Source organism: Actinia tenebrosa, unplaced genomic scaffold (assembly GCF_029948245.1).
Source record: "Actinia tenebrosa isolate PJP-AT-01 unplaced genomic scaffold, QUT_ActTen_1.0 PGA_scaffold12__29_contigs__length_12842862, whole genome shotgun sequence".
Classification (NCBI taxonomy): Eukaryota; Metazoa; Cnidaria; class Anthozoa; order Actiniaria; family Actiniidae; genus Actinia; species Actinia tenebrosa.
The window spans coordinates 7,934,802-7,996,421 of NW_028292572.1; the positions used below are offsets into that span (position 1 = coordinate 7,934,802).

General features: G+C 38.3%; 7 protein-coding genes and 1 long non-coding RNA gene across 8 annotated transcripts in view; 5 read left to right on the top strand and 3 right to left on the bottom strand.

The window, feature by feature from the left end:
- Positions 1–1,255: 1,255 nt before the first annotated feature.
- Positions 1,256–15,722, bottom strand: LOC148912186 (DNA-directed RNA polymerase II subunit RPB2). Its single transcript, XM_089028255.1, has 22 exons — positions 15,540–15,722; positions 15,204–15,430; positions 14,805–14,917; positions 13,988–14,531; positions 13,477–13,673; positions 13,184–13,303; positions 12,853–12,916; positions 12,147–12,553; positions 11,634–11,745; positions 10,935–11,089; positions 10,225–10,423; positions 9,573–9,741; positions 8,788–8,884; positions 8,438–8,532; positions 7,586–7,707; positions 7,051–7,131; positions 6,456–6,503; positions 5,910–5,999; positions 3,632–3,739; positions 2,768–2,881; positions 2,243–2,403; positions 1,256–1,775 (listed from the first exon to the last, which is right to left on the bottom strand). Exons 1-22 carry the CDS (start codon positions 15,565–15,567, stop codon positions 1,478–1,480), a joined length of 3,549 nt encoding a protein of 1,182 aa, XP_088884381.1. The 5' UTR covers positions 15,568–15,722; the 3' UTR covers positions 1,256–1,477.
- Positions 15,723–16,132: 410 nt separating this feature from the next.
- On the top strand, positions 16,133–19,512 carry LOC148912187 (uncharacterized). The gene is made up of 2 exons (XM_089027874.1): positions 16,133–16,249; positions 17,733–19,512. Exon 2 carries the CDS (start codon positions 17,770–17,772, stop codon positions 18,949–18,951), a length of 1,182 nt encoding a protein of 393 aa, XP_088884000.1. The 5' UTR covers positions 16,133–16,249; positions 17,733–17,769; the 3' UTR covers positions 18,952–19,512.
- Positions 19,513–19,988: 476 nt separating this feature from the next.
- LOC116297221 (uncharacterized) lies at positions 19,989–21,039 on the top strand. Its single transcript, XM_031705406.2, has 3 exons — positions 19,989–20,080; positions 20,188–20,263; positions 20,634–21,039. The coding sequence occupies exons 2-3, from the start codon at positions 20,215–20,217 to the stop codon at positions 20,888–20,890; spliced, it is 306 nt and encodes a 101-aa protein (XP_031561266.2). The 5' UTR covers positions 19,989–20,080; positions 20,188–20,214; the 3' UTR covers positions 20,891–21,039.
- A 1,477-nt stretch (positions 21,040–22,516) lies between these two features.
- Positions 22,517–25,510, top strand: LOC116297204 (nematocyst expressed protein 6). Its single transcript, XM_031705383.2, has 9 exons — positions 22,517–22,549; positions 22,675–22,739; positions 22,886–23,056; positions 23,281–23,395; positions 23,477–23,545; positions 23,913–24,031; positions 24,306–24,524; positions 25,026–25,088; positions 25,312–25,510. The coding sequence occupies exons 2-9, from the start codon at positions 22,685–22,687 to the stop codon at positions 25,362–25,364; spliced, it is 864 nt and encodes a 287-aa protein (XP_031561243.2). The 5' UTR covers positions 22,517–22,549; positions 22,675–22,684; the 3' UTR covers positions 25,365–25,510.
- A 1,215-nt stretch (positions 25,511–26,725) lies between these two features.
- Positions 26,726–30,436, top strand: LOC148912188 (nematocyst expressed protein 6-like). The gene is made up of 7 exons (XM_089028578.1): positions 26,726–26,777; positions 27,296–27,357; positions 27,669–27,770; positions 28,213–28,336; positions 28,410–28,490; positions 28,848–28,975; positions 30,176–30,436. Exons 2-7 carry the CDS (start codon positions 27,303–27,305, stop codon positions 30,391–30,393), a joined length of 708 nt encoding a protein of 235 aa, XP_088884704.1. The 5' UTR covers positions 26,726–26,777; positions 27,296–27,302; the 3' UTR covers positions 30,394–30,436.
- A 2,682-nt stretch (positions 30,437–33,118) lies between these two features.
- LOC148912189 (uncharacterized) lies at positions 33,119–35,646 on the bottom strand. Its single transcript, XR_016119377.1, has 5 exons — positions 35,588–35,646; positions 35,393–35,508; positions 35,027–35,213; positions 33,917–34,165; positions 33,119–33,359 (listed from the first exon to the last, which is right to left on the bottom strand). It is a non-coding gene; the product is annotated as an uncharacterized LOC148912189 (long non-coding RNA).
- A 21,872-nt stretch (positions 35,647–57,518) lies between these two features.
- LOC148912190 (spermatogenesis-associated protein 24-like) lies at positions 57,519–59,994 on the top strand. The gene is made up of 5 exons (XM_089028476.1): positions 57,519–57,623; positions 57,843–57,908; positions 57,999–58,129; positions 58,885–58,955; positions 59,629–59,994. Exons 1-5 carry the CDS (start codon positions 57,525–57,527, stop codon positions 59,847–59,849), a joined length of 588 nt encoding a protein of 195 aa, XP_088884602.1. The 5' UTR covers positions 57,519–57,524; the 3' UTR covers positions 59,850–59,994.
- A 179-nt stretch (positions 59,995–60,173) lies between these two features.
- The window catches only part of LOC116297223 (GPI ethanolamine phosphate transferase 1), a 5,747-nt gene continuing 4,300 nt past the window's right edge, over positions 60,174–61,620 (bottom strand). Inside the window, exon 5 of the mRNA XM_031705408.2 lies at positions 60,174–61,620. This exon is cut by the window's right edge and continues 1,383 nt beyond it. Within this exon, the coding sequence (XP_031561268.2) occupies positions 61,352–61,620 (269 nt within the window). The 3' untranslated portion in view covers positions 60,174–61,351.

Sequence of the window (61,620 nt, forward strand, 5' to 3'; positions counted from 1 at the left end):
AACAAACACCCAAAGTGATCAAAACCATAGGCTATAGTCTATGCTTTTTGGTAAATTAGGCCAAAATTGACCCTTTTTCAACATGGGATAATTTTTGAGGAAAGTGAAAAAACACCCAAAATCGAGCAAAACCATGGGCTATAGTCCATGCCTTTTGACCAAAATAGGCCATAATAGACCCTTTTCCAAAAGAGTGAATTTTGAAGGGAAGTCAAAAAAATACCTAAAAGCACCAAAAATCCATCAGAACCATGGGCTATAGTCCATGCGTTTTGGCCAAAATAGGCCCAAAATGACCAATTTTCAAACTGGTATAATTTTTGATGAGGTTAAAAAAACAACCAAAATTCATTGGAATGATGGTTTTTGGCCAAAAATGAGCGTTTTCCAAATTGTGATCTTCTTGGAAGGAAGTAAAAAATATCGAAAACATGGGATATTTTTTGATGAAAGTAAAAAAACACCCAAAAGTGATCAAAACCATGGGCTATAGTCCATGCTTTTTGCCCAAAATGGGCCAAAATAGACCCTTTTTCAAAATTGGGTTAATTTTTAAGGCAATCGAAAAAAAACACCCAAAAGTGATCAAAACCATGGGCTATAGTCCATGCTTTTTGTTCAAAATAGTCCAAAATAGACCCTTTTCCAAAAAGAGTGAATTTTGAAGGGAAGTCAAAAAATACCTAAAAACACCCAAAATCGAGCAAAACCATTGGCTATAGTCCATGCCTTTTTGCCAAAATTGCCCAAAATAGACCCTTTTCCAAAAAGAGTGAATTTTGAAGGGAAGTCAAAAAATACCTAAAAACACCCAAAATCCATCAAAACCATGGGCTACAGTTCATGCTTTTTGGCCAAAATAGGCCAAAATAGACCCTTTTCCAAAAAGAGTGAATTTTGAAGGGAAGTCAAAAAATACCTAAAATCACCCAAAATTGAGCAAAACCATGGGCTATAGTCCATACGTTTTGGTTAAATTAGGCCAAAATTGACCCTTTTTCAACATGGGATAATTTTTGAGGAAAGTGAAAAATCACCCAAAATCGAGCAAAACCATGGGCTATAGTCCATGCTTTGCGGCCAAAATGGGTCTAAAATGACTTTCGTGGGGGGTAATGTTTTGTGAGTAGTCAATATCTATTTGAAATTATTGGGAATTAATGAAAGATTATTAGGAACACCTATAAACCAAGCATAATTTTTATCAGTTTTGAGGCTAACCCACTTTTGAAAAATATCACAAATTGAATACATGTTTGTTTTGTTGTTGCACAATTTATTAAAACAAGATTAACAGTATATATTGTGGGTTGCACAAAAATGATGAAAATGTTTGAAGGTGTGTTAGAATTGATAAATAAAGCACTGGTTGAATCTATGTACTGGTTTTAGGGAAGAATGCTTTGATCTGACAGTAAAGAAACTGTCTAATGGTGACTGATACGAATTATTCTAGATCTTCTAGCAATAAAGTAGCTCACTTGACTGGATCACAAACCATCATTCTTGGCGCTATACTCATGGACATTAGCTCTTGGAATAACAACTTGGCTGCATACGGCAAACGAATTCTTGAAATCTGTGTTTTGTTTTTGCATCCTCGGCACTCAAAGGTGTTATTCCTTAAGTTGGCGATGGCAATGAGCCCACAAAGGTTACATACATGACAGCTGTAAGGGTCAGAAACCTCAAAGAGACGTTCATTTAGGAATTGGGCTGCTCCATGGGCGATCATACAATCACGTTCCATCTCTCCAAACCGAAGACCACCATCACTTTAAAGTGGATAATATAAAACAAATCAATTATGATAATTACCGTGAGTGGAAACATTCAATAGACTTAATTTGCCTGTTTCAGACCATGTGTTATTCTCTTGAGAATAGGATTTTTTTGTTTGAGACGTAACCATAATCATCTGTCTTTCGATGTGCAAACAAAAAAAGAAGAAATGATGTTGGTCTGTTATTGAAGAGTATTGCACCAAGACAGGTTAAGTCTAATTGCATTGCAGGCTTTCTTTAGAACTATCAAAATAGTCCAGAATTGCATAGTGCAGCAGAATGAAATGTAATTGAATTGTAATCAATATAAGTATAGTGCAGCACAAATCAATCAGAAAAACGACATCAAACACACAATTATTTTACCAGTTCAACCAACAGGAACTACAAATTCTGTTTAATCCAACACACTCACACTGCCATTACAATGATTGTAAGAAATGACATGAACATCTTACCGTGATCTGCCTTCCATAGGCTGCCTGGTTAATATCTGAAGTGGCCCACGAGCTCTAGAATGGATCTTGTCGTCCACCATATGTTTGAGACGTTGATAGTATGTTGGTCCAAGAAACACTTGTGTGTTGAGTTTGCGACCAGTAAATCCACTGTATAAAACCTATAACCAACAGAGAACAAGTGCGATATTAGAGTAATCTTGAAGTCCAGTTATTATTGGAGTAATACTACAATAAGTTAACTTGAGTATCAGCAACATGCACTTCAAAATCAATTTATACTTGATGGAAAAAATTTGGTTACAAAGTTATTGTCCTCTATAAGCATCTTTTGGGCGGTTCAGTGTTTACCAGGAAGAGGGACAGTGGGATTTGGGGGATGCCACTCACACACAAAAATTTAAAAAATTGGTGAAAAAACAGCTTAATGACTGTAGGTCCAAACTTTCAATATTACAACAAAGCAAGGATCAAATCTCTATCATGGCTTCCTTCTAATACTAATTATTACTAGCATACTCATACCTCATTCCCTCGAAGGTGGTAGCCATAATCATTTAGAAGTTGAGAGATTTTCTGTACATTCACGGCATCATTAAAGGGAGTGGCATCACCAATCTCTCCCTTATTGGCAGAAACCTGAAATGTTTTGAAATATTGAAACAACTTAAATTATTTGCTGCTTACATATAGACCACCCCTTATAGTAATTCCCAATCTGTGAGTCAAGTCAAAATGATTCCCTTGAAGATTGAAATTTTTTATGATGTTAATTTTTTTTATTGTTTTGAGCCCCAGGTAGAGATTTAGTGCAAGGCATCTATTGGGAAAGTACAACAAGTTTTGATGAAATTGTCAAAAGGCCGGTTTAGATGGTACGATTTTTGCCTACAACTATTGTATACAACACGCTCATGCCATCCTACAACTTGAGTGGTAGCGTGTAAATCAAGCCTACAACTCTCCTACCACAGGCGCGAGCGTGTTGTATACGATAGTTGTAGGCGAAAATCATACCGTCCAAATCGGTCTTAAAGAAGCTTTGCACCATCACATAAGAAGGCAGAACAATAAAATCCCTTTGCTCTTGGGAATGGAATTCTTTCTCATGGAAAACGATTGTATTGTTCCTGCAATCTAACATGGCTGCCGTCACGTGATGGTGCAAAGCCTCTTTTTGCTTGTCTTTTATTGAATTTGAAATTTCAAATATAGAACAAAAATAAGTTTGCAATTTATTTCCATTTAGCTATACTTGTAAATAACCACAAGAGTGGTTTCTATACCAACATGGTTATGGTAACCATAGAAACCATTACCATGTCAACTCATTACCATGGCAACAATAGAGAATGATGACAGGTAGATATTATTATGACAAGAACCAACCTTTCCTTGCAGGCACTCAATCAAGTGACCAATTGTCATACGACTGGGAATAGCATGTGGGTTGATGATAACATCGGGGCTTAACCCTTCACACGTGAACGGCATGTCCTGGAAAAGACAATAATACTATTACCAACAAGTGAGAGAAATTCATTACAAAATCCATTTATTGCTATCAATAGAACTTTTCCCATTTCAGACCACATGTCATTCTCTTGACTAAGATTCTTTGTTTGAGTTGTATCCATAACCGTTAAACAAAGAAGAATACTCTAGAGAATGACACATGGCCTCTAATGGGAAACAATTTGCCCAAGCCAAAAAGATCTACTACAATCCAAAAGTATAGTAGCCCATGTAGATAATATTAGTATGTTAACCCTTTGACTCCTACGACGCCTGAAACCGCCTGTAACAAAAACCGTCCGTATTTCCTACGACGCCCGAAACTGCCCGAAAAAAGGACGCGCCAGAAAAAAAATTCCCCCTCCCCCCCATGGGCTTTTCGTTTGTTTTTATCGCCATAACAATAAACGTCATTAATTAACCAATCAGATGGCACGTTTTACGCATATTTTTTCACTATAATTAGGAAATCCACGAGGTGTGAATTCAAAATATTTTTGCGCTCGCGCGGAGACACAAAAACGACCATAACATAGCAAATAGTGTTGAAAACAAATTTAATTTAGAGGCAGAATTTAAAGATTCATGAGATGAAAGCAGCTTATGTGGTTTTGAAGAAGAAGCAGAAGGAATAAAAGAACATTTAGGCGATTCAGATGTGGATTTTTATGGACTTAGAGAGCGAAGAAGAAGATGAGGATTCAAGTTCACAAGATGGTGACCCCGATGAAGAAGAATGGACGAACGGACTTACAATTTCCAGGCTTTGAAATGACTTAAGAATAAACTTTCCCTTGCCAGCCGTACCACAAGAAATGGAAGTTTTCTCATCCTTTGTTGGAGATGATTTATTAGATCTGAATGTCGCCGAAACGAACCTTTACGAACGACAGAATTTGACAGCCTTCCCGTGTACGCTTCGTCTTGCAAAATTCACCAAGTAGTTTATGCGCTTTAGAGAGAAGTATTTTCAGCGTTCTTTTCGTAAAACTCGCATAGGTATTCATTTTGGTTCCTTATAGAGGTCCCTATATGAAATTATTTTATTTTATTTTATTTTTTTGAAGTCAGACAATGGGTGATCTAAGGTAAGACAGGTAAGTTTAAGCGAGTCTTGCAAAGCAACCGCCATTAGCTGTTTTTTTCGTTGACTCGTCTCACAACAATAAGAGAACATTTCGCTTCGGATAATGCAGGTAAGCAATTCATTGAGAAGATCAATGGGAGGAAAAAAGGATGTGTCCAGTGGAAGAAAAGAGGAGAAAAAACACCCAAGGGACGACCAAATGAGACCATCTTTGAATTCCTTCAGTGCGAAATATGCCTTTGCATGATAGACTGAATACGCCAAGACGGCTGAGCTGCTTTCATCTCTCTAGTCTTTATTTTCTTTTTTTCCACTCCTGTGAATTAAAACTCCAAACCGAAATAATTTACTGTTGTTCCTTCAATTTGGATGTGATTTGGAATTATTTTGACCCGATGTTTAGCTGTTTTTTGCTTTGGTTTAGTGCTCGTATGAAATTGACAGTTGGAAGACATTCGTCAAAAAATTGTGTTTGGCATTTTTGAACTTCTAATTTTGGACTTTTTAAAATATTTTTGGTAAAATATTTGGCACCATTTGGTCCTCTGTTCACCTCATTTTTGAATAAACTTTATTTGGAAGCTATATCTTTTGTCTGTATTTACTGCGCATAGGGTTTAATTTACGCATTATTTTTTGTTATGCATTCTTGAAAAATGTCCAGGGACAGGGGGCAGTCCGCGCACTATTTCCCCAGGAGTCAAAGGGTTAAGCCTAATTCAAGGGTTTTTCTCTGGGTTCTTTGGTTTTCCTCCCTCAATCAAAATGAACCAATTGTTTCAGGGTTTGATAATAACTAGTTGTTTATTGAAAAGGTTTGTCAATAATTAACAACAAGTTATGATTTTTCACCATCTCAAATTGAGATACCCCTTGGGCCCAGTTTTATGAAGGGTGAATAGCGCTATCCGACGGATAAATCCTTATCCAGTGGATAAGAGGATGCGGTTATCCAATAAATTTATCCACTGGATAAGGATTTATCCACTGAATAAGGATTTATACAATGCATAGCACTATCCACTGTTCTAGGTGTTGGACTCTGTTCATTGTGCAGGTACATACCTCCTGTCGATAGGTTATCCCACAAGTTCCCTTCTGTCCATGCCGACTAGCAAACTTGTCACCAATCTGGGGTACTCGTACAGATCGGACCTGGAGAGTAAAGCTCTCAGTTAGATCGATATCAAAAGCTTTGCACAGACACAGTAAAACTTTGCCATTCGTAAGCTGCATTTGGATTGCCTCATAGTAAAGCTACTATTTCGTTAGGTTAAGTTTTGTTTAGTTGTTATGAAGACCAATCTATTGTCATTTTAATCTTATGTATTGTTCTTGGAACCAATCATGAAACTTGTTGCAAATGGTGCAAAATGCCGGTTAGTACTTTATGTAAGACTATGTGAAATGGCACTATTCAATTATAATTTATTAATTATCGATTATAACATCCTGGAACCCGAACCCGAACCCAAAAAAACCCTAACCTTAGACTTTATTATGGAATAGAGCCATTTTATGTAGTCTTACATGAAGTAGTAAGGTGAATGCCCCTACACAGAATTGAGTTTATTTTACACAGAATCTTGTTCTACAGTGTTTTTTGCTCACCTTGATTTTAGTGAACTTATAACCTTCTTGGTTAATAGTAACCATCACCTGAAATCAATGTGAAGAGTGGATTAGATAATGATTGGAGAAAGAAACATTTAATCATTTTTGATTGACCTATCATCGGCGCTAAAAATAAAAGCTACTCATTGGCTATCACATGGCAAGTTGTTACCTTCAACTAATCAATACGTGACCAGTCAAGATCACTTGCCATGGGTAAAATAATAATTTATCGCTCACTGCTGTGGTTTGGGTTTGAGTCCAGCTCAGACTGGATCATATAAATATGTGAGTTGAGATTTTCCAGGTTTTCCAGCTTCCTCCCTCCGTAAAAATCAACATGCGAGTCAAGATTTGTATGTATAGAATATTTAATGACAGTGGGACAAATTGGAAACCAACATACATTTACTGAATTTGTATCCCACTATGAAAAAGTGATTTATTTAAGTGGCATTTGGCCATACATTATTGTCCATTGACTGACCATCATTTTTAGGCCTGTATGATATTGCTATGACATTTCCTTCCCATATATATGATTTTTATTTATAATTTATCAAGAATAGCACTAAGATAGAGCCTTGCCTACCTGGTCCACAATACCAGTTTCGCTTGGTCTGAGGAAGGTACTTGCATCTTTCTTGCTATACTTTCTTGCTGTTCCTTCCAACTACCAGGTAAAAAATTAAAAAAATCAGTATTGATGTTTGTGACTACAAACTACTACAGCCCAATTGAAGACAATTGAATCCCAATTGAAGACATAACACTAATATACTAACAATTCACTGATGATTGTAAGCTGTACTGCTTCTAATAGCACCTTATATGAAGTGCGTAAAGTCCTCCACTAGTCATAAATTTAAAGCGCATTGAAGAGACTGTAAAAAGTGCTATATAAGAAGTTTCCATTAGAGTGCTTACCATATATCGGTAAAAAAGTTAACTAACAAAATTGACAAATTAGAACAAAGGTTAATAGGTCTAAGGTCTACTGAGGTCTACTGTACTTATTAATTTTAGCAAATTTGTGCAATTTTTTACAAAGTTTTTAATGGATATATGGTACGCACTTTATTACCATTATTATGTTAATAGTTGGCTTTAATATTGTTTTGTATTACCTCGTCATCATTATCAGGGAGGGTACTGGTCTTCCCAACAATGACATCGTCACCACTGACACGTATACCGGGAGCAATGAGACCATCTTCATCCAGCTTGTCATAGACAGCATTTCTCATCCCTGAAATAGAATCAATATAATATACAATAGTTATAACACAACTGGTTACTAATCCTCTGAACAACAAGCACAAAGTCTTTAATCGGCAATGATAATAGAACGTTTGCATGATGGCGTTAATGACCTCTACTACCAGACTCCCTTGTACACTTTCTTTTGTTCAGTTAATTAGCACCAACTGTCTTACTATTCTTATGAGGGAATACAAATTTAAATAAGAAAGAAAATTTGTGAAGCATCTTGGTAGTGGGAGTCAAATGACACCATCATGCAAATGTCCCATTATTTGCATTATAAAATAACTAAAAATAACTTTGTACTTTTGTGCTTTTCTTTTTCTATTTTCACACCTTTCGTTGGTTATTGTGCAAAAGTTTTACATAGACCCCCTAAATAAGCAATTATTTTGCTTTTTCAGTTAATGTATTGAGTAATATGTTTAAATAAATAATAAATAAATAATAATAAATAACTGAGAGAATGCCAGCATGCTTGAACACTTTCTATTTTTTCATCCGTGTCTTGAATAGAGCTACTCTAATTTGTATTTTGTGAAAGAAAAAAAACTTGCTGTGCTGTGCAAAGTATGCATCATGCCTCTTCACAACTGCACTCAGCACATGCATGTGTTTCTATTTCTTCAGTCTCTTATTGCTGTGGCAGTGGGCTTGATCCCCCCTTACCCAAACTTGCCATCATATGAAACATTTTTTATGTTTGTTCCACTAACCTGATACTTGGTCTCTTGTAGGTTTCTCAAATGTTTCCTCTTGATCAAGACCTTTTTTTGATTCTTGATCACGATATGATCGGTAGAAAACAGACCTATAAAACATAATTTTTTTTAAAAAGACTACAAGATTTATTGACATTTAGAGCACATTTCAAGGCTCCCAGGCCCAGATAACTCATGAAACTGGAAGCTTATTCATGTTATTTGGCTACACCATATGCTGTAAAAATTTCCAGTAGCATTGGTTTTTGAAAGCTGAGCACTCTAATATATATTAAAGTACTGACTTTTTAATTGTTTTAGAGGAAATGGCATTTGTTCTATTCTATTTTGTTTTCATTTCTTACCTGTAGAGGCCTCGATCAATGGCTGAAGCATTCATGATGACAGAATCTTCTTGATTATAACCAGTGTAGGATGCAATAGCTACAATAGCATTGATTCCTAAAAAAAAACAACAGCAAAAATCAATTTTTAACATAGCATAAAGTAAAGGTTTTTACTCTCAAACTTAGAACCCTGCCATTCTTACTGGGCACCTCCTGCAGATCTGAGAAATTCAGAAAAGGTTACCACAGTTTTGACAAAATTCATATACAAGATGATTTAAGTAAAGCAAAGACAGTGTTCTTTAGAAAAGAATTCCTTAAGAAAAGATGGGTGCTGGGTCACTTTGACCTATGAAATCCACCCTGTAGTCAAATAAAATATTAGTCAGAGGTAATTACCCATTCTTAGGTTGAGGAAAAAGCTGGGTTGAGTTGACATTGCAGTGTATTGTGGGACTGTCTTAGGGGACGAAATAGACGGCAGGGCTTAAAATAGAAATTTTTTCCAGTCTGCCATTGTAAAGGATCAAGGTAAAAGGAGGTCATTCCAGTAAATTTTGTATGTCATTTTATCATTCATTTGGCAGTGCATCATTATTTTTGTATACAAAACCTGAAATTTGGCCTGTCTTTTGGCCATTGGTAGGCCGCTATTTCGAGCCCTGGACAGCATCTTGAATATATGTCCCCTAAAACAGTCCCACGCTGCATTACAGTCCCAATTCAACCCAGCTTTTCCCTCAACCTCGGAATGGCTAATTACTCATCTAACATCTAAGAAAAAGAAGTTTTATTTATCTTACCTGCTGGCAGTTCTCTGAACCTCAGGTATTCCATGGATCGGGTGGTGACAAGTGGTTTTTGAGGGTAGTAAAGCACATGTGCCAGCGTGTCCATACGTACATGGTAATTTGTAATGTACACACCCATGGCTTGTTTACCCATAGCGGACTGGTAAGTGTTACGAGGTGACTATAGTACAAAAAACCTATATTATTAAAGACCTCACCCCTAATACAATACTTTCACTATTGATATATGGATTGAATACACCTAAATCCAAAATGGCACATGGCTGGTTAAAAACGAGGCATCCAGGACCAAATTTACAAATTTTTCTTATAATTTGATGCTGCTAAATTGTCGCTATCCTGAATGTAAGAAGAAAAGGAAGACAGAACAAGACAAGTGAACAAGTGTATACTTTGCATTGACACCATATTATTTCTTTGCATTTGGCCCTGGATGCCTCATTTTCATGTAACACACTCAGCCGTGTGCCATTTTGGACTTAGGTGTATAGTTGAATGGTAAAATATTTTTGATTTGAATGTTAAGTTATGAAGGTTTATACAGAAAAGTACTAAGAAAAACTGACTGGAATTATGTCAATCAATCAACAGTCAAACACAAGTCAATTGTACAATAAAGTTACACTTAATAGGGCACCCATACCTGGTTATGATCAGGGAATGGTATAATAGATGCGCAGACACCCAGAATCATCGATGGGTGGATCTCACAGTGAGTATATGTAGAACAATATGCTTGGCCTTTCTCGACCAGCTCATCTGGCGTCATAGCAACCATGACAGTTTCTTCCTCATTGACATCAATGTACTCTACGATACCTCCTGCTACTAGATCTTGCCAACTATTGGAGGAAAATGGGAAAATAATATTTACAAATGAATCTTATTATCAAATGCATCTGCAGTCGCTTTATATACAATGTATGAGGATTCCCCCCTAAAAAGCTTGGCGTGTACATTTCCCCCTTACTCTACTTAACAATTATTCACCAAAGGCGAAGAGATTATCTTCCAAGTCAGAGTCTTCAAGCAGTGAGGTAAATATAGTGAATATTGAAAGGAATAATTGTTTTAGTATACAGTAATTTTAGACTTGAATGTCAGAGAAAAGATGAAATTCAAGATGATAAAATGGTTTGGTATTACTTCTGCTCTGGTAAACTTTGGAGAACCTAAAAATCCCCGCTCAAGCAGTGATTATTGTCTCAAAATCACTGGTAGTTTGACCAATGACATTACACGAAACTCTATAATTATAAATTCAAGTTTAAAATTATACTAATCTTCATTATTCCAGATTAAGAAGGTACAGTATCAAACTAGAAAGGACTGTAGGATAACATATAGAATTACCTGTAGTCATTGTATTCTCTTTCTTTTAACATATCAATATGATTCTTCTTTAATAATAGCTTTTGATTCTCCACAATCAGCAAGGGGCGACAGATGCGGCCTGCATCAGAATAGATTCTTATTTCTCTTTCTCTGAAATCTCTTACCATAGACACCTGAAAATGGGGAAAAACAATAGGAAAATCAACAATTATAGCATTCACAACAAACTTATAAACTTTTAAAATTTGCTCTTTTTTGAATTTTGTTATATGCCAGGAAAAGACCTCTTTATCTTGCCCCATTTCAGACCATATGTCATTTCCTAGGATATAATTTCTTTTTTTATAGGTTGCACATGATACACATAAATAAAATTAATACAACTTGTGTCATTCCCAAGAGTATCATTTCTTTGTTTAAACAGTTTCTCATGAGAAGACACATGAATATGATACAACTTGTGTCATTCCCAAGAGTATCATTATGTCTTCTTTGTTTAAACAGTTTCTCATGAAAAGACACATGAATATGATACAACTCAAGTAAAGAACCTAATTCTCAAGAGAATTCATATGATATAAAATGGGAAAATATAACAAGTTATAGAGGTCTATTGACTTAAAATAATTATTTTAAATTCCACCACATAAGGAATACTAATATTTCTTGGACGAAATATTTCTTCAGTTTTGTACAACTTTAGTACAATGTATTTACCTCAGACACAATGATGTCCATACGACGTCTCAGTTTCCTGAGTGTACTCATGAGTTGGTCAGGATCTCTATGGATACCAACCCAACATCCATTCACGAAGATCTTGGTAGCACTGAGGAACAGTGAGAAAAATATAGGTTTTTCATCTCAAGGAAGAGGTACATGCTCAGCAGAAAAGCAGAACAGAACAGTTTTCAAATGAGTAGGAAAAATTATATTTTTTAATTTTTTGGTAATACTGAAGCCACGGTGAACCATACCCATTTTGGTGTTACAGGATGTCATAACATGCATTTTCCACTCATACCAAAACTGCTCAAGGTTTAAGGGATAAATAGCACAAGAACAAGTCAGAAGGTAATGTTTCAGCACAATGCTCAAAAATGATTGAAACAAAAGTATGCAAATACATTATCTGTGATCATACTACTGGGCGTCATGCTGTAAAATGTCTAACTAAACAAAAGTCAACCATTTCTAGTCGGCCTTTCTGGTAGAGTCTCGTGTTCTTACTTGTTAATAGCAGAAGGAGTGATTTCTTCCAAGTTCTCCATGGTCCATTCTTCCATGAATTCTAAGATTGGACTTGGCTGGGAGCCCACAGAGATGTAAGCCATAAGAGCCAAATTTTTTACGAGCCCTACGGCATGACCTTCAGGAGTCTCGGCAGGGCAGATCATACCCCAATGTGTATTATGTAACTGACGTGGCTTGGCCAATTTCCCCTCTCTCCCAATTGGAGAATTGAGACGTCGTAAATGTGAGAGTGTTGATGCAAATGTTAGCCTGTTCAATACTTGAGATACTCCAGCACGTGAAGAGTGGGCTTTCTTCTGGTCTCCCCAATTACCCGTAGCAAGGGAGTAACGAAGACCATCTGTTATTACTTTTGGCTTCAGCGCAAGTTCAATATTAAAATCCTAGGAAAAGACGAGAATATGCCATTAAAAAATAGTATTCACTCTAAATAGGTTTTAGTGGGCTAAAAATAATGTCTGGTCAATGAACGAGCAATGCCCAGCCAAATGCCTCAAGCTGGCCTTTTTGACCAGTCACATTGATTGGTTCAATGAAGCCAGCCATCGTGTCCAGCTTTTGAGCAACCACTTTTAGCCCTGCAAAACTCTATTTAGTTTGATTTATCACATTTCACACTAGTGAATATAACACATGGTCAAAATACAAATAAATCACTCTTTAAAGAGTAAAACATTTTTACCTTGCCTCTGTCAATAAATTTTTGTGCATACATACGCACTTCTTTCATGAGGTTTCTGAATAACCTGCAACATACAAGACAAATAGTTACGACTGTCATCCTGGTTCTCAGTAAGATTTGTTCTCACTAGTGAAGATATCAAAGTCACTAGCGACCAATCGCAGCAAATGACAAACATCACTCTTGATGCAGGCTCTAACTTTTTCAGTCTTACAATTTCTAAACTGTGGTCATACTCACAAAACTTAGCTAATTAAATGTTTTCTTACTCGCTAAATACAAAATTTCACTCACATTTTACGAATAATTAAAAAATTAGCATTCAATTTACCCTCTAAACAAGAAAGCAAGCAGTGGTCCAGCCAGATCTAATCTCTTGTTGCCATAGTGATCACGATCATCAAGTTCTCGTCTTCCTAAAGCTGCCAATAACAGTCTGTGAACCATGTACCTGAAAAAATACCAAGAAACCAAGGACTTTAGAAACAGCAATTTCTCATTTCCACATTTTCATGTTGTTCGAAATGGGGGAAAATGAAGCCAAAACCAAAAAGATCTATAGAGTTATGTTGCCACATTAATATCAAAATATGACCTCAACATGGATAGTACAGTATCACTTACCCTAAGAAGTATGCCTTTTTGGTCTCACAGAAATCGCTGACACCAACATGGGGCAACATTTCCTTCTGTAGAATTTCCTTTGCATATTTAATACGCTTCTCTTTGGTTACTCCAGGTCGTGCACCACGAGAACCAATGAAGTTCAAGGCAACATTTTGTTCTTGGATGACAAAGGCTTCATCTAGGGATGGTTTTACCTTTAAAAATGATTTTTTTGGTAAGCATGAACTACAATAAATTTTACAACTATGAGAGTGGTCATCTGGGCCACTGCAAAGTTATTACCATTTGCAGATATTTTTAGTGCAAATGCAGCATTTTTCTCAGATCTTTTGAAACCCAAGTATACCTCCAGCCGAAGCTAAAACCCAGAACCTCCACCACAACAGTCTGATCCAATCAAGAGGTGGTAACACTCAACTCACGTTTTTTTTTTTATCTTCTTCCTTTGAGTAACAATAAAATACTCAAGTCTAAAAAATAAATAATTCAATTTTAAAACAAAACTCACCATTTCCATCATCTCTTGATCATCAAAGTCATAAATAATATGCTCCAAAATATCACGATCAGCAACAAACCCCAGAGCTCTGAAAATAATCATGATAGGAATCTCCTGTCTGATGTAGGGCAGAGATCCAACAATCCTCTGACCAATAGCACTTCGCCGTCCACCTTGACTTCCTTTAGCCAACATTGACACCCACATAGAGCTAGTTGGACGAGATGAATGCTCTAGACAAGATCGAATCTCTGCAGTATAAGAATATTTGGAATCTTTCTTTGAGAATACATATACTGTATTGGTAGCCATTTTCTCCTGCGCAATAAGGACTTTTTCGGAGCCATTAATGATGAAGTATCCTCCAGGATCTAACGGGCATTCATTGAGTTCTGTTAAGTCACGATCATTGAGATTACTGAGGAGACAGTATGTTGATCTCAACATGATTGGGATCTTTCCAATGAACATTTTACTGTGTGTAACTGTCTGTGGTTCTTCGTTTTCTTTTATTCGAGTTTTCGTAATGTCAACATAAAAGGGAGCTGAATAACTGCAAGAAAAGAAAGAAAAAAAAAGACATTAGACTCAACAGAGACTTTGATACAATAGGCATGCATGAAAAATCAAAACGTTTGTGCTGACAAAATATTGTCACCCAAGACACCCCCTTAACTTGTGCAGAAAATTTGTTTCCCACATTGAAAAATCCTAGAGGAATATTATGATGCACAAAACCACCTCAACTTGGGCACAAAATTTTTGTCAAAAACCCTATTCAAATTCTGTTCAGCTATAGAAGTGAGAAGATAATTCATCATCTTACGTTAAGTTTCGTAGTCTGGCTTCATTGGGCATCATAGGGCTTGGAGCTCCATCCTTTTCCCAGTGGGTTGGTTTAGACAAGTAGATTTGCTCAAACTTAAGGACATATTTGGCCTTGTATGGTTAGGAAAAATACAGTGTTAGAGTAATAGGAATAAACTATGGGCATATAAATAGCATATTAATAAAGTTCTCATCATCGTCATTATCTATTTCTTGTATAGGTGCATACAGAGGACTCAGTAATGCAATTAAGTTATGTTAGTGATGATGACAATCATGACATTGGTGATGATGACTACGAAGGAAATGAGTGAAAGAGTTAAAAACACTGCTAATAATAATAACAAATAATAATCTGGTCGTGAAAGTTTGGAAAATATTGTGAATTATATCTTACAGGAGTCTCAGTCTCTGCAGTCATGTGCTGTGATTCAGCCTGTAACTCAATCTCTGGTGAATCTTCCACAATTCTTTGCACTGACATCTGAATAAACTCATCGAACGAATCCAGTTGTTGTCTGACAAGACCCTTTTCATCGAAGTACGAACTAATGACAATCCAGCATGCTTCCTGCCACAAATCTGGCGTGATATCTTCACCTTCATCCTCTCCATAACCTGCATCTAAATCAATCCGACCGCCATTACATAAGTTTTACTAGCATATTATACAGGCTGACAGCTAGAAAACAAAACAACGAACTCTTCTAACTTTCAGGTGCTTAAAACTTACCATCATCGTGGTCGTAAATACCACTCATAGTGCAAGCAAAGCTAGATGAGATTAAGAAGCAATAATTTTGTGTTTTAAGCCTTAAAAGTATAAGATATCGGTCGATGGAAAAGGATTTTTTGCCACACTCTCTAGTTCTTCCTCGCTCGGTCAGCCATTACTGCTGAGCCAAGCTAGACTCAGACTCTCCTCTGAATTTATTTTAGGCTTTACCCCAGGGAGCCCATTCCTTTTTTCATGTTAGAAAATTTATTCAAGAGCTTTATTTCAAAAAATAGGCCAATAATTGAAGATATAGAACCGATCCTTATGATTATTGTAGCTAATAATGATTTCTGTTTTTTTCAAAATGTATATTATAATAAACATGCTTTAGCATGTTTTTAACATGCTAAAGCGCATAAAAGTTACGAAACACCTTTTATATATCCATATGAATTAAGTTTTAAGAAAGTATTATGAATATTGTAAGTTCGACAATGGAAGAGAAGAAATTAAGAAAAGCGGATGTTCGAATTATAAGCTGAACATGCAGACAGACAGATAAATGAAATTTGATCTTTACAAAGCATTATGGGTAAATACCATGTGATGCCATCTCATTACAAAAGACGCAAAGAAGTCAAACACAACAAAGCAGAAATCGATAAGAAAAATGGCTTTTCTTTACAGCAATCTACCCTTGTCATAATCTCTCATACTGCTTAAAGGTAAAGACTTTTTCATCTAAAAAGTATGTCAGCTAGCGATCATGAAATTCCTCCATGGAATAAGTTTTAGTAGAATGATTTAATGAAGTCAGGGTTACGATGGAAACGAGTAAGCGAAAAACCATTTCGACGTTAAATCAAACCCTCAAACTCTCTCGAATGTTTAGATTTTAATCAATTTTACCTTCAGGTCACCTAGATCTTTGTGTTTTTTGTGTGTTTTAGTTAGAGACTTTTAAAATGATCTTCGTTTATAACGAGATTCTTCGCGTGTCAGCATGACTTCAAGAGCACGATTTAAGACGTTTGTTAATTTATAACTTCGCTTAAGAACAAAAGAAACTCTTATTATTTTAATATCTTATTGCTGTAGTTTACATTTACCGTAATATATCTGTCCTTTACAGGGCACTAAATTGTAAAGTCTATAAATCGTAGTGTCTCGTAGAGCTCGCTTTTTTTACCTGACAGATTTTAAGTTCAGTGGTTTGTCGATCGCGAACTCGTGGTAATGCATTATCTGTTCTCTAATGTGTGTTGTTACACCATTAACATAACACGAAGTAAACCATTTATCATAAGTATTTTCTCAAGTATTCATTGATTAGTTGGTAGCTGTCAATGCTGACGACATACTTAAAGCTGCAAAGGTTGTGGATTTTTTTTGAGATTTTTTCTTGAGTTCTTTTTTTAATTTGCATTTCTAAACTTTTCTCTGCTTTTGTACAACCTCACTATTGTTTAAAGTTCCTAATTCATCTTCTCAGTCGTTGTATTTTTGCAACTGCTGTTTTATGAAGGTTTCCTTTTGAATTTATTTTTTAAATTACAAGAAAAGTACTTGACTAAACGTTTGTCGGATTTGTCAAGATTAGATTCGTCGTAATTCCATTCAAGCACGGATTTCAGATGATTTAAATTTTTCCATATAGAGAAGAAGTGCTTCATTCTCGATATAGCGATAACGGTGTCGAGTCCTTTTTCTTGAGTCAACAAAAACCAAGTTGTTTTAACTCACAACAAACCAATGCTCTTTGGAAACACAGGAATGTGCCAAAAAGAGGCAAATGTTTTCGTACATTTTTTGCAAGTCTTAGAATTATATTCTGAAGTTTTTTGTATTTTTCCTGCTTAAGTTGCTTGCAAATGGGGCCATAAGATTTTATTGATAAGCACATTTATGAATTTCTCTCTATTTAAAACTTTGAAGTGTCGTACAAACAATTTTTTATAGCGATTAGTATTTTCATCATTAAATAATATTTTCCAAAGAAACTAAAATATTTTTAAATAACAGTAGCTGTCAGAGTAACAATATGCTTAATCGATGGATTTTTTTCATGAACTTTTTTCTTACATTAGGCTTCTTAAGTGCACAGATATTTCTTTTTCAAATGTATTTATATTGTGCTTATCTAACAGTATCTTTACCAAACACACTTTATTCCTTTATTTATTATTTCTTTACGTACTTTTCCTGCAGAATGAAAAGAAAGAGCTGAATCTGTGAAGTCAAAGATATGGGGCATTCAGCAAGCATCGCAAAGAAGTACGCAACACCAGAAAAGAATGACGACGAAGCCAGTGAGATCGACTCACTCGCTACAGTTTCGAGCTTCAGACCAACCTCACCATTAGCCCACGCAGATGCAAGAGAGTTCACGTTGAGGCCGCCAGATGGTGGTACTACGCGGTCTAGAAATAAAACATCTATGTCCAGTCATCAGGGTTCGTATCCTCAAATGAATGGAACTATTCCTCGTAGAACACTTGCTTCACAGAGGAATATTACAGCATCGTCAAGCACGTTAGGATCCCAGCCGAGATCCATGCGAGAAGTCAGGCATTTTCTGGTGAAGAATCCTGAATTCCTGACTGGTAAACAGGCAAAAGATATTCAAAGACGAACCCATAATGGAGATATTCATCCCCATAAGCAAATCAAAACAAAACAGGATTTATATCTTGGATTATTTGACCCTCCGATAATTTACGGCAAAGGCGCGGAACCCGATAAACAGCTCAAGATGAATCAGAGGATGTATCTGCAGTTGATTTATCCTACAGTCTCTGGGATGAAGTATTATTATCCTTCTGCAAGTCCCAGCAGGCCTATAACAAATAATGAGATGGTTGTCGTTCGAAGAGAAGATTTATCGAGGCAAGAAGATTACATGAAGAAGCCAAACCGAGTAAGAACCCGGCCCCCATTAAAACCTACCACAGAACAACCCTCTAGCGTAAGAAGTCCATCCAAGCAGCAAATCTTACTGGAACCTTTTCCACTTAGGTCTATGTCTCCGAGCAAATCTCCGAGAATTCCAAACGGATATACCTTGCCTTCAAGCACTCCTATTCGTGAACTACAAGTACAGAAGAGAAAAGGGAATGCCTATGTCGATGTGAACCTTCAAAAACTGCCAACGAGTAGAACCGGGAAGCAAAGAGGAGAGTCAATGGAAGTTGAAAGAAGATTCGAAACTCCAGTCAACCAAGGAATAGAGTATTACAAGCCAAAGAAACAAGAAGAACAAGTAGTTTTTAACTTCGATGTTGAAGAACTTGGTTTGAAGAAAAAATCCGAAGGCGCTTATCCTAAAGACAGTAGAGACAATGCAGTGGTGCCTTTGTATTTCAGAAAAACCCTCGCTTATAATCCAAAGTATTCCAACAGCGGGAATATTCTCTCGGATCCTCTTTGAAATGTAGCTTTATATTTTGTTTAGTAATTCAACTTTATACTTATGAATTTATATTTGCGGGAAAAAGGAAAAGGATGAAAGGGAGAAAGGATTGCAACAATAAGTAACTTTCGGACTACTCGGCAATGATTATATATAAAAACTCTATATAGTAGCTTTGCTTTGCTTTTTTGGAATAAATTTGAAAGAATTTTTTTAATTTTAGAATTGATTTTCATTATCTGTCTTTTTTTTGAAATATTTATGAAAAATTACGCCAATAAGAACTTAGTTTCACTATAATTTTGTAATCTTAAAGTTGTAAAAAAAAAAAAAAAAAAAGTAAAAATATCCTATAATTAACTTTTATTAAGCTTTTTCACGCCATTTCTGATCTTCAGAAATGGTTTCAGTAAAAGTCAAAGTTACTGAAGTTACGAGTAAATTCTCAAATATGTTTCAACGCGGTAACGCCTTAGAAGTTTAAGAATGAAATCTAGAATTGAACATTTTAGAAAGCATTGAAAGTATATATCTATATATTTAAGTGTGTTTGAAAGAAAGATGAATAAAGTAATGGTTTTGTCACTAATCATTTTCCTCAGACTTTGACTAGGAATCAATTCTTTTCCTTTTGGTTACACAATCAAAGTATCGACTTTTTTAAAAACGCCAGAGTTTGTCTTGGTTTAATAAGAAATTCTCTTCTCTTTCCACGAGTCATCGTTCACTGTCTTAAGCACAGTTTGGGTTCTGGATGGCGTCTTCCTTTAAATTCAGATAATCAAATTCTTGTTTTCATCATTTATTTTGCGATTGGACAAGATGTTAATGAACTATGATTATAAAAAAGCCATCTCACTGTCATGCCGGCATATATTTCAGCTCAAAAAACATTGCTTCATTCGAAAAAAATAGCAAAAGTCTGGTCAGTAAGCAGGTAATATTTGCATAACGTTGAAATAAATAATAAAGCAAGAAAAACTTGTTCTAGCTGTAAGGGTCAGCTTCTAGGTGCACCTGTCATGCGCAGTTGGTCGACTTAGAACTTACGCATGCGCAGTATGACTACGATGAATTGATTTAAATCATTGTTGTTTTGTCATAAGACAGTTTATCAGAGACCTCAGAGAACACAGCAGAACCAAAGGTAGGGTATCAGCTAAAAGTTTCGTTATGGTAAATTCCAAATATATATTCGGAAGGACAAGTTAATTGCATTTATAGTTTTTTACTTTCGTTTTATTTTTCTTTTAGTTCCTTGAAACAGTTTATTACCTCAAAATGAATGGAAAACTTGCCTTCGTTGTTTTTCTTTGTCTTGTAGTTTTAGGTAAGTGAGCCGGAAAAAACTGGCCTATATTATGTCTCAGTATACCTCAGTGCCTACACCTCATACTACCCGCCTCTCGTTCACAACTCATTTTAAAGCACCTTTGAGCATATCGATATAGGAGAGAGCGCTATATGATCATAAATATCATCTATATCATATCGCCCATGACTTGTCTTTTTCTATTTCGTTTTCTTTTTAATTATTTGCTTATCCTAATGATTTTTAATTCTTTCTTATTTCCATCTTTCTGTTCAAACAGCTTCTGTTTTAAATCAAACCAGTTTCCTCCTCAATTTTTGTTTAGCATCGTTTTCTCGAATCACAAAAACTGATCCTAAAACTTAGTGCTTTTTTAATGTTATTTTAGTGGTTTCTAAATCAACAAGCAAACACGCCAAAAAAGAGAAGAAAAAGGAGCCATTGGAAGATAGCAGGAGAGTAGAAGGAGAAAAACCACAAGAGGATGAAGAAAACGAAATCAATGACCGTGTTGAGGGTGGAGTAGGAACAGGTCAGACTAAACCTCTCCATGATGACGAGGCTGAAGCTGATGCAGCTGCCAGTGCTGAGCCAATTCCCACTAAACCTCCTACAGGAGCCAAACCAGGCGAAATCGAGGTTTAGAATCAATCCTGAGTATAGTCTTAAAGTTTTCTGAAACACAGTAGATCAAGATTAGGGCGAGCTAGCTTGTATACCAGTACTTTCCTTCATAAGTGGAATGTTAAATTGTTAAAGTTAAAGTGGAAATAAACTGAATTCAAACTTCAAAATTGCCTGTTGCATTGTGTTACTAGTTTACTTTGAAAACATATTATTATTTGAACATGAAGGAGGAAATTATTTGTTTCCTTTTGTTTTTTCATACGCTTATTTTTCATTGGTCACTTTATTTCCCACCTTAGTATTTATTCACCCCTTCTCATCTTTTCTTTCCATTTACACCGACGAAGGACTAATGTCCGAAACGTCAGTTTCACAAAGCTTTTCACGGTAATCCAATTTATCTACAAGTTTTAGCTGTTTTAGAGAAAAGTACATATTTTTTAGTGAATCCTAAATAACACAGAAGAAGGTTTTTGAGTTTTGTTCATTCAACATCGTAAGACAAATATAGTTTCGTTCGTGGGAAAACGTTTTTCTTTTCGAAAAACTTTTTTTAAATAATGTTTTAAAAATCACCCTAATTAGTTCATTATCGAAGAGTAAAGAGTTTATTAATTTATGGTGGACAAAACATCATTCATAGTTCGAAACTTTGACCTACGACATGTGCTTAAATCATTATTTAAAGATTTAGTTATGCATTTTGCATTCCTTTATGAAAAACTTGTCAATCAGAAAAATTACGTGTGCAGTAATCAGGCAGTACCTAACTGGTTGAACGGTTTTTGACTTGAATGGGAAGATCGACTCTTCGACCATTAAATCGATACATAAGGTCAAAAAACTTGGTAAACTATTGCATGTAAAGATAAAAATATTAAATGCCAAAACAAGGGCGGATCCAGGAGGGGTTGGGTGCATCAACCTCCCTTTGGAGTTTGAAAATAATAAGAATAAAGAATAAGGTACAATCTACAGAGGAAGCCATGCTTTATGAGGTAACAGCCACCCTCCTTGAACTTGTTCTGAATCTATACCAGTGCAAGCAGGTAGCAAAAGTCAGAGTAAAAAAATCACTAATTTTCAAAAAAACTTTGTTAAAAAACTTTTAATTTTGATTTTTTCGATTTCTAAATCGATTCTCTCCCACTGATACTGAGTATAAACCACCCTCTTCTCGATTCTATCAAAAAGGCTGAACACTGAATAAACGAAAATAAATATAATCCCCCCCCCCCCCCCCCAAAAGTGAAGCTTATTATTGTGCGTATTGTTATCTGAGCTTAGAACTGAGGTGAAATTTAAAAATTTTCGACCAACCAAACATTCTATTAAGCGAACATCTCTGTTTTTTTTGTTTTTTGTTTTTTCGTTGTGAGTGTGTGTTTTTTTTGGGGGGAGGGTAGCCGCGGTCGGTGCGAAAGAACGATTTATAATCATTCCTAACTTAACGACTTTCATTATGGTTCCCAATTAGTAACTGATTAAGATTAAAGTTTCAAAACGTTTTTTCTTCAAAATTTCAGTTGTTATTAATAATCACAATTTCCAGTTTTTAAAAGACGCGTTGTTTAAATTATTGAACTCAAACGTTCTTTGACCTCTGAACTTTTACCTTATCATATAAAAACCGTGAAAAATAGTCCAACCTTGTTACTGGAATATCCACACAAACAGGTGAGTCGTTTGAGCTCTAATGTTTTTCTTAATGTGACTTAAAAATACCGTGTGTTTTCTCGCTTTTTTGTTCATATTATCATTTCAATTTGAAAAAACGAGTTTTTCTGATTTTCTTTTAAAAGGTATTTAATCATGAAGTTTTTGATTCCTTTGGTTGTTCTTGCTGCTGTTCTTTGCTTTATCGAAGGTAAGTTTAACTTGTTTCTGAGTTAGTCCGGCTCCCTGCTTATTTCCTACGGTATAAAAGACAAGTGTTTTATTTCTCAGACGACCTGTATGAAAATGAAGATTTTAAGTCTTATGTATATATATATTATCTGTAATATTATTCAGCCAAGCCTATCGAGGATGGACTACGGCTAGTCGATGGAGACATGTTACTCACAAAGGAACAAAAAGAGATTTTTGAACAGCGCCAAAATGGTCGCGTAAGACGAGCTGCTTTGAAGGACAGATATCTTTGGCCCAATGGAGTCATTTTCTACACTTTTGGCCCAAGTCTTGGTAAGTTTTTAAAAATTTTACGCTAAAATTTCAGTTTGCTAATATAATGATTTGATTGGTCATTTTTGCTATAATATCATGTTATCTGATTGGTCATCATTATTATTGTCTCTTCAATTAGGTTTTTGGCAAGATATTCTAGAGAATTTCATGATTTTGATCCGGCCCTAAAATATTTTGACCGATTATCCTCAGTTGTCCTTATTTGTGTCCCGTAAATACAGATCGCGCAGGACGTAACCTCGCTCAGGAAGCCATGAATCACTGGAGTAGCCAAACCTGTCTGAAATTTAGACGAAGAAATAAGGAGAATGCATACATAAAATTCCAATATGACGGGTACGTAGTTGTCTAGCATATGAATAATTTCTGAGTATAAAATTTGTTGAAATGTTTTAAAACTGAAATATTTTTTTGTAGAAAATGCCGAGCTCAAGTTGGCTTCACCGGAAACGCAGGACAGAAGGTTTCCCTCGGAAGTGCAGCAAAGTAAGTTGGTTACGTGGTGCGACACGAATCCGATCCCACTTCTGCCACCATTTCAACAATGTTAACTTCAAATAACGGGTCAAGAATCGCAGAGCATGCTCATAGCGACACGATAACTGCACGCAAAAACCTTACCTTGATCAGCTTAGAAGCTGTTTCAGGTTTCAAAAAAAGTTTGAAGATGATGGCCCCAGTAGTTAGAGCTGCTGAATCGAACGCATCGTAAGATATAACCTTCCATCAACGCACACTGAACGTGGAAACATTCTTAGACGAAATGTGCTCTACTGAGATACAACAACCTGCCAATCATGTCGTTATGTTATAAGATTCTATCTTAATACGTTATCTTTACCCTTTTTCACAGCCCATGTTCTCGAGGATCAGCCATCCATGAATTGGGTCATGCCATTGGATTCTTCCATGAACATTCTCGACCAGATCGCAATAACCATGTCCGAATCAACTTTAACAACATCAGAAAAGGTAAGAAAAAATCTCTCGTTTATACTCACCAGCTCTACTGTCTCTTGTTTGCAGACTAAGCCTTGATACAGTAATGTTATTCAGCACAATAGCATGTCACCACTCGATTAGCTCTTTAGTTATTTTAGGTGGCATTGAACATTCATCCTGTTTTCCTGTTTTTCTTATCTCCTAATGGTGCAATAAAACTTTTGTTGTTGTCGTCGTTGTTGTTAATGATGATAGTGAAGATGATGACTGATGATGATGATGATGATATTTTTCCGCATTGTAGGAGTCGAGAGAAATTTCAGAAAAGACGATGGATTTTTCGTAGATTCTCGGGGCCATGACTACGACTATGGCAGCATCATGCACTACTCTCGTTACCAAGGCAACAACAAAGTAAATGCGGTGGTCATGCAGCCAATCAGAGGAAATGTTGAAATTGGTCAGAGAGATGGTCTGAGCGAAGGAGACATTGCACAGACGAACGACATGTACAAATGTGACGGTAAAAAATAATGAAGAAATAGAAAACGCGCGCGTGCTGTGCGCAGTTATGGAGCCGCGGGGATTGGCAAAACAAAGAGAAGTGTTAAGAGACTCGACACTTCTCGAGTGTTCTGCCAATTCCCAAGTGCTTTATAACTCCACACAGCACACCAAGCAAATTTTTTATTTCTTTTATAAAATGCAAAGGGCGCGTGCGTGCTGTGTGCTGTCATAAAGCACGGCGCTCCCAACCAATCAGAATGCGAGATTTATAACAGTGATTTGATAATAAACAAGGAGGGGTTTCACGTCAGAAATGTTGTAGGGTATGTAGGTACAGTGAAATGGTTCTGAATGATAAGAGATTTCATTTCATAAAGGAGGAATTGTCTGTGCCCCGAAACACATTTCACGAGCTTTAATTCATAACTAGCCATCTATCGTACACTGTACATATTGTATGGAAAGCTGTTACTATATATTTTTCTTATTTCCCTTTTACTTTTATTTATCTTAACAGCCCAGGGAGACAGTCATCTCAAACCAGTCGAAGATGACGAGGAGGACGAGGATGATGATGGAGGTAAGAAAGTCTTTGATTAATCATCCCCCTCCCCACCCCCAGTAAATTGAGCAACTAAAAGCAACGAAATTATGTACAGCACTTGTGAAACTATGGATGACACGGTGTCTTAAGAATCAGTGGTTTTTTTGCCAAGGGTGGGATTGACTTGCCTTGTGCATGTGCCATCATAAGAAGATATTGGTCCTTAAATACTCTAATTTTTTATTATTATTATTTACAGTCAAACCAACGCCAAACCCTAATGGACCAAAACCAGGCGAAGTAGAAGAATAAAGTATGGCTCTATGAGGCAACTAACACTGACTATAAAAGATTGAAGCATGCATAATGTTATACTCACTAATGATATCTATGGTTATATGTTCAAATGAGTTTCATACAGTCAAGGCTGGCTCTAATAAACATGATAATCAAGAAAATATTTTGTAGTTTCCTTCGTAATATGAGAGTGAAGGGTAATAAAGCGAAACAACTAAAGTGACCAATAAAAAATAAGCTGACTATAAAAGTATAGCAAAACTATCAACGAACGAAACCCTTAAAAAACTGATATACCAACGAAACATAAACACGCGTATATATAATAGTGCAGTTTTCGTACGACTGACTAGAATTTTAATTGGCTGATTTTTTTCACGCGCAATATGATTGGTCTAAAAGTGCCGTGATCTTGACGTGAGTGTGTCCGCGCCGTGTTCATGCCATGTTCCGGGTATTTGATTGGATGAAGAGTAAATTCTCGTGTAATGTGATTGGTCTGGCGTATCCCTTGCTGTGTCACGACCGTGTTCGTGCCGCGAACTTTTCACAGTCATGCAAAAACTGCACTATTCATCCCCACGTACGATAAAACGATTATTGGAAACCGGCGGGTCTATTATGGCGTATTAATATAATAGCTATTTCACGGGTTTAACGGCTTCACTCTAAATGTATTTAAAGAACATGGAAAAACTTGCTAAGTTTATACTACAAAAGTATTAAAAGTATAGGTGGTTTTTTAAAATCATGTTTTGTTCGTCGTCTAACCGGTCAGTGTTGACCGTTATTTTTGTAACCAAAAAGCCATGCCGTTGTTAAAATTCCACCTGTCAATTCAGTACGAGCCTTTGAACTTTAAAAAATCAAATTTTCATAAGCAAAATATCTCCCGGGGTCGAGTACAGGGCTGGATTTTCAAACTAGAAATGTACCGTGGCACTTAAATGGCTTCCCCTCTGAGATGAACCAATCAAGATCCAATTCTACACGAATGTGGAAACCAGCCAATCGCAGCGTTTGAATACGAAAGCCATTTTGATACTTTCATTTTCAGCTGAAGCCACTCATTTCCAGATAAACCGTGGTTGCTGTTTGCTAAAGCCACGATAAAATATAACTGGTTGTTTGTTAAATAAGAACCAAGTTTGGTGGAACCATGTCTATACAAACAATGGCCTTTAACCTTAAAACCAACAAAAACAAATATTGTTAAAGTTAGACAAATACTTTGACCCAAATAGCCTTGCTTCAATACTTTAGTCTATTACCTTTGACCGTGTTGCTTGTCATGACGTAGTGCACTATTGATAGTTAATGAACTGCGGTTCACGTGTACAGCGGCAATTCGCATAACACACTATATGTTAAGCACATCATTGACTGGTTGATTCATTTAGAGTCACTGCTTTCGTCAATAGCATACTGGTAAGTACTAAGGATGGCTTTCTTTCATCATTTTTATTCTTTTTGGTTTAGATTCTTTTTAAAGTAAGGTGTCTTTCTCCAGCCTTTCTTATACCCATACGAGACTTTTTTGATAGGCTTTAGTTATTAACATATTGGGAATATAAACCTTCATATCTTAAAGACCCGACATTCAAATGACGAAATATTTTCACAATCAACTATCCACTATGTAAAGAATCAATTCTGAAAGTATTGTGCAAAGGCTTATAAGCACTTTAAACAAAGTTTCTGGAGCTATAGGTTTGATTTGCAATTTACTTTTCATGCGTCGCGCAAAATTTCATCAGTTCAAGATATCGACTTGCCCAAATCCGGCAATGCAATAACAATAGCCCCAGATAATTTTAGATATAGAGGTTATCCGCGCTACAAATTAAAAAAATAATAATAATAAATGAATAAACTTATCACACGCAATACCACTTTATCTCAACTCATTGACGATTATTCTTATATAACGTATATTTTTATAACAGTTCCAACATGATAAGGGAGATAGTTTTACTCGCTGTCTGCGTTCTAGTTTCTACGTCAAATGGTAGGTCCCAAATCTTCTCATATCTTTTTCTTCGTCTTGCGCACTTCTGATACATTTAATGCTGTATTCATGTCATGAGGTGTTTCTATTGCTTGAAAAAAAAATTATGAAGGATGTGAATTGTGTTTCTTCAGCCAAATTTTTCTTGAAAAAATTTCGAGCTCCAGTCGGAATGAAATGCAATTCGCATCTTTATTTTCCAAGCAGTTTAACGAGTATAACCTATAACTACGTAAAATTATACATCACTCGCAATTAGATTTGGGAGCTAGCGATTAAATGTTCATTCATTTTTTACTGTTTTGTAAAAGGCGACGCAAGTGAAGAGAAGCACCTCGTCCGACGTGCCGCCATGAAAGCTCCATGGACCTGGCCTAACGCTATTGTTTACTACAAGTTTAGCCGCAACCTTGGTGAGTTTACAGATTCTTTTCATGTAGTTCTGGAAAGAGAAAATTTCGAATTTTGTCACGTCTGTTGTTTTACCTGCTGTGAAACCTTTGGAACCTTAATGTATCTTATGTATTCACCCTTGATTGGTAGTTGGAACAGAGTACATTGATACACAAGGTCGATCAGGGATCTAGTGCGCACCCTTAAAAAGAACTATAAATTTCTGATTGATACCCTGGAACAGCTTCTGAGCTGATTAAAGTCAGCTAGTGCACGGCTACTCATCACAGATCGTAGCCGGAGAACCCGTTTAAAACCCTCAAGTTAAAGGAGAGACTCAACAAACTCCACTCCATGTGATTCTGATTCCAGAAATCGCACCCGAGACCCCATCGGTCAGAGACAAGTGCTCGACCTTTGAATCTAATTGATTAACAAGTATCGATCTGCTCATTTTTTTAGATAATGATGGCAGAAACCGATTGAACCAGGCTATGGCAAGGATTGAACGAAAGACATGCATTCGATTCAGGAGACGCAGAAATGAACCCAACTACATCTTGATGCAGTACGACTTCAAGAAGGGGTAAAAAAGACTTCAATAGTAGCAGAAGATAAACTAGTAAAATTGTCTGCTCACCAGATTCTTTCCATTGTAGAGGATGCAAAGCAAATGTTGGATTTGTTGGCGGACAACAAAATGTTTACATCGCTAATCCAGAAGTTTTCAGGACAACAGGGTAAACACAAGTCCATGTTGCCTTTTTTCTTTTCTTGATTTTCTCGAGAGGGATCGAAGACATTATCTATTTTTTTACTCAGTTTTAAAGTAAGCTAAAATAGATATAAACACGTAACTTGCTAAATCTTCCTGTTTCTGCAACGGTCTTAATGAGATCAACAGACGTCTTTTTAATCCCTTTTCCCCCTCTTTCGTGCATGCAAACATACCTTCATTCTTTCCTTCATTCATTCCTTCTCCTTTCTTCCCTTCTTCCCTTCTTTTCTTCGTATTTTGTTGTTGTTGTCGTTCTTTCCAATGAACATGCATAAGCAAGGCTAGAAAATGATCACTTCTTATTTTGATTGTTTTTAAGCTACTGCGGTGTTCCGTCAATCGTCCATGAACTCGGACACGCCCTCGGATTTTTCCATGAACAATCCCGCCCTGATCGGGACAACTATGTCCGTATACACTTAAAGAACCTCGCACCCCAATACAAATGTAAGTACCAACAAATTATAAAACGTATATTTTTTCGTGCGTTCTGATTGGCTATTTGAAAGGGCGAAAGGGCAGTATTAGATTATATCAAAGAATGACACATGGTCTGAGTGGAACAAGATTTAAACCCAAATTAGACTGAAGTCACTAGAGTGACCACAGTAAATCCGTGAAACTTTAGTAATTAATAGCACAATTTAATGCAAATTCCATTGTTTTCTATTGTTTAACTAGCACTATTTTGTACTATTTAGTAATTTGTGTTTCACGGATTTACTGTGGTCACTCTAAACCTTACATACACATACATACATAAACTTTATTTAACCTCGAATTTCAGAGTAGCTTACAAAGCTAATATCTTCGAGAAAAAAAAAAGAAAAAAAAAGAAAAAAAAGAAAAGGGCTATTGAATAATGATTGTAAAACTATTATATAATGGTAATTAATATTTACATATGTACACTATATACACTATTTTGCAGAATCAGTTCAATTTCAATGTTGATGAGTAGTTACTCGAAAGAGTCATACTTTAGTATATTACGACGGAAGTCCAAAAAGTTTGAGGTTCTAAAAGTATCCGGCAGTGCATTCCATAAAGTAGCAGCTAAATAAGAAAAAGAGTGAAGGCCATATGTAGTTGTTTTAGGTTTAGGGAGAGACAGAATGTAGTTACCGCGTAAATTATAGGAAGTAGACCGGAAAGTAAACATACTGTTTAGATATCCTGGGTAGTGAGAAAAAAATAGACTTTTGTACAATATGATTAAGAAATTCTGAAGGCGTCTAACTTGTAGAGATTTTAGGTTGACCTTCTCAAGTAATAAATCATATGAAGAATCATAATCTTGTAAAAGGAACCTTAATATTCGCTTGTTTAAAGCTTCCATTTTGCTGGCATTGCGCGCACCGCAAAAATGCCACACCGACGAGCAGTAATGAAAATGCGGCAAAATGAAAGCCTTATACAGCTTTATTAGAGTGTCCCTTGAGATAAGTTTTCTAAATCTTAACATAACATTAAACTGATTGTTGATCTTTTTACCTTTGAAATAGATATTAGCCCAATACACATTAGTAGACCCTAATTCAAATGGTTTTGTGTTTTTCTATTTGACTATTTCACGTTGACTAGAATTTTTTATTTCACTGGTTAAATGCCTTCCCTCTAAGGAGTATAAATTCAATATTTTTCTAGGGGCAGCTGGTAACTTCGATAAAACAGACAGGAGGTGGGTAGATGACCGCGGAATCGGGTACGACTATGGTTCCTTGATGCATTATGGCAAATACGCCTTTGCTAGCCGTGGGAAAGTCGTTGTCGAGCCCCTGGATCCTAAAGCACACATTGGACAGCGAAAGGGACTCAGCAGGAAAGATATCAATCAACTGAAAGTCATGTACAACTGCCGTTGAAATGAACTATAATCAGTAAAAATAAAATAAAATAAAATAGAAATATGAGCTTGGTTTAGTTTCAAAAGACCTTTATTTCTTCACTCACCCCCCCCCCCCCCCCTTCTCCCCCCCCCCCCCCCCCCCCCCAAATAAGAAAACATTTATAACCACACCTTAACTGCCTCCTAATTTTCCCTAATTTCCCTGGCAAAAACCAGACACTGCTTATGATAGGCCCACGTAATGATTAGACGTCATATATCCTTGCTACCTTTCAACCAATCAAACTCGTCTGGGAATCGCACCCAGTCCTCTTGACTTACGTCAAGCGTGCTCTACTTACATCAAACGAGAGGCAGTCCAAAATATATCAGAAGTAAGGAATAAAAAATAAAAACAAACACAAAAGCAATTTTTCCACACAAATTTTATTAGATGAAAAAATTAAACTTTTTCGACTTAGATAAAATATGTACAGGATGTGTTGTGCAGTTTTTTGGAAAAAGAGTTCAATTCAACCGGCAAAGAACCTCCTCAACTGGGCTGCTTTAGCCAGCTGGGACTAAACGAATCAATCCAAGACATCTGGAAACCTTTGTATGAGCTGCCGAGCATTAGGTGTAGAGTAAAGCCAAGACACTGTGGTTCTATGTTTGGTGATGAATATAAGTATCACGAAGCACTGGGATTATGTGTCAGGACACTGATTGAAAACGGCAATAATAAAGCAAGTGTGTATATATAACTTTTTTTTTTTTTTTCTCCTACTAGATTTTCCTTTTTCTTCTTCTCTGTCTCTCTCTCCTGTCCTTGTCCTTGTCCCCGTCCTTATCCCCGTCCTCGTCCCCGTCCCCGTCCCCGTCCTTGTCCCTGTCCTGGTCCTTGACCTTTGGTTCAGTCGTCATCGTCCTAGTCTTCAGCCTCATCTTCCTCCTTGTTCTTATCCTCATCTTTTCCTCCTGCTCCTATATTTTCTCGCATAGTTCAGACGTTTAGTAACGAAATGAATCATTTGCGTCATTTGCTCAACAGATCCAAGTTGTATCTCTGGAATAAAACCTGATGACAATAGCCCTCCAGTATGTTGTCACGACGGGAACATCTACTTTTGTCAAAAACTCATGCTTAAAGGAGAACACTACTAAAAATATGAAACTTAATCGAAATAAACCGGTAGATTAAACGTTAGTACATGTAGTCGTGATATTTCAACTTCTTTTTAGTTTGTACACTCAGAACACTCAGCATCATTAAGGCATGGCTCTCAGATAAAAAACTGTTTGGCTATATCATAGCCAGTTTTCTACGAATCTTCCCCAAACTTGGTAAGTTAATGTCTTTTGTGAAAAGAAGGAACCTTAGAGCCTTGGTTACCATGGAAACTAAGTCACGTGACCACAAGGCCGCCATCTTGGATTTTTAAACAAATCGTTTGTAGTCGTATTGAAACTACTTCAAAAGTCCTGAAAATCCATATTCCTTTTTATATTTGCAATACCTATATGGATCTAATTGAATATCTTGGAATTTATATTAAGTTTAATTTTTAGGATATTTTTAATTTTTTGGAAAATACAGAAAATCTAAAAATTAAACTTAATATAATTTCCAAGATATTCAATTAGATCCATATAGGTATTGCAAATATAAAAAGGAATATGGATTTTCAGGACTTTTGAAGTAGTTTCAATACGACTACAAACGATTTGTTTAAAAAATCCAAGATGGCGGCCTTGTGGTCACGTGACCTGGTTTCCATGGTAACACATATGCGGTAATTGCTTGCCTTGAAGAATTACTACTACGAGCAAAATTTGGGAAAGATTCATAGTAAACTGTCAAAGATATGAATAAATAACTGATTTTCCATCACTTCCTCAAAAGAGCCATGCCTTAATGGTGCTGAGCAGAACAGTCATAATTGCATTTGAAAGTCCATACGACGCCTCAGTTTCTGAGTAGGTCTCGGAGGTGTGGCACAGTACAAATCTAGTTCAAATTGGTAATTAATGTCCAGAGGAAAACGTTTCCCTTTCGATGCATTTGCCAGTCGCCATCAGAAAGGTGTAGCGAAACCCCCAACCCCCCTCCCCCCCGGATGAAGACGGGTTTGAACTCCTAATATATATATCGCGCGAATCACAATTATGTGACCACTTTTATAAACCATGAAATTATGAATTAAAAAATTAAAAAACTTTTACGCAACAGAAGATATCCAGCAATAGACCAGTTTCGAATTCCAAATTACCGCTGTGTTCCTTGATTATAGACTCATTTGCACAGGGTTAGCCTCGCATCAGTGTTTAAATATTCACAAATACCAACGGTAAAGTAAAGAATGCACGACTTCAACAATACAAACACTTTGAAACTCGACGGACCCTGACTGGAACACGTGAATATTCTACACAAAGTCGAGGCTAACCCTGTGCAAATGAGTCTGTAATCAAGAAACACAGCGGTAATTTGGAATTCGGAAAGGGTCTATTGTTGCATTTTGGTCAGTTTCTATACATTTCATTTTATTGACCCAAATGCCTCGACTTGCAACAATTGCTCGAAGGCAATAGAGTGTGACTATAATATCTGCTGTTCCTTTGGATCCATCAACATAATCTCGTTGTGATCACATTGAAAGGTAAAACACTACTCACAAACTGCAACCTTTTAATCTTAGTTTATTGATAAAAAATGATTTAGATGGACTTCCTTAACTACAAGACAAACTGCATAACTTCAGTCAGTCTTGATTCTTGCCATCCACAGATGTTATCACATGCAGTTGAGCCCCCAGTCGTTAAAAGAAGATGGATTATCGCTTAAGCCAAATAAAACCTTATTAAGAGTCACAAGAAAAAACATTCTTCACCAGCAAGGCACAGATTTTGTGTAATATTTTGGAGGCTGGCAAGCGTACAATTTGTTCCAATAAAAACAGAGTGGAGGCTTTTTAGTGCCATTCGAAAAGCCAGGAATAGGACCTGTTGAAAAATAAATAAAAGCGAATTGATTTTGAACTTAAAAAATTTATATCAACAACTTGAATCACGTGATAATTTCCCACCAAGGAGCGTAATAGTAGAGAGTTTTAGATTGACTTTTTTTTTCTCCCCGCAAACGGCAAACGTGACCACGTGTTCAAAGTTTTCCTGTATTTTACTTTACTATTTACAAACCTTCTCACCAAGCGCAAATATTCTTTTGTTTTTGTACTACTTGGACGTTTTTGCGATTCTTTTTCAGTCATTTAAAAGAATTTTTTACTGGTCAACTGACGTTTCACGTTTGCCGTGAACGTAAATCTAAAACTCTCTAGTAAGTTGTCCGTGTTCACTCGTTAAAATACCATGTTATGTAGTCATTTGCTTGTCAAAGAAGTCCAAAGTCTAAAGGTTGAAAGTGGTCTGAAGGGGTTGACTTACGCCAGTTCCAAAGCCTGATCTGGGTGTAAAGATAGTCGCGTAGCAACGAACACCCCCGAGCGCCCTTAAGTTGATGGCATTTAATTTATTTGATTAAAACTGATGCTTTTGATTACCTGGTGCAAGATATTTGATACATAGCTTCAAGCCACTGTGGTAATAAAATCCAGTACCATACACCGAAATGCAGGATTTCATGACTTTCTTGCAGCAGAGGCCGTGTGGAGAACCGTCAAAGTCCCATAGATTGTTGGGCAGATCAAATTTGCCAACCCTGCTGAAGCACCCCACCTTGTGCTCCTTGTAGTGGTATTTTTTGCCGATCTTACCACACAAGTAGTTGAAGTAATTTGGTTTGAGGTAAGCTATGAGAAGAATAAGGACACAAAGCGAAAACGTTGGTACACAAACATGCTTTGAATCGCAGTGCGATATCAGGATTTTTTGTATACACTTATTTCAATAAAGTTAGTCGCCTGAAAAGCTACAAAGGTAAGACCAACAAGGATTATGGGTAGTTACATTTTACATGTTTCAACCGCTTTAATAACTGTTGATGGATTTTAGATCTTTTACCAGTTACAGTCTCACCTCTCCTGAGCATCCTCAAGCTGCAAATTGTATCAAAAGCTTTACTTGTTTGATATTAAAAGTTTCCCATGATCCTCAGTGATCTCAGCTTTCTAGGTTTTTTGGTGACTAACTTTATTGAAATACGTGTATGTTAACTTACGTTAAGCGTATATCCCAGCAGTGCCCTGCAGTGAGCATATATTAACAGACTAAACAACCTTAATTAACTCAATGCTCAACAAAATTTGCTTGGGACAATTTGAGGATTTACTGGCTAAAGTCACTGCAAAACTAAATCACGGGGACTGATATACCTTAGAAAGAAAAATAAGGAAATAGTGTTGTCAGATAATTTTGAGCCTGTGTGCAATCAGCCCCAGAGAGAGGGGGTACTCCTATATGTAGGAGGGCGGATATGCTCGTCGGAAACTTTTGAAAGTGACCTCAAAAAAGTGCCCTATTTTGAACCTATTCCGGATATGTACCCTAATGAGGTACCAAATCGCGGATCTAAAACCCTAAGTGTGCGACGACTATCTGCTCTTTTCAAATCATAGCCCTCCCTCTCCCCCCCTCCCCCCTTCCGGCTTTGGCTACAAATAGTTGATCTCATCTTCTTGTATAAAGTAGGTTCAAAAGACAGGAGTACTTACGAGCACACTTCTTGGAGCAGGAAGCAGAACATTTGCTTTGCTTTTTCGTTTCAAACAACTTGAATTTACGAATAGAGCCGAAGTTTATGTACTTCGTGTTCTTCTTTTTAACCCAGCCAATCCAACAGTAGCATCGAATGCGGATAGCTCTCTTGTCCTCGCCTTCATCACTCGATTGTTCGGTGTTCTTAGAAACAAATGTGGATGTCATACAAGAATAACAGGAGGGAAAGAATACGAAAAGGAAATTAAAAAAAGGACAGAATCAGAAGGAAAATGTCGGACAATGAAAGTGATACATCCATACATATATAACATCCATCTGCATAAACTTACACTACGGGATTTTACGAATTTATCACTTACAGTGCTGGATCGTTTTCCATGTAATCTTCATTCTCCAGCGAGGTTGTATGAACAACGTTGAAGATGAAAAATAAAATGACGAAAATCACCAAAACGGGATTGGATTTGAAGAACATCTGTGGAAAATATGTGCAGAAACTATTATAGTTTAAAATTGTCAAAAAATGAAATCTGTAATTGAAAGAGGAGTTGAACCTTGGTCAACGAGATCAGTGTAGTCTTATTCTTCGTCTTCTTTCTTCTGGTAGCTAAGAGGTGCTTGAAACACTAGTACTTTGAACATCTCGCTCCCTTTTTATACCTTCCAAGTAAAAACAGTCCATTTTTAGAACAGAACTATCTACGTCATCTTGAAATATCCGCGCCATATATTGCTCCATTATCTATTTCAAGCGTACAACTTATTGTTGTGGATAATATTTAGTATATTGTAAATTTTAACCATTAGAGATATTTGACCGTGTTTTCATAATTAGACAAGGATCGTGTGATTGAGGTTTAACGTTAAATCAGAATCACGGTACGTTTTCGCTGCATCGGCGCTAGCTATCGACGCAAATGGAAAGATTACTCAGTCAAGCAAGGCAGAAGCTCTTCTAAGTTTCTTTTTAGCGTTCCACGACAAATTAATAAAGAATTATGATAATATTGATCCAAAGATAGAGCTACCCATTGCAAAGATTAAAATCAATAATACAAACATGCAGCGGAACAAATTAGACTTGAAATTGTGGTCAAAGACAAAACTTGTTTAAAATGAGCTTTTTTTGCGGACATCAATCAAATTTTGACGTCTCCTATATTTTTTGTCCGCCTAAGCTTTTGACGCACTTTTTTGATCTGCAAAAAATTGATCTCGCTTTACTTTGCAAATCAGTAGAGTGTGATTAAGAACATCGAACGCAAAACTGATTATGTGCCAATTAACTAGTATTGAGTAATTGAATTAGTAATAAATGGTAAGGAGTGAGCTCAAATGAAACCATTTAGCTATATTAAACTCTTTAACTGTAAGTCGAAAGTAAACAAAAATAATAAAAAACTGTAAGCCGAAAATAACATCGAGTTATAGCTATAAACCAGATGATGTAACGAATCATTAGATATTGGTCCTTAGTGTTTAATTATAGTTAATGAAATTATGTATCGTAACTTAATTTATTTTAGCTGTCTATCATTCACAATAAAGTTATGGTAACCCGAAGGACTTGTCATTGTGTTTTGCCCCAAGCCGAAATTACTCACTAGTCATCCATTAGATATTGGTGAGTATGCTCTACTTGCATATGATCACTATGGATACACAGTTTTATCGAGAGGTACCGTAAGTTATATATATATAGTATATGGCGTTATGTATATATTTTGGCATCAATGTAAAACTAATGTTTTCACTGATTAATCGAGATCGCCTATAAATTCTTTATCATTATATAGCAACTACGTGAAACTTTAAGTGTAGTGCATGATTTGTTTGAAACACTCTGATCCATCCTTTCTTCCTCCTAATCTATAGCTAAGCATGGTGCTCGTGTTGATCAGTGCATTGCCATGCACCACTGCCTTTATTTCGTTAATGACTTGACATGATACTGAGCACTACTGATGCACTTATTTTTCCTTATTTACTTTACGGCTCGTTTGCTCCAAGAGTCTTATATTGGGTACGAATATTTAAAGACTATATACGGAAATGTTCGCAATGCTTTAATTTTTCTAAAATTGTATTAAAATATTATTTTCCCCCATTTTTTCCTCCTCCTCCTCCTCCTCCTCCTTTTCTTCTTCTTGATCGATATACAGGATCGTAGGGAGGGAAGGCAAGTAGGTAGGAAGCAGCACTAGTGCGGGTTGATACAAATCAACGTGTTGAAAATTACGTACCCCCGAATCTCAGATGACCCGGACACTCTCCAAAAAAGAAAACAGTTATTGAAGAGAAAGTGTTTTTAGTTGCGTCAATCAAGGGTAGCTAGCGTGGAATAGATCTTTGAGCAACTTAAAATAGATCAAGTTCAATTGATGAATTGTAGAATAGAGGAAAGCAAAACGGGGTGCAGCAGAGGAGGGGAGTGTAGAGCAGAGGAAAGTAGGGCATAGAAGAGCGCAGCAGAGGAGAGGAGATTAGGATATAGTTGTAATCGTTGATAATATTATAATATTTGTCGTTACAGTTTACCGAAGAGAATTTATGTCTAAAAAAGGCTCGCTTAAAAAAAGGACCAAATGACGATAGCATGAGATAAAAATAGAATAAAAAAACATTAAAAATTTCCCAATATAGTAATCATTGTATTTCTTAGTTTATTTTTAAATTTGACAGGAGTGGAAAACGAAAATAGTAAAACAAATTTAAAATAACTTATGCTTAAATATCATTAATGGTCACAAAGACCAAACTTCTATCAATCGTTTCTTCTTAATACTGGGGCAACTTTTTGCTTCTCAGGGAATTGTAAATTAAACCGCCCTTTGGCAAACGTTGCACGTTTTGGAGATTGGGCTCCCTGTGCCCTTTTTATGCTTGTTGACATTCGAAGGATTCGAAGTATTTCGTTCGATTTCATATTTTTTTAAAATACTCAATTTAGCTGTTAAAATGAGTAATAGTTCTTTTATTTTCCTTTTAACATCTAGTTTTTTGTTATTTTGTTGAGTTTGGAAGCGAATTCTGTGATGAATTAATTGTCTGAACTTCAATTACGAAAGACGACTTGGACTTCGATGGAGTCAACTGAGTCAAGTATAGAATATAATTGGAAGAAGATCTTTTTGTAAACGCTTTCTCTGCTTTCAATTTAAAAGGCGGGCTGTGTATTTTATTCCAGGAATCATTCGACCTACGAGCTCAAAGCTGAATTTACAAGATAATCGGCCGTTTATGATACAATCGGGACGAAACGATCAACAAAAATTTCTACGATCTACATCTACATTGATTATTTTCTTAAGTAACTTAGTATAAATACAGTAGAAATTTGTAGATAAATTGGATCACCGTAAAAAGCTTTGTGAAACTGACGTTTCGGACGTTAGTCCTTCGTCGGAAGTAGCTTCTGGTTTATCACCTGGTTTGTGCTTGTTAGTGTCGTGTAATTATAACTTTCGTAATCAGATGACGTAAGACGATCGATAAACGTTTAATTATCGATCTGCTAACATCTTAGTGAGTGAGTGAGTGAGTGAGCGAGTGAGTGAGTGACACATTTGCATATTCAGGCCCTTCACAATAACTCGTTTCTATGCTTCGCGTATCCATGAGATAAAAATAGGGAACGTTAAAATCTTGTAACAGTTAACATGAACAAAGCTGGAAAAAAAATAAAGCATTAGTGGGATGAAAATAGACTAGCACAAAGTTAGTAATTAGTTAGCTAGCTATCTATTTCACGGGTATATTATTTGCACTCTATCAGCTGGAACTTTCAAGACACCTAAAATAAATTATCTGAAAGAAACAAAAGAAAAGAGAGAGATGTTAGTGGCTGAAATCGTAACGAATTAGTCCAAACTGCTAGACTAGGAGTTCAAGATTTCTTGCGCAACAAGCAAAACAGTCAAGCTAATTTAATTTTAAGAACATCTAATTTTTAATCTTATAGAGGGAGTCTGAAAATCCGAAGATTTAGTTAGTACATCTGAAATTAGAATATAGTTAATATATCTGAAAATCAGAATATACTTAGTATAGCTGAAATGGAATGTTTGTTAAAATTTTCCCAAGGGATGGCATATTCCAGAGACTTAACCGAACTAAGCGAGCTGTATCAGCAGCTCTTTACAAGTAGGGCAGACCCTACCAATACTTACTCCAGTCAGCTCCGGAATATACCAAGGGAAGGATATTCCATCAAAATCAATAAAAGTAAGCGAACTGTGTCACCAGTTCTTTGCAAGTAGGTCAAAACCTACCATACTTAAATCTATAGACGATGGAATATCCCTGGACCAAAAAAAAAAAACCCTTAAAACTCTATCAAATAATTAAACTGGTAACCCGGAAAAGATTGAATCATCAAAAGAACAAAAAGAACAAAAAACAAACAAAAAACAACAACAATAACAACAACAACAACCGTGCATAAGGTTGCACGCGTTGGATAATATATATTTCTTTATTTCAACTTTAAATTATTACAATCAGTAAAGCTACATTACAAGTAATGTTTACAACATGTTTCAAAAATAGAACTGAACACACCATACGTACACTCACGAAATTAAGTTTTTAAAATCCCCATTTAATCTTATTAAGTAAACCAAGAAATGAGATATTAAGAAATTAATAATTTAATATTATTAAGCTATTTATCCAAGAGATGAGAAATGTGTCCCTAGTTTCAAAAAACCTATGAGGTAATCTATGCGAAACCCATGTTTGTAAGTATAGAAATTTTAAAAAATCAGTAATCTATGAGCCTATTTCGCAAGTAAAGTCGGAAACCTAAAAATCGGGCCAAAATCAACCTATAATCGAATACATTTTTAAAGAAAAAGAATTGATTGCATTTTCAAACTTTTTTTCCGAAAAATTTCACAACTTTTAGGTTATTACAGAAGTAATATTATGGAACTTCTGGTCATTATTACTCAACGTTTTGATTCATAGATTTAAAATATAAATCAAAATATTGATATGACTGATGATTCAATTGCAGCAATTCTGCAATTGACATGCATTTAGAAATGCACAGGTAGCCCAAGCTTGGTTTCTGTGGTGTCCTGTTATAAGGAAATGTATGGAGATTCATCAAAAATTTCAATAAAATCATTGAAACGTTAAATAAGGCCTCGAAATTTTACCCGATCATTGAGAAATAGCACTTCTTTCGCTCTGCGTGGTTATTTTTTGAATTTAGCCCGTTTTAAGATTTTTTCCTTACTGGTGGGGGAAAAATCTTAAAACGGGCTAAATTCAAAAAATAACCACGCAGAGCGAAAGAAGTGCTATTTCTCAATGATCGGGTAAAATTTCGAGGCTTTATTTCACGTTTCAATGATTTTATTGAACGTTTTGATGAATCTCCATACATTTCCTTATAACAGGACACCACAGAAACCAAGCTTGGGCTACCTGTGAGAAATGCAGAAAAATTGTAATAGCAGCGCAAAGACGTACGAGGGGAGAGGGGACGGGGACAACAAAACTCTTGTCCAATCCCCCTCCTCTTCGATGCACCTTTGCGCATGTTATGTCTACTAATCTAGGTCCTAATGCTACCAATGAATATGAAAAACTATCGTGGATTGAAGTGAAGTCTTGCTGCAACCAGGTTTGGTTGTTCTTGGAGGACCTGCAAAGCAAGGTTTTTAAATGCCATGGATGTAATAGAAAACACCAATGCTAAAATCATTGATGATTTCCATCGATATTTTTGTTCTCATGACATTTAGCGTTAGTCTTGAAGAACCGTCATTGAGATCTCACACGTGTAGTCAGGGTTTGTGGGGAAATATCAACCAAATAAATGAGAAAATTTGGAAAACAATCGCAATTGAAAAAGATAAAAAAACATTGCACGGAAATATTAAAAATAAATGGAATACACATTTATACTACACGATGTAAATCTAATAGATTCATTGAAGTTAAAATGGATTAGCATAACTAGTTTAATAATAATGATAATAATATTGATGATAATAATAATAATAGTCATAATAATGGTAATAATAATAATGATTATAATGTTATTGATTATAATGATTACAATTTATATAGCGCCATAAATAATAAGACCTTATGGCGCTTTACAATTACAATAATATTAAATGATAACAAATCAAAAATCACTGTAAGTAAAGGAAATATATAATATATACTAATCATACTTGAAAAGTGATCGATTAGATATTTTGATAATCGATAAGTAAATGAAAAATTATAGATTCTAATCGCGAATAAAATCGACTAATTCATATAAATATTTTAATCATAGATGATCAATAAACAAATGAGCAGCAGTAAGGGGGACTCGCGAAGTCCCCAGGAACCTATCACGTTTTCATGGGAATTACCCGCGTTAGCGCCTATGGGAAACTTTTTGGCGGCATGGAAATAACCCGTGTGAAGTAGGTGCGTTACACTGTTTGCTTTCTGGGTACCGCAAACGGAGGTTAAGATATTTCATAGATATACGATGCATGAATGTAAAAAGTTCACCAATGACTTCTGTATAATTTGCCTAAGATCCAAAGTTAACATACCCAAGCCGAAGGGTTTCTGGTGTTGTGGTAAGAAAATGCAAATAGAAGACGACACGTCAGCACAGTGTTACGAGTGTGGTAAGAATATTCGTAATGCCGTACCAAATGCTACCAGAGAGCAATATTACGCCAATGGAGGTCGTAAGAAAACACCTTATAAGAGAATAAAATACTTTAGGGACTGGATGAGTCATATCCAAGGTTATCGACCGGTATATTTAGACAACGAAGTAAAGAAGAAAATCATAGACCATTTAGAAGAGCCAACCCCGCAAAGTCTACGGAAAACGCTGAAAAAATTAAAGCTAGGGAAATATTACAAAGCTATCCCCTATCTTTTGTCTGAAATTACCGGTAAGTCTATTCCCGAGGTTTCTGATATGACAAAAGCCGAGTGGATGTTTTGTCGGCTGGATAAGGATATTCCTTATTACCCTGACGTAATCTACGAAATATTTTACAAAATAGACCCCAACCACCCCCTGTTAGGATGGATTCCGAGAAAATAAAAATGCAAAACTGGCGTTTATTTTGCCAGAAACCCCACTGGGGAATGCATCGCGCAGAACACCAAGCTATCCCCAGTGGGGTTTTTTGCATTTTGGGCTTACGGGGCTTATTTCATCCCGCGCCAGAGGCCCTCTAGTACATACACATATATCTTTCTTACGACCCACCAGAGGGTGAACTCCGGACAGCGTCCCGAGACACCCCCTGACTTTTCCAATCGCGAAACCCCCCATCGCGGGGTTGAATCGCACTTTCTATCTTTTCCACCCCTCCCCCCACGGTTGCTGTGAGTGGGGGAGGCTTTTTTTTTCACTCACAGCAACCGGTCCAAATGCGTCTACAGCGAGGCTCGAACTCGGGACTTTAGGCCTCCCCAGCTCCAAAGTCCACGATCACAAGCGAACGCCAGACACATCTGGACGCTTATGTATGTGAAAATTATTATATTTATGTCTTACACTCTAATTTGCATATTTTCTAGACTGACGTTCGATATGTAAATAGAATCCTGTCACACTTTTTTCAAAGCAGATGTTTACTGAGCAAGCTTTCTTTGAAGCTCTTCTTTCGCTTCTTGGTAGATCTTTTTGCGAGATTCCTCGGAAAGATCTTTTACGACTGTTTTTTTATTCCTTATGTCTGACTTTAATTTCTCGTACTTTTCCTCTTCGGCCAGAATAAGCGAAAATTCTACGTCGTCTATCTTTCTGTCACGCAAAGCCTTTGAAACAAGGTCGGTAATAGTATTTACTTTAGCCCTTGACAGAGCTATTGTCGTGTCATGCTTGGATATTTTGCTTGACAACTGTTTCATAATGCCCGTAGCAACAGCAGAAATAATACCACAGGCTGCCCCAACGCCGGCCAAAGGAACTCCAACAATTATTCCCGGCCCAGTAAGCGAAGTAGCAACGCCGGAGCCCGTTAACACAACAGATATGGATCCTGAAGTTATCGCAATCTTATGTAGCGTACTCCGGGCTCTGACGTATTTCTTCCTAACTTTTTCGTAGTGTTTTGCTTGTCCTTCCAAGTAAGCCAGGATTAAATTTGCTTTATTCAGACGAAAGTTTTCAGCGTTTAATTCGTTAAGTTCCTTAGGAAGTTCAGGATAAAGTGGAGGTGCTGATGGTATAACATCCATTATATATACTAATGTACGACGCTTTTGGGAATGATATCGAGGAGCAGCCACATCACGATAATCGAGATTACTGGAATTGGAGAGCATTTAGGAAGATGTTTCCGCATGCAGACCCTAGTAAGTTCGAAAGAAGGCCCGATGGGATTTACTTCAACGGCTCCAGGATGTACAGCAATGAGGATTTGAAACCTACGCTGGTCGATCAGATAGACAATCAACTGAAGAATTCTGGTTATATCGAACATAAGCCCTTGTATGTCGAACCTAAACCTAGTTGGTCAAAGGAATTATTGCTGGGCAGCAGTACTTATCCAATACCCGCGGTTCCATTTGATGAGCATCCAAGCTTGGACCTAACGTTGAACATGCGGGTCTCTAACAATCATTCCTTTCCGTTAAAGGTGCGAGATATCTTCAAAGAAGTTCCCATTGTTCATACCACCGCTAAGGAATCTCATGAATGGTTAAGTGGTCCCAACATGCGTTATTGACCACAGCAACTAAACTTTGCGGTTTGGTGTGTCACTAGCGGCTGTGGTGTAAGTGCAAGCTTGATGAAGAATTCGATATTTATGTTTCATTTTCACTTCACGGTTAGAAGAATACTACATGAAATGGGTGTTATTGCGCTGCCGGGAGATGCCACGTTTTATCCAAGAGATAATAAATACAACGTTCCTGCTTACGACCGACTTTGTAAGGAGTTTGGTGTTGTAGGATTTCAGGTGTACCGCGGGTGCTAACAATGGTTTGGGGCACATTTGGGCTTATTGGGGGATTGGCGGACACGAGCTAAGTGATAAGGAAGTCCACGCGTTGAATTTACAATGGACCATGGCTTCCCACCCAGAAACCCATTATCATTTGAAGAATGAGTGGTGGTGGTTGGAGGGTCCAGTTAAGGATACCAAGCAAGTCCGCGATGGGCCTTTGTTTAAAGATGAGGGTGGTAAGTATGCCGGGGCTAATCCACTGATTATCAAAATGGTTAACGACGAGCAAACGAAGCAATACTTTAATTTCATACCCCCAGAAGGTAAAGGACTAACTAAGGCCGGCCTTGCCCGTTTGAATCGCAGCATAGAAGCTTACGTGTATTCTATTCTTGGAGCTCAGGTAAATACCCGATCGAGTATAATTGGAAATACCGGCGCCGCAGAAGAGACGCGAGCCGAAGCCTTGGTCTTATTCGAAAGTTCGATCTTGGAGGGTGACATTAGCAAGGGCGTACAGCGTTACCAACTAGCTATACAAAATTCTAAGGCGAGGTTGGACTATGCAGTAGCCCCGGGCTGTTGGTTAATGCCTAGTAATTTATCTATAAATACTGGTTCTGTAGTAGGATACAACAACAAACTTCAACGAGCTACTAAGGATATGAAGTTTGGGGTAAACGACGTGAACTCTGACACTCTTAGGAACATTCCTCACTTCGTAGAGAAGCCAAAAAAGTCACACGAAACGAAGCTACCCGTAGTTAAGAAACCATCAAAGAAGGTTATGCCTGCGATACCTGAGGAATATGACCATAACTTACTAAAGGTCGGCTTAACCGCTGCAAGCATTGGTCTGAGTTATTATATATGGCGATGAACAACCCCTACGTAGCTGGAGTAGATTGTGTTTATACGACTTACACAGGCGAGAAAAAATACACCCAGGCATCTTGGGTTGATGTCACGGGGATGTCCGTGGATCTGAACTACTCGGGAAAGAAGTTAATCCTTTGTAGTATTTGCATTGGTACAAGCAGTCACGCCAACGTCGGCTTTAGGTTCCTGGATGACAACGGCATACTACGGCCTATGCGCGCGAAGACGAACAACAGGGAGCCTGTGCATTTTTCCGTAGAGCCAAACCCCCTGAGCACCGAGAATTTATCGGTTTGGACTTTCCACATGGTTGCTGATTGCCACGGGAAGGTAAAGCTGCAGATAAGAGTAGATGACACCGGGAGTGTTTGCATAAACAGCATAGAAAATCAAAGGGATACTATCTACAATCACAAGACCATTAGCACTCTTATGGTAATGAGTCTATAGAAGGGAATTTATTCCCTGAAATATATGAACCCACACGCGAAGGAAGATTGGTTTCTTCATTATTTGGAGGAAAAGGAATACTTACAACAGCAATGGTATGACACCGGGCTGTGGGTGAAGGTTGGGGGCTTGGGATTAATCGTGTGTACTATTACCATTAACACGGGGTATTCGTGCAATGCTGGGTTTAGGATTGTCGATGAGAATGACTATTCATTACTGCCTTACAGAAAAAAAGATAATAATAGGAACCCGACCCATTTTTCGTCGGAGCCCCCACCGCGAAGCACAGAGGACATAACGTCAATAACTTTTCACATGATAGCCAATTGTCAATATGCGAAGCTTCAGGTTCTTCCCAATGACGTTGCCTACCTTCGAATAAATGGTCAAGGCGCTGCTTCCGCTGATGCTGCTTGGTGCCATAAACCCATTTCTACTATGACTGCCCTACCCCTGATACCAAATTATCAAGGCGGCGCGAATACTATCTTTACTTATCCCCAGTCGAGAACACCTCGGGCGCCCGACGACGATAAGCCACCAGTAATACACAAGGATAAGATTAACCCTTCATCTTCTTCAGGAGTACCACTCCAATAGCGACAACCAAGATCCAAATGTTATTCCCCACAAACTTCAACAATTCTCCGCCGGCCCTAAGTGCCAAGGAAACAACCGAACCCAGCAGCCCAGGAAGACCGGCTGCCATCTTTTTTCCCAAGTCCGTCAGCCCATTGCCTAATTTCTTTACGCCCGCGCCTGTAGCCTTAAGCGCGGACAAGATCACGCCTACTACGCTCGAAATAGCGACCGCAAATGCCAGTGGAACGCCATACTTCAAAAGGGCTCTTTTTACCTTTTCCTTGGTGGTAAGCCCCAACTCCTTTTCCAGGTTTTCCTTTTGTGCCTGTAATTCCGCAACTCTCTCCTGAAGGGTTTCTACTTCCCTTTGGGCTGCCTCCCTTTCTTCCTCGGGACGAGTTTGGTCGTTGATTATTTCCTGCTGCCGCTCTATTTGCCCCTCCAGGTCTTCAATAGCCTGATCTCTTTGCCGGATTTGCTCCTCCTTAGTGTTAATTTCGGCAACCAACTGCCGCCGTTCCTCTAAAGAGCCAGCTATGGTGGTACGTAAGTTCTTAGCTTCTTCCTTGCTTATGTCTAGGTCTTGCAGGGCAAGTTCGAAGGCCTTTTGGGCTTGGTCCCTATCGCGTAGGGCTTTGTCTGTTTGTTCTCTCATTTCTATTATTCTTTGGTTTTTATCGTTAAGTTCTCTCTTTTGAGCATCGAGAAGTAGTCGGTTTTGTCTCATGTAATCTGCTTCCCTTTCCTCCATTGTTTCCTTTAGTCCTTCGACTTCCCTTATCGCTTCGATGCCTTTTTGTTGCCGCTGCATTAGGGTCTTGAACTTTTCAAAGGCTTCGCTGGTGTTTTCATCGTTTTCTCTTAGTCTTTCCACCAAATTAGGCCTTCCTAATGCGTCTTTGATTTCTTTTGGGAGATTACTGGTGAGCCTGTCGGAGTCTCTCCTTTGGTAGAGATTATACCACTTATCCCTTCCTTGATACTGGATTTGAATTTGCCCCTTATCTCCGGTTTGGAAATTAAGGCGGGCCAAGTCCACATTTGGAAATTTCTCCCTTACGTCGTCTAAAAGCCCCCTTAGCATTTCGGTTCTTAGGTCCGTGGAATCCAAGTTTTGCAATTCCAAATATTCTGGAATAGGTCGCCCTGGGTTCCTTGATTACCACTTGTCCTTTAAGGAACGCCAGGCCTCGCGAACCCGGCTACCATACTTACCCCTTAATTTCGTAAAGAGGCCTATTATTATTTAACCTTAATAATAATAAATAAAAATAAGATCAGGATTTGAAACTCTTTGCGCAAACCCTGACCTAACTTCCTTACTAACCCTTACGGGCGATCTTATCTTTTAAGTTATTGCCACTCCAATCTTGGAATGTCTTTACGTGCTCCTTAAAACTGCGGGGATCAGACCGTGGATACAAGCACTGCCAAATATGATCGTCGCCTTTCCTTGGACAGCCGCAATGCTTGCAATCCGCCTCCCAATAATCCATGTTCTCCCACCGCACTCCTTCCGCGCGGTCGAACATTGCAAAGCGCTGATCGATTTCCTTTTTACGTTGCGTTAACAGCCGCTTAGTCTCGCGCGGACAACACCTAGCTGCGACGTCACCATGTTTTAAACATGCTACGCCTTCTAAATCGTAATTGCCGAGGCACCGAAAACAATGCCACTCTTCATCTTTGTCCTCCTCGCAGCGCTCACAGATGTTCTTTAAACAAACACGGTTATCGACGTGGTAATCCAACATCTGCGCGCTGCTAAACAGATGATTACACTCCTTACAACGTCTTTCGCGTGCCTTCTTGGCGCACACCTTCTTTTCGACGTGGTATTTTAACATTTGCTTAGAGCTGAACTCCTTGTTACACCGCTCACACTCCATATATAATAAGGATTTAATAGCCCTTATAAGGGATACCGCATGAAGTCCTTAACGGACTCTTCTGCCCAGCCCGCCATCGTCAAGAGCGCGCCAAACCTTTCCGCGCGCTTCAGGCCGCACATTTCATCGTACAACTCCTGCACGCGTTCTCGCAGCCGGTCTATCTCCTCCCTTTGCATTTCTATGGTGTCTCTTTTATCTTTTGCGTCGGCGACAATTCTTTGCACTGCTTCCACTGGCTCCATATATATCAGGGAACAAGTTCCCTTCGAAAGAAGGGATATAAATGAACCCAAATCACATGCCCTGTAACGCTCTGATAGTAGGACCCACCGGCTGCGGAAAGACCCAATTTGTGGTGGAGCAGCTATTAGGACCCTTTAGATACCGCTTCGACTACATAGTGCTATTATGCCCCACCTACGTGAATAACCGCACCTGGACGGGCATAGGAGTGAAAGATGACGACTTCTTTGTAGATATCTTAGACCCCAATGAGTTATCTGGACATCTTAAGTTCTGGCACAAACAATTCCCTAAAGATACGCAGACACTCCTCATACTGGATGACATCGCCTGCGGGGACGACGTAAAAAGACGCACCTCCGAATTAGTGAAGCTCGCCTTTAGCGGCAGACATGACAATATCAGCGTTTGGTTGCTTTCCCAGCAGCTTACCAGTGTCTCTAAGCCCTTCAGGGAAAACATAGGATCGCTTGTCGTATTTTATACTCCGAGCAAGTCTGATCTGGAAACCATCTTAAGCGACTATGGAGGCGAGATAAGTAAGGAACAGTTACACGAATACATGCGGCACCTAAAAACGCACCAACATTCCAAGATGATCTTCTCTTTGAGGTTTCCGTACGAGGTTGGAATCTATGATTCCTAATGTATATGGATATTGAGCAGCTCTTAGATGAAGTCCCCACACAGTTAGACGAAAGTAACCTCAAGGAACAACTTAACATCCTTGTGTCATCTGGGAAGTGCAAAGAAATGATAGGCAAGGAACTTACCCATGAGCAGGTTAATAAGTTGTCGGAAGAGGAGGTTAAGAAGTTCCATAAGAGGTACGAGGCCGCCCTTGCAAGTAAGACCACGGACGCCGTAGCAGACTCCGCTATCCGGCTTGCGACTAAATTGCTTGGACTTGCGCTGCCCATAGACGACGTGGAGCAACTGCGGAAGGACATAAGCGAGGACTATGTCATATCCCAAGAACTTAAGATAACCTGCGGGTGGTTGTCGTTGAAGTGTGGTAAGTTAATGGCAGTCGCCTCTGCGGCACTTCACGTAGCTCAGCATGTCGACTTGAAGGAACTTACGGCCTCTTGGAAGGACTTCAAGAAGGACAGGGACGTTGAAAAGGTCTTCCAGGCGGCACTTGCTGAGGTACCTGATCAAGTCGCCTCAAGTACTTAGTCAAGTCATTCGCGGGAATTGCCCAGGTCGCCTCAAGTACTTAGTCAAGTCGTCCTTAAGTACTTACTTAAGTCATTCTCAAGTACTTATCCAGTCCTTCAAGTCTTTAGATATAAATGAGTGAACCAGAGTCGAAGGTAGAGCAGCCCCAAGAGGAGCAGAAGATTACTAAGGCTAAATCTCCAGGCAGAGTTGCCGCGGGAAAGAAGCTCGCGGAGATGAATAGGAAGAACAAAGCCAAAAAAGAAGAAAAGGTGGAGGAAAGAGAAGAGGAATCCTTCATTAATCCTGGGTACGTCATCGGCGCGTTAGGAGTCATCATAGCAGCAGGCAGCCTTTACTTACAATGGCGGGCAACGAAAAAGGTAGAACCACCAACATATCACGCGCCCGTGCACGCACCTGTGGAACCGGCTGTTAGAAAAAGTAAGATCCCTGAAATGGAGTAATAACCTTCTCGCTTTGTAATATAATGTCAACCGCGTTATTGAAAACTGTTGAAGAAGCAGCTATCATTACTTCCATTGTTGCGGGTATTGGTTGGGTAGGTAAGAAAGTGCTCAAAGAAGACTTTACTGAAGACCCAAGCAAGAGCTTCGCTAATTTTGCTAAGATGACCGCTGCCGTAGGCGGGGCTATCATGGTAAAGGATTACCTACGGAAGGAAAAGTACCTGCCTACGGTGTAATATATATGGCTAGCGTGGTCGCAGGTGGAGTTATTGCAGCTTTAGCATTCACTGGAGCTAATTATGGTGGTCAATATTTGGATAGATTAGTTAGAGGCGACAAAAGCGGAGATTTGGCCGCCGAAAGGAAGAGACACGACTTAGCGCTGGAGAAATATCAGCGAGACGTTGCAGCTTGGAATGAAAAAAGACAAGCTTACAGGGATTGGTTGGATAAGAACTACCAAGACAAAATGCAGGCAGACAAGAACTTCGAAAATACAGACTACGCCTTTAAGCTCTATGCGCAAGCACACCCCGACTTTAGAATGAGAAAGCCTCAGTTCAAGAATTACTACCAGCCTTCTAAGAAACAAAAAGATAGTGAGCTGGTCTTCGTAGGAATCGCAGGGCTGGCGGGAGGCGTAGCTTTGGCGTATCTGCTCTGAGCTGCGCTCAGATCACTAGAAGGGGACTTGTCCCCTGTAATATATGATCGTCTTTTTGGAAAGCGATAAGAATAACTTTACCACTTACTTGAATCCCCCCATCAAAGCCTATAAGGTTCGGCTGGTTAGTTGCTCTTTGTACAATTCTTGGTATAATTTAGTTAATGGTATGGTCACCGTGCATAAGGGGTCTAACAATTACCAAGGCGTAATGCTACCCGATGGACATTACACACCAATCACCCTTGCTAAGGAGCTCGCCAAGCGCGGTTATACGCTCACCACAGGATTGCCGCACGAAATGACCTTCAAACATAATCTTCCTAACAATTTCTCGGTAACCCTAGGAAAAGCTGATGCATTGGGATCTTTACTAGGTGTCTCAGGCAAGGAAATTACCAACACAGCCATACCTGTGAAATGGAAAGTCGCATCCTCCTACGAAGTCTATTGCGACTTGGTCCATAGTTACAACAATGGAGAAAAGTCTTCTCTTATGTCCAAGTTTCTGCCCAAAGGTAATCCATTTGACCCAGTAGAATACACTCCCATTTCTTTGAGCTATGACTTGTCTAATTTGGTAGAAAGCATAAACATCACCATTAAAGTGGACGGAAAGACGGTGGATTTCAACGGACGCAAGATCAATCTTGTTTTGGAATTCATATAATGGGCCGCGTAGAGGACAAACTCAAAAGGATTTACTATGGGCCTGAAGGCTATTGGAAAGGAGCGTCAGTTATTAAGAAACTCGCGACCGCGGCCAGGGTATCAGAAGAAACGGCTAAGAACTGGCTAAGAAAACAAACCCTCTGGCAGGTTTATCTTCCCGTGCCCAAGTACATTCCCAGGCCCAGCTTTACCGTAAATACCCCTAATGAAGTTCATCAGGCGGATTTGCTTTTCTTACCGCACGACAAGGTGAGAAGAAAGACCTATAGATACGCTTTGACCGTAGTCGATATCGCAAGCAGATACAAGGACGCCGAACCCATAACCAGCAAGGATTCTGGGGAAGTCGCAGAAGCCCTAGGTAGGATTTATAAGCGCGTCTTGAAATGGCCTAAGCTGCTGCAAGTGGATGCGGGGACAGAGTTCATGGGCGTGGTTACTAAGACCCTGAAAGACCACGACACTAAGATTAGGAGAGCCGAAGCTGAGTACCACAGGGGTCAGAGCATCGTCGAAAGATTCAATAAGACCTTGGCCGAGCGTCTCTTTGGGTACCAGTATTGGAAAGAGCTGGAAGATCCCTCCAAACGCAACAGGGAATGGACTCAGAGGCTCCCCCAGGTCGTCGCGGCTTTGAACAACGAGGCGGCCAGGGCTACGGGAATGAAACCCAAGGATGCCATAAAAAAGAAACACGTGGAACACAAATCCTACGTCAGAAGCTCAAGGGCGGTCGGACTGAAGGAAAAAAAGCTCCCCCGCAACATAGTGGTCAGATACCTCTATCAGCCGGGGGAACTCGAAGGTGGCAGTAAGAGAGCCACGGATCCTAACTGGTCCCTGAAAACGTATGAGATTTCGAAGTCCGTCACCAAGGAAGGGCAACCCGTGTTGTATTACCTAGATGGCCCAAGTCGCGGATTTGTTAAGGAAGAACTGCTCATAGTCCCCAAAGACTCAGAGTAGTGCTGCTCCACGCGCCCGATTACACTCTAGGCATGTTAGCCTTACGTTGCCTCTGCAATGGCCGCGCTTGTTGTTGATACGATCCACGGAGAACTGCTGATCGTCATTTGGGTCAAACCTCCATAGTAGCGGTATGTTACACTTTGCGCAGCGGGCGCCTTTCTCATAGACGTCGTCCACGCATAAGTCAAAGACATGACCCTTCTCTTCGTCGTGTCTTTTGTAGCGAAGGAGTTTCTTGGCAATGTTCTCCTTTGCTATGTCTTCTGGGGTGCGGTCGTAACGCAGTTGCGGCCCCCAGGCTCTTTTTAACTGTTTGGCATACTCCACACGACTTACGGCGGTGTAGATAAGGTTGCTCCAACACAGCCGCTGGTCTATGATCCATAAGGTTTCTTTTATGGTAAGCCCTTGCGCGCTGTGGACTGTCATGCAATAGCCCAAGCGCCAGTCTGGATGGGAGGTAATTCTTTCCACCTTTTCTATGGGCACCCAGGCCTTATCATGCGTTACCGCATTTTGCAGTTGGATGTCGGTTCCGGGTACGCAGACGTCGCGGCGCTGCATGCGGGTGTCGTGGGGTTTATAACAAACGGGCACGGGATGTGTAGGGAAGCGCTCTTGGTGTATTTTGAAGAGGTCTTTTTGTATGCGAGACTGTGCTGCGCGCTTACTACTTAGCACCAGATCTTTAGGATGCCAGGCGTATAGAAAGCCCTCGTAGGACTTCGCTCGTACGCGTTTGCGCAGTGTTTTGCATTGCTCGGCGTCACTGAGGCCCCTCAATTCCGCTTTCAGGTTCCTTACTTGATCCTTGATGCGGTAGTCGGTGTTAATTTCTTCAGAGTAGTCTAAGAAATCTTTCAGCCATTCGTGGGGCATCTCTCCGGCTATTGGAGGAGGCTGGCAGGGATCTCCGGCGAATATTACTCGACACTTTCCACGGAGGAATTCTACGAATTCTTTGAGGATTTCTAAAGGAACGGTGCAAATCTCATCCCAAAGTATCACCGGAGGTATGTCGTGGATGGCTTCTGGTACCCACTTTTGGCCATTCCAACGAAAGAAGCTGTGGTACGTTTGAGCGTCGTGGCCCATTTCGCAGAGTTCTCTTTCCAAACGGTGCGTTGGCGTTAGCACCTTTATCTTAGGAAAGAGTTCTAACACACGCGTCGTTTTACCGCTGCCTCCCGTACCGTAGAGGTAAGAGAAGCGTTGGTAGGAAATGGGGTCGGCAACTGAAGGTAGAGGCTCTTTGGTAGGCGTTACGGAACCACGGGTGTGCTCGCCGTGATATTCTACACGTGCTCTCCAGGCTCTTATCTCCTCATCTTTAACGCGCCATTGTCCACTTTCTGCAAGTTCATCGGCAGTGTAGAATTCCTTCATCTTTTCCAACACGTGCGGTTTCACGTATAAGGAATCCGTGGCTACGCGGGGGATATCTTCTTTGTCAAACCGCAAGAGCATTGCGAGAAGGTTAATGTGCGCATATGCGAGCATGCTGGCACGCAGATGGTAATACTGCGGTCGATGGTCCTGGTAATAACACAAAGCATTCCATTTGTGTAGTTTATCGTCGACAAGGTAGTCCCATTTCTCTACAGACACCATCGTTCCTTTGTCATGCGCGCGCTTGATGAGGAAGCTTAGCTCGCCTTCGTCCGTTATTAGGCGCCGCTGCATATGTTTTTCACCTTCTTTTGCGCCCTGCGTGAATTTACCTATGACCACGCGCGCTGTGGGGTTATGCTCCGGTAACCATTGCGTGAAGGCGCTGTGACAAAGTATGGCTTCATGCGCTGTGTATTTTAAAAGTTTGCGCTCTTCAAAGAACTTCAATAGGGGCACCGGTATCCATTCTTTCTCCTGCAGGTGCTTTCCGTACCACGCATAGATTATGGGGTGCAGACCCGCTGCTAATTTCCAGGTGGTCAACCGTACAAACCCCGTTGCCGGCGCGTCGTAGTGACCATCCAACGCAACACGAAAGAACTGCGAATCTGGATGTCCGTAACGGTCGTAATATTCCTTACAGTCTCCCAGGCCTTTGAAGCTTGCGGGGTAACAATGTTTCATATCCAGCGACACGTATTCGTCTTCATCGTACTCCATGTTCCACAGGCCACCATGACCGTGTTCTACGCAAGCTTTAGCTATATCTTTGAACTCCTCCGGTGTGGATTTCCACCCGTTTCTTTTCTTTGCGGCTAAGAAGTCCAAACTGCGACTGCTAAGCACTTCGTCAGAGAAGTCTTCTCCTAAAGTCTCACAGGCGCTTTGAATGCGCAGCTGTTCCACTTCAGGACGATACAAAGTACCATCTTGGGTCATAAATTGACTTCCCTCCGCATCCATTAACCAAATAGAATTCTCGTGCATTAGTTCTGCAAGCGGCGACTCCTTGTAAACGCGCGTCTCCTTCTTCTTTGGGAACCTTAACTCCCTCCACGCATGTGCGTTATGCTGGTAAATTACGATAGGCGCACCCCGGCCCCCATACTTGTGCGTCCCGGAGTAAATGAAGCCGTCGGTGATGTCTTTCACGTGTATGCGCCTTTCTAAAGCAACCTCTAACTTCTTGATGTTGTCTATCGTTCCTCCGGCGTTGTAAGTGGCGTTTTCCCATTTCCTGATGGCTTCTCTTCTCTTTAAAGTTAACTTACCACCACGAGAGGAATCCTCAAAGAACTCTCTAACCAGCTTTCCTACGCAGTTACCAGGATGACGCATTGGTTTAAGCTTCTTAACGTCCGGCTTCTTGATCTCGTACGCGCCGTATATAACTACGGTAACCGGGTAAGCAACCTCGTAGAACAGCATGTCCACACCTACTAACGCTCCCGGTCTGGTGTCTTTATTCAGCACGAACAAGCTTTGCTTACCCGACGCCCGTATTGGATTACGCCCCTTTTCTATTATCCACTCACCGTCTAAATACTTTATAAACGTCAACTCCAGACGGTAATTACCTTCGGGCATCAAGTCAATAATCCTTTCTGCTCTTTCCTCGCTCATCGTCTCATCTGTACCTCCCTCCATAAACGTTGTGAAGGCAAAGTCCGCATCCAGGCGATCCAACACCTGAGTTCGCAGTCGGCGCACAGTTTTGTTACGAATGCTTGTGATGGTGTCCATCTATATCTAAGGAATATCTTAACCTTCGTTTGCGATACCTTCGATTCCTAACATAGCAGCAACAAATAACGAGACACGGGTATTTCCCGTGCCGGACCATTCCTCAAACCGCCCGTAAAACCCGTAAATCTTCGACATCCACCGCGAGTCCCCCTTACTGCTGCTAAATGAAAATATATAAATCATATATTAAATTAAATTAATTATACTATTCTGATAATATCAGCAAATGAATAAAATATAATCATGGTTAAAGTTGATAAATAAACAATTCTAATGATAAATAATCGATAGTCGATATACGATAATTATTTTTAAAATTATTGATTCATATATATAACAATGAATATGAAAATACAATTTACTATAATAAAAAAGGTACATTTGTAAAAAAGAGGCATTTTAATTTGAAATGTTTTTGATCGTTTAGTTTCAAGACAAACCCTGACTGTGAGACCGAGTAGTGTGGCCAGAACCTAAATCGGGAATCGGATCTAACTTAACCCTAGGCGCTGTATGATACCGAAATCTAGCTAACTAACCACAACCACACAATACAATGACAGAACTCCATCTACTCTAAATCAAGGACCACGACACAGTTTATGCTCTACACGAGCTGTAGTCAATTGAAGAACGTTCCAGATCCAGCGTACTCGGGGTTTCTTTGTTGCCAACGTACTCTTGGTCCTAATCTTCAGTGAAAAATCTATCCTAATTGGTCTATTTGACCCTGGCCCATTGACCAGTCAAAAACACTAAAATCACCACCTAGTTTTATTGGTAGCTTCTAACGTCTTTTCCCCTGGGCTCCATACTTGGTATTTCTGGAGCCCTCTTATTCTAATCCTAACCTTAGGCAAAATTTAAAATGGCAGCTTTTGGTTTCTGACTAGCAAATGCCGAAAGAAAGCGAACATTTTAAAGACGGTTTTAAAGTCGCAAACCAAAAACTGATATTTTTTCCCTTTAAATTATATGTTCCATATTTGATTTAGGAACGGTTTTCCCCGATAGACGCAAGACCTCTCAAACGAGCAGGAAAAAAAATCGCAAAACAAAACAAAATTGTCTCTCGGTAAAAATTTTAAAATATTTTACAAACAAATTTTGAAGCTTGTTCGAGATTCGTTGTGTAGTAAAACAAAAAATCAATACTTAAAAGCATTCCTTTGCTTGTTTGGGCCATTCTTGTCTGTTAGCCTGGAGATAAATTAAAAAAAGGTATTAGGAATGAATAATAATTCACTAAATACTTTTTTCCTTATTTTTGAAGCAAAAATAGGCTAATTTTATTGCTACTTTGTACAAATATCTGCACGACTTCATGCGAATATGGTGAATGAAAGTTTCACATCTTCAAACTAAAGGTAAATTTAAAACAAAATATAAAAGTTTTGGTCAATGAAAGTTGGCTTTTAAAAGCTATCTGCAGTCAAAAGTTTGTTTTTTGCATGGATATTTTTGTACATTGTCAATGTATATTATAAATCTAATAAAGAACAGAAGAAGAAAAGACAAAAACTAAAAAAGACACTTACCAAATGCTCAGTTGCCTCTGACTGTCTGCAAACCAATTCGACCAAAAGTGTTCTGAAATAAAAATAGAAGTTTTGTCAATGATAACTCTAGCTACTAAAAGCTTTCTGCCACCAATAGTTTGATTTTAAGACAATTCTGTGCATTTTAAATCTCTAGCAAATACAATAAATGTGAGCAATGAAAGTTAAAAAAGGAAACCTACCATAAGCTGTTTTTTCTGACTGTGTGCCGATCTGACCAGAAACAACGTGCTCCTGGCTTATATACTCAGCTGTTGATCATGTAACATTAACTGTCAATCACCTGTTTTCATCCAATAGGATCTAAGATCTTTAGAAAGACTTTCCTGTGATTGGTCGAAACCATAGATACGTTTTATTTCTTAATGAGGATATAACTTTGAGGCGCGAAAATCACATTCCTCGTGTTTTTCTCGGCAGTTATTTGTAAAGTTGCGAGAATTTGAAATATGTGCGCAACTGGGCTGGCAAATCCGCCGCGAATGAAGTGCGCAAACTTCATGCATAGAAACACGACATTTTGATCAGATTTGCCTTGCTTTCATTCATACTTCACGAAAGCGTAGCAATAATAAAGCAATCAAATATAACAGTAAAAGTTCCTGCCGTTTTTACCGAGAATATTCAGTATAGTTTATTGAAACTGTAATTAACTGTGTACTCTTTATGTTATCGTTGACATTTCTAATAACTGGAGAGAAGGCCTCAGTAAAGATAAATAAGAATTTACGCAGGGGAGATTTTCTTCGAATTTTCTAAATTTTTGGATTGGTATTTTTGAATATTGGGCGTTCTGTGGTACGAAGGACGAGGAAGTCTGAGGCAAGATAAAAGACCGCGTTGATTTCAATTCAAGAATCAAAACAAGAAACAAAAATGGCTGCCGAAAAGGTTCCTAGTTATATGATAGTAAATAAACAGTTACAGGACCTTGTACGAATACAAGACAACATCTTGGCTAAATCTATAGCTATGGTGAGAGAATCTTACAAATATTTTTGATTTTTTTAACAGATTTACTTGAAATGTTTTTAGAGAAAACAATTACTCAGATTCGAAACCTCATTTCAAATTTTTCCAAGGTTCTTTGATACTCGAGAATAGTCAGATTTTATTTTGTTTATTTTTCAAAGTTATCTTCGATTATAATTCCTATTAAGTGTATCACTGATATTTCTGTGTATATGCTTGCAGAATGATTCCCGAAAGGAAAACGTTGTTCCACTTGAAGAGTACGAAAAAGTTGTAAGACAATTCGAGGTCAGTTTGTTATCACTAAAACATTTATATCTCTCTAGAGGACTTTTAGCTAATAATTAGGATTTGATTACGATTTTTTTTAAATTATAGAATGAACAACTTGAACACATTAAAACTAAAGCAAAGCTGGCAAGTGTGAGTGAAAAGTTAGAGTTTGCTCTTGGAGAAATTGATATCCTTACTAAGCAGTTAAACAGAGAAAAGATGGCATTTGAAAAATCGTGAGTAATGATGCAGTATTTTAGCACCCCTGATCAGTGAAATGTGCATGTAGTCAGGGACAACATCACTGATAATCACCACACACACATTTTATATTGCTGGTGAATTCAGGAATATGTTGCCCCTGAAAACGTGTACGTTTCACAGACAAAACTTCATGATACAGGCACCTGTATACATGTAACCTGAATCATGCCAAACTCAACTAAGATTGGTTCAATCAATCACATGTGATAACGCTGTCATGGACCTTTTCTGAGATAGCAAACATGGTTCATTCTGGTATATAGCTTGGGTACAAACATCATTCCCTCACCATGCCTAGCCTCCTTCACAGGCATCTCCTTGGCTGTTTTTGCTTCTTGGGCTTCTCTGCCATAAAATTCAACACAGGGATCCCAACAGAGAATATATGGGGTAGCCTGTGAGGCTACACCATGCTTTGTATGGAGTCGTTGGAGTCGTTTGAACAAGACCACAAAGCATCCAGTTTTTCAAACTCAGAAAAGGCCTGTTTGTCAAGACACTGCACATCTGTACAGTCATACAAAATTAGCTCTAGCCTACATTGCTTGCCCAAGAGGAAAGGTAAGGGGAGCCAGAAAGAACAGTGTCATTTTCCATTCTCCACCTCCCCCCAAGTGTCTAACCTATAATGACTCGTTTGAGGGATAATTTGAGTTACCAATTGTTCTGCAGGGAGGGAGGGGTTTATTTATTATTTTCATAATAATATAAGTATGTTTCTTTGCAGGTTTGGAAATTTAAAGCATATTGCTAATGAAGAATCCCAAGCAAAAAATGAACTACTGAACAAATGTGGAGGTAAAGTTTGTAGTAAATAATAGATAGTAATCTTAGTTTGTAATAAATCATAAATACCTTGATAGTAAAACACTTTAATTGTTTAAACTGCCTCCCAGTTGGCCTGCCCAGGGAGTGGGGGGGTACTCTTGCCTGTTTAGGGTAGGGATGTGCCACTGAGCCTTCCGAACCCTGACCCTGTTCCAGAGTAAAATCACTGAAATTCATATCCTGTTCCAGAGCAAGATCACTGAAAACTATTCCCTGTTCCGGTATTGCGAAAAGATACCCTGTTCCAGAGAGGAGAGAGTGTGATTTCATATACCCTGTCCCAGAGTGACCGCGATTTTATATACCCTGTTCCAGAGTAGAATCGCTGAAAACCATACCCTGTTTGGCGGCACGTACCCGTATAGCGAATATAGGGGAGTACCCCCCCTAGGGTTGGCCTGGTTGTGAACTGAACTATTGTGGGGGAGGCTGTGGGTTCAAGGTAATAGTATCCAAGTAGGTGAGGGCTCAAAATTTAGCTGCTCCGATGTCACATGCAAGGGGACTATAGATACAAATCAAAGAATATAATTCTCTAGGAAACGACACATGGTCTGAAAAGTGAAAACATTGAACCAAGACGAATTAGGTCTACGTATTTGTGAAAAAAATATTTATGTATTAAATTTTATTTTTGCTTCAGAAATGGAGATGATTTGTAGTAAACAAGATGATGTTCTAAGCTCTAAAGATGCACAAATCAAGGACCTCAAACAAAGACTAGCCAAACAAAAACAAAACCACAAACAGTGTCTGTCAGAAATGGAAATTCAACGTCAACAAGAAAGATACATAATAATGAATACACATAAAACAAAAGACAGCAGTAATAACACTAGACAAAGAAGAGTCACTTTCAGATAGTTACATGTAAAGCTCAAACAAAAATAATGTGTTCAAAAAATAAAATTAAGGACAAAAATTTAGATAAAAATTTTCTCTCTTTATTCTTTCACTGTAAACCTAAGATATTTTGTCAAAACTAAAAGACAAAGCTCCTACTTCTACTTGGAACTAAAATTATTTTTTGTGTGATAAAGTTTATAATAAAAAGAGCTTATTCATGCCAACAAAAGTTAATATGTGTTTTAAATCCTATAATTATCATTATACCTTTCACCAAATTCAATCATTATGGATAGCTAAAAAGACTTTTACAACTTGTTAAATATTCCTTTACTCTTTACCATAAAATATTGTTAACAACTCTCTTGTAAATACAACAAAAAATTATAAATTAAATTTTTTGATTCTGAATGTGACTTACTAAGTGGAAAGTGCAAATATTTTACACTTATATAAAATATATTAAGTTGTGCAAAAATAATTAAAAATTACCTGGAACTTGGCTGATAATAAAGAGAGTTTTAAATATTCTGTAAAAATTTACTAGTATTTGACATCTACCTCTTGTGCATCTAAAGGCATGACATGTGGTGAAACATTGCGCACAACATTGCAGACAATGTTGCTGAAGTAGGATAGTTTTCTACTCAGCAATGTTGCATGCAACAGATTGTGCAATGTGTCATGGCTCGTAACAAATTGCATGCAACATTGCGCGCAATGTTGCACCATGTGTAGCTTAACACTACAGTACATTTATGAGAGTACAGCATAATTTGTACCAGATAGCACCAAAGAAACAGTATGACGACAATAGATATTGCACTCAAATATTTTAGTGCTAAATAAATATAGATCACAGAATTAATTCATGGTTTCACAGATTAAGTGTGAGCACTCTACATTTCAAGGTTAAAGAAAAAAACTGGGTTAAGTTGGCATTGTGGGACTTTTAGGGGGCAAAAATAGATGCCATCTTGGAAATATGACCCCTTAAACAGTCCCACAATACACTGTAATGCCAACTCAACCCACTTTTCCCCTCCACCCCCAATTAGCTAATTGAATTGGAATTTAATGCATTGGGTTTTGCAGAAGAGAGGAAACCAGAGTAAATGCCTTGAATCAAGCAAGAGTGAGTAGCATCTACTCTATCAGGTCCATCGCTAGGGGTTGTTTGATGGTTCAAACAAACACCCCTTAACTTTTGTAGGAGTATGAAATAAAGTTTAGTGCCATTTTAGTAAAATTGGTAGAAAAACAAACCTAACCTTTCCAGGTCCTAGCAACAGGCCTGTCTATTCACATGTAATGCCTAGTCCTGTAATTGTAGCCCAATACTCTAGAGGTGAGAAACAAATGCACACTACTACTACACAATCCTTGCTTTCCTCAGACTATTATTTGATCAGTGATGCAGGCCCTTGGACCAAGATTAAAGTATTCTAGTGCAAACCTTGTGAAGTTGACTTTCTTGGATAAAGCAAGTCTTTTTCATGTTAATATTACTACTAAGATTATTAGCTTTTCTTTTTCTTTTGGGTTAAATTAATAAAAGTACCAGTGAATAACCTCGTTAAGCCAAAAATAAGAAACAAAAATATAATAAAAGTCATCATTATGACGTAGTGACTAATACTGGTACCTATCTCTAGCCAACTGCCGTAATCCTTGACGAGGTAAAAGAAGTGCAGCCCCATGATATCTGTCAACACTAGCACAACAAGAAACAAACTATGAACAGGAACTTGCAAGATGATGTGAACAGCATCAAAAGCAGATGTTACAA

Coding starts and splice junctions, on each gene's coding strand:
- LOC148912187 (XM_089027874.1), top strand. CDS start 17,770: ATGGGGCATTCAGCAAGCATCGCAAAGAAGTACGCAACACCAGAAAAG.
- LOC148912190 (XM_089028476.1), top strand. CDS start 57,525: ATGGCTGCCGAAAAGGTTCCTAGTTATATGATAGTAAATAAACAGTTA. Junction 57,624..57,842: donor TGGCTAAATCTATAGCTATG/GTGAGAGAATCT, acceptor ATATGCTTGCAG/AATGATTCCCGAAAGGAAAA. Junction 58,956..59,628: donor ACTACTGAACAAATGTGGAG/GTAAAGTTTGTA, acceptor TTTTTGCTTCAG/AAATGGAGATGATTTGTAGT.
- LOC116297221 (XM_031705406.2), top strand. CDS start 20,215: ATGAATGGAAAACTTGCCTTCGTTGTTTTTCTTTGTCTTGTAGTTTTA. Junction 20,264..20,633: donor TCTTTGTCTTGTAGTTTTAG/GTAAGTGAGCCG, acceptor ATGTTATTTTAG/TGGTTTCTAAATCAACAAGC.
- LOC148912188 (XM_089028578.1), top strand. CDS start 27,303: ATGATAAGGGAGATAGTTTTACTCGCTGTCTGCGTTCTAGTTTCTACG. Junction 28,337..28,409: donor CAGTACGACTTCAAGAAGGG/GTAAAAAAGACT, acceptor TTTCCATTGTAG/AGGATGCAAAGCAAATGTTG. Junction 28,491..28,847: donor GAAGTTTTCAGGACAACAGG/GTAAACACAAGT, acceptor ATTGTTTTTAAG/CTACTGCGGTGTTCCGTCAA.
- LOC116297204 (XM_031705383.2), top strand. CDS start 22,685: ATGAAGTTTTTGATTCCTTTGGTTGTTCTTGCTGCTGTTCTTTGCTTT. Junction 22,740..22,885: donor TGTTCTTTGCTTTATCGAAG/GTAAGTTTAACT, acceptor AATATTATTCAG/CCAAGCCTATCGAGGATGGA. Junction 24,525..25,025: donor CGACATGTACAAATGTGACG/GTAAAAAATAAT, acceptor TTATCTTAACAG/CCCAGGGAGACAGTCATCTC.
- LOC148912186 (XM_089028255.1), bottom strand. CDS start 15,567: ATGAGTGGTATTTACGACCACGATGATG. Junction 12,917..13,183: donor CTTGCTTTCTTGTTTAGAGG/GTAAATTGAATG, acceptor TGTATGTTGCAG/GTTATTCAGAAACCTCATGA. Junction 2,882..3,631: donor TTGAGTGCCTGCAAGGAAAG/GTTGGTTCTTGT, acceptor AAAACATTTCAG/GTTTCTGCCAATAAGGGAGA.